Source organism: Hibiscus syriacus, unplaced genomic scaffold (genome assembly GCF_006381635.1).
Source record: "Hibiscus syriacus cultivar Baekdansim isolate YM2019G1 unplaced genomic scaffold, ASM638163v2 tig00111278_pilon, whole genome shotgun sequence".
Classification (NCBI taxonomy): domain Eukaryota; kingdom Viridiplantae; phylum Streptophyta; class Magnoliopsida; order Malvales; family Malvaceae; genus Hibiscus; species Hibiscus syriacus.
In genome coordinates this window covers 81,854-142,801 of record NW_024063045.1, presented here as the reverse complement: position 1 = coordinate 142,801, position 60,948 = coordinate 81,854, and the positions used below count along the sequence as shown (strand labels likewise).

The window sequence follows — 60,948 nt, the reverse complement described above, 5'->3', positions numbered from 1 at the left end:
CTACCAAGAATGACGCCAAGATAAATGAACACAATGATCATTTGGCCAAGACATCTCCTTTCACCAATGGCCGAACCATCACCTCTCTTTATCTTTAATGTATCTTAATTAATTATGTATTTTTTTTAAAGGGATTCAAAGTGGTCGAATACATATGTATCTCTTGGCCCAAGTTTCCCTTCATCAATTATAAATAGGTTGGCCTATTTCACTTGTAAAACAACTCTTGTTCATGAAATATATCAAAGTGTGATTTATTCTCTTTTCCTTAGTCTTAAAGACTTTATCAACTTATCAAGTGGTGACAACACTTATGGCGTTAAACCCCTCTATTTTCCATTGATACTTGAGGTTCCTATCTCTCTATAGATAGTGGGTCCAAGTCCTTATTTACCATCACTTAAATAGATTTATAAGGCCATGTCTTTGCTCTCTATAGCACTGCTTCTTCCTTAATCTATTTAAGATACTATCAAACACCATCACCATCTTTCTTTCATAGCCATCACCATAGAGGTGCACAAAAAATTCGAATATTCGATTTTGCGCAAAAAATATCTGAAACCGGATTTGGGAAAAACCGATTTTTTTTAAAACCGGATCAGATATTTTAAAACTGGATAATATAACCGGTTTGGGAAAAAATTGGACGACCGGATTTTTTACCGGATTAAAAACCGGTTTGAAAAAAACTGATTTTTATCCGGAAAAAACTGGTTTTTATCCAAAAAAAAACTGGTTTTTTATCCGGGAAAAAATCTGGTCTGGGGTTTAAAAAATTAGATGACCGGATTTTTTACCGGATTAAAAACCAGTTTTTTCAAACCGAAACCGGTTACATCATCCGACCCTCCAAACCGATTTTTTTATAAACCGATTTTTTGACTTGGTGAAAAAACCGGATCGATTTTTATCCGATCCAGATCGAATTTAAATCCGACTATGTGCATCTCTACATCACCATACAAAATAACTTAACCATTATTCCGCTTACTCTTTATCATTCTAGCCCACCCATTTCACCTTACATATACTTACCTTTAGCCTTTCTTTTTGTAGCTTTCACTTGCTACATGTGCTTACTTCCTTCCTAGATCCTACAATCAAGTTATCACTGTTCTTAGAGTTCATTGAGGTGTGCCCCAACCTATATTGATTAGTTATTTTGTTTTTATTTTTTTAGTATTTTAGTCTTTAATGTTATAATTTTTGGTTAAATAATCTCTACTGGATGAAAATTGTTAGTTGACTAATGGTCAACATATATTGTTAACGTTGTATTTTTACATGTGTTTAATTGATGAGGTGACATGTGCAACATCATCACTTTAGGTGACATAATACTTGATATAACATCACTTTAAGTAACATGACACATGACATACCATCACATTAGTGACGTTACACATACATGTCATCAGTTGAACATATGAAATATCATATCAACAACATGTGTCGATAGTTAGTCAACTAATGATTTCTATTTATCATGGGCTATTTTAACCAAAACTTTAAAAATTAAGGGTTAAAATGTTGAAACAAGAACATGAGACAAAGTAATCATTTATACAAAATTTTATTGTTATGCCTAAAATATTTCACCCTTTTCATGTATAGTTTACAATATTATTATTATGACATAATAACATAAGACACCTCTAACATGTTATAAAATTGTCAATTTTATTTTATTTTTTAAAATATATTAATCTCCAATGCTTTGTTTTTTATCAAAAGAATTTTTCTGTAGATAAAAATTATTAATCAACTAATTATCAACGAAAGAAAATGATGGGACAAATTTATACAACATCACATGCTAACGTGAAATTACCATACATACAAAAAAAATACTGACGTGGTATGATTTTATCCACGTATGCACATGATACGACACTTTAGTCTCTCGAAAGTTGAAACCCTTAATTCCCCACATGTTTAACATTTTCTTGAGAGCTCTCAATTAGTTTACCGCAAACAGAGCAAGATTTTGTTCTCCTATTTAGACCAAACACGTCCTTTGTTGGATATATGAACTGCAAAACTACACTATTAGTATTGACTGAAAATATAAACAGTAATTAAAAGGAACATATTCGTATACCGTGTCGTGATATAACCACTGTCTTAGAAACGAATTCGCCCCGATGTGTGTAATCGCTGCAGTAGGCGGACCGTCCCCCGAGATTAACACGGTCTTTCTGAATTTCGTACACCCGAAATCAGAGTGGACTGCCGGTGGTATTGTTCTTCTTATCGGAAAGCACAAAAAGAATAATTGCAGAAAACACTTTGAGAATGAATTGTGAATGTTGAGAGTGAGTTGAGAAGCTGAATATAGCCCTCTATTTATAGGCTAGAAATAGGGTTAAAATCGTCCATAAAATTTCAGGACTAAATTTCTTCTTTTGTAACAGCTGAAACGTCTAGATGAACCTGACTAAAAAATAGTCCAGGTTCATTGCATCATTATTTAGCTGTTATAACTCCCGAAATTATATCATGTAACCCCTGGAATTAAATCAAATAACTCATGTAACTCCTGATATTAACAGCTTGTCCCCTCTGTACAAAGCTGGAAATCAGTCCAGATACATCTTAACGTTTTTGATTTAATTTAGGAAAAGCTGTTTAATTTCTGATAACTCTCATAAACCAGCTGTTATCATTTAAATTTAAACAGTCCTCAGCAGCCTATAAATATCAGTTGAAATCTTTCACATTTTTTCATTTGTTTCTTTCAAAGAGAAATTCCTCAAGAATTTTCTCTAAAAAGATAGTATTCGCACGGACGTGTCAAAGACACGTATTACCACGACACGACAAGAGACGGACGGCGGCGACGGTGCGCGAGAGTCCCCCTTGTTCTCTTTCACTCAACAAGGAAGTGGGAATTCCAAACCATAAATACTCATTCTCAATAGTGTTTCCAATACTATGTGAGATTGAGCATTACCAACATCCTTTCCTCATGATATTGCAACTTGGATATGCACCATCCAAGCTGACTTTAAAGCTCAAGTATAATATTGTCTTACCAACAAACAAATCTCCTCTTCGTAGTTGATGACAGACCTACATTCGTATGGAAGATTAAGTTGAAAATTATAAGTGGAGAAGTGATAAAGAAGGTGTTAGATGAAATGTGTGAGAGACGTAATATATATAATACTATTTTTTTGTTGGTATCTCGATTTTAAAGTTTTGCCTTGATTAATTCGAATTGATCAGCGTTGCACACATGATTTTGGTGGGTGAATCTCTCAGCAGAGAGTTTCTATGTACATAAAAACTCAAACTCAAGACTTTGATTAAACGTTATTAAGATGCTTACCATTTGAATCAACCACTGTTTGAGACCTGATTCGATGATAAGGTGTCATGGCTTTTCTCCTATGTAACATGGGTTCAATACTCAACAAGTGTAAACCGATAATTATTAAATAAAAAATATATAAAATTAATTTAAGAAAATAGATTTTAATTCTTTTTGTTGAGATAACATTTGCGTGTTATGAGCTTTGCATATGCAACATTATTACATCATCATATGATATCATATAAGTTTCTATATCATTATCATAGATTGATAGTTAGTTAATTAATTATTTTTATTTATGAAAGGGTTCATTTAACCAAAATAAAATGTTGGGAGTTAATGTACTAAAAAAATAGATAGGATCAAAAGTATGAGTGTTTTCTTTATCATTATGCCTATTATTCTTAGGGTAAACTACGTATATAGTCACCAAACTATTATTTTGATTCTGTTTTGATTATTTAACTAATTTTTAAAATCATATCTAACGTTACATCTTGATTTTGTTTTTGTCACTCGCGATTAAAAATAGGATAAAGTACACAAAAGGTCCCTTAATTATAGAGCATTATTTTATTGAGTTCTCTGACTATTAAAAGCTACAAGATTGTTCCTCGACTATAGGACACTTATTTGTTGAGTTCTCTTATTATTAAAAGTTACAAAATGGTCACTTAACTATTCATATGTTTCAAACTCATCATTTTCATTAAAAAATTTACATTCGTTTGAGATAAACGTTAACATGTTGATTGTGATAAGATAAAATCTGATCTCATCATCGTTTTAGTTGTATTTTTTGATCGAATCTTCGTTTACATTATGTCATCGAACTAATACTTGAAATATTATGCTGGCGAGCCAGTGCTTAAAAGTAACAATAATGTTAGTTGACATAATTAAAATATAATTTTATCATATCTCAGTAGCATATTAGCTTCCGACTTAGACGAGTGTTAAATTTTTAACAGAAAAATGACGATTTTGAAACATATGAGTAGTCAAGTGACTATTTTGTAACTTTTAATAATTGAAGGAATCAACAAAGTATTATCTCATAGTCCAAAGATCATTTTGTATTTTTTAATAGTAAGAGAACTTAACAAAGTAATATCTTATAATCAATGAATTTGTATATTTTACCTTAAAAGTAAATATAACTATTATCATAATAAATAACTTTTTAATTTTTTGGTTGTCCATTTGGATTCTAAGGTTTCGTTTTGATTTTTCCGAATCGACTCGGGTCGTACACCTAGTTGATTGTGATGAGTAAGTCTCTCAACAAAATTTTTTTTACATACATAAAAACTCAAACTCGAAATCTGCTAAATCTATCGTTAACTTTTAATTTTTTTAATAATAACGTAATATTGTGTTAGGATAACACGCAAGTCATCGTTTCGCTATACCAAAGGAAATCAAACTAAAGGGATCAAACCAAACGACAGCCATGGCGAGTGAACCAATTCCGTCCGCCACCGCCGCCGCAACTCCCCCCGAAAATGGACACTGTTCGATATTCGACCTCACTGTCAACTTCTTCGATTCGTGTCGTTTACTTTCTCCTTCTTTAACTTCACTCTTCCAGCCTCTCTCCATCTCTGAGAATTCTTCTTCAGAAAACCCTAATAATACCGAAGACATTGAAGAAAAGAGCACCAAACCCGGAGTCGCTTTGCCTAGATGGACTTGCAATACCTGCAAGGCTGAGTTTGACTCTCTCCAGGACCAGCGCTCCCACTTCAAATCCGACATTCATCGTTTAAATGTAAATTTTCTCATCTGTTTCTTTTCAATTTGCTTTATTTGAAGTTGATAAGGGAGCTTATCCTCGCAGTGATGCACATAAGGGATTGATTGAAAATATTAGGAAGAAGTTGTTAATTCTTCTTCAAACCGGAGAGAGAGTTTCAGTTTGGAAATCTTTAATTTTGAACGAGTCTGAAAGTGTTCTATATGAGAATGATAAAGAAGTGTGGAGCCATAATCCTGGGTGCTTGAGAGAAAATGAGGTGATTGAGAGATTGAGAACTTTGATTCAAGAGCCTAAGGATAATGCAATTTTCAGGATTGTGTTGCTTTCGAGTGGTGGACACTTTGCTGGTTGTGTGTTTCATGGCAACACAGTGGTGGCTCACAAAACATTCCACAGGTCTGCTATATATATATATAGTTAATGTTAGAAATTTAGAATGATAGTCGTAATGAGGGATAGGCATAATCTCATTTGATGTTTTGTAGATATGTTGTGAGGGCCAAGGCTGGTAAGAAACAGTCATCAAAAGATGCAACCGGGAAGGCTGCGCATTCTGCTGGAGCTGCACTCCGGCGGCATAATGAACTTGCATTGAAGAAGGTATTGACTTATTCTTTTCTTTATTAGGTCCGTGATGTTCTGCTACCATCTTGATCTGCAGTCAAACCATGCAAATGATCACCTAGCGGTGTTCTAGTGATGCTTTAAACTCCGCCATGGTTTCAATTCAGTAACATTGTTTTATTTATGTTACTCTTATGTTTTTTGTTTGTGCTCCATATGTTGACTGATTCGCGTGTTATTATAAATCTTTAGGAAATTCAAGAGTTGCTTGCTTCTTGGAAGTCTTATTTCGAAGCTTCATCATGTGTTTTTATTCATGCTCCTTCAAGCAATCGTAATGTGTTCTTCAATGGGGATAAACCTTGTTTTAGTCATCATTTCTGTGCTGTCCGGAACGTTCCATTAACTATTCGTAGGCCCACCTTAAAGGAGGCTAAGCGTATATACAGCCAACTTACACAAGTTTCGTATGAAGTGAAGAAGGAAATTCCACCAGGCATCAAAGAAGATATGTTAAGTAGTAGCACCAATAATAATGGCAACCTAGACTCCTGCAAAGAGGGAATTAGAGGACAACTTGAGTGGTAACGATGCTTCCAAAATTCCTTCAAACAATGTAAAAGCTGATACTATATCAAGCGAGAGTGATAGCGAAGTTGTTTGTACCTCAACACCTTTGCATGAAGCTGCACAATCTGGAGATGCTCAAAAGGTTCTGGAACTCCTGGAGCAGGGTTTAGATCCCTGTATTAAAGACCAAAGAGGACGAACCCCATATATTCTAGCCAGTGAGAAGGAAGTTAGGAATATGTTTAGACGGTTCATGGCAGCAAACCTTGAGAAGTGGGATTGGAATTCTGCTAAAGTACCTAGTGCCTTAACTAAAGAAATGGAGGAATCTCAAGCAGCCAAGCAGGTAATTTTATTTTTCCTCCTTGGTTGTGTATCAGACTGTTCACCAAGAATCTTATCGACAGCTGATTTGCTTAAACCTTTGTTTTATAAAGCTAATTTTTGTTTTATAAAGCAAGATAGATAATAGTTCAGATTATATAAGTAGTTATTGATTAAGCAGGCTGAGTATGTTCAATATTTCTTTCTTCCTATAAAGGTAAAAGTTTTTGCATAACTATCAATCATGAGATATTCTATCTCCCTATAAAAAAATATACACATCTTCGAGATAACTATATTTCTTATGAAGCTTTTGCATAGTTGTCAATCATGAAATTTTCAAAGTTAATAGAAGCACATATTCTGATTCAAATGTTTAATGGCTGCCATATCTTGCTTGGTATTATCAAGGCATGCCACTCTTTTATCCTGTTCACCCACGCACATGAACTTCATCAAAAGAAAGATTTTTTGGGAATTATTTTATCCAATTTTCTTAGAATTTATTCTTTCAAAATTATTTTTCTTCACTTTTGTGGGACATCCTATCATTTGATTATCTTTGTCTGTTGCTGTCCTTTGGTAACTTAGGTCCTTAATGTGTGAACATTTTTATGTTCCATGTTGAGTCGAGTCTGATGACTTTATATATTGTTGCTCAGGCAGAGAAAGATTCCAAGAGAAAAGCCAGAGCAAAGGAACTAAAGAAATTGCGTAGAGCCAGGGAAAAGAAAGCACAGGTAAATATTTCCTATTAACCACTTCCGAAATCGAAGAAAATATGTATCAACATGCGGCCCTGAAATTTCACCTTCCACATCCCCCTTCCAAAAAGTGTAAAGAATATACGATTGAACAACACGTATCCACCATGGTAAAACTAAAATAAAACATGGGTTCATCAGAAATGCCGATTTAGTTTATTGGAGAAGATTTTGAATTTGCTCTGTGTCCAAATGAAGGTGCATTCTTCATGCCATCTTGGGGAATGGGATTTGGTATTTTCGTGAAACTTTGTTGTAAGGCTCTAGTGAATTGAATTTCTTGATGTTATTAGGAAGATATGCAATGCTATACAGGAATAAAGAAGTATGTTTTTTTATCGCATTTAATGAGACTTTTTTTTTCTCATGTCAATGTTCAGGCTGAGGCTGCTTCCCAGAATACCGTAGCCGTTTCACAAAACCAGGCTGCTGTAGCTTCAGTTTCGAAGGGACGGCAAGCCCAACCAGTTGGTGCACAGCGAATCTCTAAGGAGGTAAATATTTCCTTGCAATAAAATTATTGCCACAGTTCTAGTTAGGGATGACAATGGGTCGGGTAGATGTTTGGCCGACCCAACATGATCCGAATAAAACCTGACCGTGATCCCTTCCCCGAGTTTTAATTTAATGTCATAATTCTAAATACCTTATATGATGGTTTTTAATATATATTTTTGTCAAAATCTAACTAACAATACATAAAAAGTGTATTCTCGTAATTGTTTCGGGTTGGGGTGGGACAGGTTCTCCCTAAATCCGAACTTGGCAATTTTAAGGAAAAAAACCCTGGCCCAAAACCCGAATTTCATAGAAAAAATCTACCATATCGGATCAGAACCCGTCGTATACATGTGTTTTTTGCCATTCCTAGTTCTGGTAGGATATGTTTCTCATTCTTCCATTAGTTTTCTCTATAAATCACCTCAAATCAAGCATCGTTTCGACTATTCATCCTTTTTCTCCGTTCTACACAACAGGAAGAATTAAAGAGAGCACAGGCCATTGAGAGGGAAAAGAGAGCTGCCGCTGCTGAGAAGAGGATTGCCGAAGCAGCAGCTGCGGCCACCCCCACCCACGATGCTCAAGGAAGTAGCTCAACTGTAGGATCGACATCTAGTATACAACCGAAAGGTGGAGGATCGGGTCCAGGCGATTTTAACTGCTCCTGTTGTAATATATCATTGGCTGGAAAAGTTCCTTTTCACAGGTATAATTACAAGTATTGCAGCACCTCTTGCATGCATGTCCACAGAGAGATTCTTGAAGAGACATAACTTTTTTTTTTCAAGTGGTTACGAGGCGTAGTTGAATTTCTCTTACATTTTTTGCTTATATATTGTCTCATGTTTTCCATATTTATTCACAATTAATAAATATATTGCATTGCTGATAAATCATCTTCCTTCCCTCTCCCATTTGCTGAATCAAAAACTATATAAAAAAACCAAAAGATGTATTAAAACTTATAAACAAATAAATTGGTCCTTAAACTTCTGAATATTCTAATTTCATCCTCAAATTCATCTAAATATGTAATTAGTTTAAATCATAGTTTAATTTAATTTTTTTCACAAGTACAATAATAAAATTTGACCTAACGGTTTTATTAAAAATGAATGTGATTAGTATATACATATAGTTTAGGATGAAATCGGAATGTTCAAAAAGTTTGAGGATTAATTTAGAACGAATGTTGTAGTTTGGGGGTGGAATTGAAATGTTCAAAAGTTTGAAGAATAATTTAGAACGATAGTTGTAGTTTAAGGATCATTTAAAAACTTAACTACAATGATAAATAAATCGTAAAAAGAGATCAAACTATATAAAGATCACTGACAATCAATAAATTAGAGTCGAGCAACGTGAGAAAATTATTCACAAGCATAAATGACGTATACAAATTGAATCTGAGGGTCTAAAGTAAAGATCAACATGATAATAAATAAGTGTCATCTCAACTAAGCATACGATATCAAATACAACCTTAATTAAAAGATAAACGAAAATAATAGTAAAATGACTGAAAACATATCAAAAGACAGATGAAAACATACCATAAAGATATATTTATTAAAAACTAAAAAAATAAAGATTAAATATAAGAAATTAATTAAAAAATAAGAAATATCGATAGCAATAACCAACACCAAGACTATGTTGTTGTCTATCAATAAAAAATGAAGAAAAAGATAAATCAACATTTAAGTTTTTTTAACCTTATGAAGTTTTTTTACAATATTTTATATTAAATTTAAATTAATATTAATATAATTTTTTAGTTAATGTTAATATATTCTTAAATTTAAGAATAAGTTAAGTTTATAGATAATATTATTGATTCTAAACTTCATCCGATTCGATTTACTAATAAAATAACAAGCCGAATTCATGGATATACAACATGCAGAGTTTCCTTTCAGAAAATGTAAATTTTATATGATTAGTTTATTTAATAAATATAAAATTTAAAGTAAAATATAGACTTCAAATAAATAAATGTTTTAAATTTATTCTATATTAAATGATGCACATGCCGTTATTTATTTATTTATTTATTATTTATATAAAAATTACGGATTAAGCGATATTCATGGTTAAGAAATTTGTTATTATCTCTCGAGGTCTCGGGTTCGAGCACTGTATATGTAAGAGTACGAGTCTTTATTGTCAAATGATTGAGAATTTTTGAACGTATATTATCTTGTATTCAACCTAGATTTATCAAAAGAAAATATTATTCATATTAGAATTTTATAAAACATTTGTCCCTTTAAATTATTTAATCTTGATTATACCTAAAGCAGAGGAAAGGGGAATTTTCGATGAAGAAACTAGTGTGTTTTTAGTAAGTTTAAAGTCATAATATAAGGAAATATAAAAAAAATAAAGATGAATAATTAAACCAATAAATAAAATATGATGGTTTAATTTTTTTAACAATATTGAAATCTTCTTGAAAAACTAAACTTTGGTCCCATCTTGAAATAAAATCCTCAGGCTGTCGTCACTCACAAAGAAATCCTCTTGAAACACTAAACTTTCATCCCATCTTAAGATATACATTATTTAATTATTTTATAGCTAATAACTCGAATCAATAATGACCCAATATAAAATAATGCATGATTAATAAATCTTATTTTAAATTATACTTTAATATGAATATTATCAAAAACTTAAAATGACGAGATGATAAATTATGTTACACGAGTAGGGTAATTTAATGTTGTTTTAAGTACTTAATGTCTTTAAGATGAGTACTAGACCGTATGATAAATCTTATTTTAATGTCTTGTTTTAATAGTTGAGAGACTCACTAAAATAATATCTTATAGTCGAAAAATTATTTTATAATTTTTAATAATTTAGAGATTTAATAAAAATAATGTCCTATAGTTAGAGGGATCGTTTGTATACTTTACCTTATAAATCAAATTGTAAAATATTGAGTGATTCTTTACTATTTATGTGTATAAATATAGAGCATATGATGATTGTTGTAATCATTGAGAAAGATGGAGAGTGGAGAAGCAAAGAGAGCAGCGCTTATTCAAGCCATTGGCACTGCAAATCCACCCAACTGTTACCCTCAAGATGATTATCCAGACCTCTATTTTCACCTCACTAAAAGCCAGCACTCGACTCACTTGAAAGACAAGTTCAAACGCATTTGTAAGTGTAAAACTTCTTTTTTGAGTATATGATAATCTCATCTTCATCAACAACTTTATGTATGATTTCGAAATTACAGGTGGAAAAACAAGAATAAAGAAACGTTACATGCACCTCACAGAGGACATCATTGAAAGAAACCCCAACATAGGTATTTGGCATGAAATGAGGAAGTCATCCCTCGAATATATGGTGTTACTTTGTTGAGTCTTTTGACTATTAAAAATTACATAATGGTCACCTATTTATTCAAATGTTCCAAACTCATTCTTTCTCGTTAAAAAAATTAACGGTTGTCTGAGCTAGATGTTAATCTACTGAAAAAGTTAGAAAACCATTACTAGCACATGGTTGTGAAATGAAGCTGAAAAATATGCTCTCCAAGTTTCTTGTGGGATCTTCTATATCAGATTTCTGGAGGTGTTTCAAAACAACTACTTTCGAACATGAGTTCAAGCAGTTGACCAATATGTTAACGTCCAACTTAGTCGGGTGTAATTTTTTTTAACGGAAAAAGGATAAATTTGGAACATATGAATAATTGAGTGATTATTTTATAATTTTTAATAGTCGGGGACTTAACAAAGTAACTCCTATAGTCGGAGGACCATTTGTGTACTTTACCCAGAATTTTATAAGTTTGATCTTTTCTATAGTTTTACAAAGTCGTCCCTCTAACCTAAAATCCATGTCCGTCCATGTAGGCATCTACGGAGCTCCATCCTTCGACGCACGTCAAGATATTCTTGTAAGAGAAATACCAAAGCTTGGTATGGAAGCTGCATTAAAGGCCATCCAAGAATGGGGACAGCCAATATCAAACATCACACACCTTATATTTTGTACATCATCGGAGATAGGCTTGCCTAGTGCCGACCATCGCCTTGCTAAGCTCATAAAACTCAAACCTTCGGTTCAGAAATTCATGATTTTCAATCAAGGTTGCTTTGCTGCTGGTACTGCCCTTCGTCATGCCAAGGATTTAGCCGAAAACAATGCCGATGCCCGTGTTCTTATTGTTTTCTGTGAGATCCATAGTCTTGTGTGTTTTCATGCACCCTCCGAGACTCACATTGACATACTCGTCGGATCAACTATATTTTCAGATGGGGCAGCGGCTGTTATTGTTACCGGTGGTGGTGGTAAGTCAGATATTGTTAGTTGATATGAAATCAAAATCTAAGACCCGTCTTGTTAAAGCATCAAGAATAAAATACTAGAAGTGAAAGCCTTACTTAAAGGTGACAATTTTATCCAAAACCCAATAAATTTTGACCTGATCAACTTGATATGATCGAGTATTTTTATAAAAAGAATCAGGTTTGGATTGAATTTTATATACGATTAGGTTCAGTCGGTAGAGGGTGAAAAGCCTCCGACCCGACCCTATCTCAAGTAATAGAGTAATTTTTCATATAAATTTATGAATAATTACTATAATACATCCTCTCTATAGTTTTTTTTAATTATGTCCTTAATCTATGTCAAGTTGGGTCAGACCGAACCATGTTTATTCTCCAAAAAATTGGGTTGGGTTAGGTTTGAGTGGAAGATATATATTTTTCAAATCAGATCGTAGGTGTGGAGGAAGACATATATTTTTCGGGATGGACTGAGTTTAGATTGACCAAAAACTTGACCCAACCCGTCCCGTTGTTATCTATAGCCTTATTGAATTAATTGATAGAATGAAATCTTTGAAACTTTATTTGGTTCTAATATTCGAAGAAGATAGATTTTCTTTTGCGGTAAAAGCTCTCTCTGATAATATAAGTGTAATACAATTTAATTTATTTATTTGGGACACTACCTCTTCATATAAACTAAATATTATGTTAGTCTTTTAAGTATTCATAATTATGTTCATCGTCATATTATAAATACAATTTATGATATCTATGATACATGTAACTTAATTGATCACTTAATTTTGTACTACATTTTATAAGAATATTGTACATTATATATATGTGCTCACAATGATAAATTTTAATCGAACAGATACGACCATCAACCGGCGACCTTTGTTTCAAATCATATCAGCAACAAAAACAGAGATCCCGGACTCCGATGAGATCATTGTAGCAAAAGTACGTGAAATGGGGATGGAGTACTATTTGTCTAGAGATTTGCCCAAGGTCGTCACCAACAACATCGAGCAATGCTTACACGAAATGTTCGCACCATTTGGTGTTGATGATTGGAACAAATTGTTCTACACGGTCCACACCGGTGGTCCGGCCATTCTCAGAGGAATGGAAGAGAAACTTGGGTTGGCAAGTGAGAAGCTTGGAGCAAGCTGGGATGTGCTAAGTGAATATGGAAACATGGGTCTGAAAGTTCGCTGTTTGCTCTCGATGCGTTGAGGAGGAAGTCGGTGGTTGAAGGCAAATCCACCACCGGTGAAGGGCTGGAGTTGGGTGTGCTTTTAGGGTTTGGGCCGGGGCTCACGGTGGGGACTGTGGGGTTTCGTAGCTTTGCTTTGGAATCAACTGATTGAAAGAACTTTATGTCTTGCTCGTTTAGCTCAGTTGGTAGAGCACAAAGTTCTTAATCTCGTGGTCGTGGGATCGAGTCCTACTGAGGGTAATTCATAACGGAAGTCTTCCACGAAAACTGTTCTCAACCTGGCGTTGGGGGCAGCCTATTACCCTACCTCCCCTTACCTTATTACATATGGAAATAGGGTCGGTTAATTTTTTTTGATTGAAAGAACTTCCCATTGCTTTGGATCAAAATATTTGCTGGTTTGAATAAATGTAGTATGGTAAGTTTGGTGACAAGCAAGAGTTTTGGGGTATTGCATTTATATTTCCGAACGCTCTGAGATTCAGAATTTATTGCGAGTCATTGTTGTTTATGTATCAAATTCGGGTTCGAATTATAAATTATTTTATATGAACAATAGCATTGTTGAGGGATCTTTCGATGGAAGTCAACGAAGTATCATATGTTTAGTAGTCGGTCGAACTCACAGACACCTCCGCAACCAGCATCCTCCATAGAACCTGCCCCAACCTCGATAGCCTTTACTTGACCAGCGTTTGGAACAGCTCACTCTGAAACTGATCTATCTAAATCAAACGTTACAAACGTAGACCAAAGACTCCATTTAGCAACGACTACAAAATCAAACCTACTAGAACAAATTTCACCCCTCCAAAACGCTTGAAAACATAACCCACAAGCTCGACGACGATACGAGAGATCAACAATACAAAACCCACAGTACCTAACCAAAACAACACTCATGGGAAACTTCAACAAACCATTCTGAAAGCTTTTTCCCATATCAAAACCATCACTCACGAAGAACCAAATAAACGAAACAAGTATTTCCCGATTAACCCATGAAGCTAGCACCCTCTTCAAGAGTATATGAGATAAACTCTCGGGTAAAAATCGAGGACGAATACATTGGGAAGTGAGAATACAACATCAATTATTGGGGTTTGATCGATTGTTCGATAAATAATATTTCGTAGACCCCTTTCATCGAATGAAAAGATCCACCGGCAAGTTTTGTATTACTAGATATGTAATACTTCGAAGTTTTTGTATTCTAATTCGTTCGATCAAACTATTCGAATTTGATTTTTTATCCGAATAACTCTATATTTATTTTTGATAATTGAAATTATGCGAATGAAATTTGATTTTCGACATGATATAGATAAATTATGAATTATTTTATAACAAGTGAACATCTCATATTTGTTTCGAGTATAGAATTAAAAGAATAAGAATATTTTTATAATATATAATTGATTATTTTATATTTTACGTGTTGTACTTTTTTTACAAGTAAAAGTAACTAATTTTTTTAAGAAATAAAAAAATATCTAAAATTATAATGAGGGTTTACAACTAGATTCGTAAATTAAACACATAATTAGGTTATTCTCCTATAACCATAAACACAAAAAATTAGTCACTTGAGTTCATATAAGGATCATATAATGAAAAGGTGAAAAACTCATCCAAAAAACTCAAACAATAGTTAGATACAAACATATATGACTCCTATGGTAAACAATCTGCAATAGGGGATTTAACTATACCACCGGTAACACAAATTAGAGCCAAACACTGTGAGAAAAGTATCTACGTACGTATGTAGCGTATCCAAATCCAATTCGATGATCTAAAATAAAGAAAATCAACATGATAACAAAGTCAAGTCCAGCCCTGAGAAAATTAAATGACACGAATGGCGAAACGACCAAAGAAAACAAAAAAAATGTGTTAAAAGGCAGGGAAATCGTGCTATAAAAATAGAGTTATTAGAAACAAAAAGTAAATAAACGAGAAAAGAAAATAAAGAAAAAAAATAAAGAAATACTAACAACAACAATCAACATTACGACTGATGTCGTCGCCTAGCGATCAAAGGTGAGAAATAAAGAAACAATAAATGGTTTAGAGAAAAGAAACACTACTAGAAAAAACCCCTTTAATGACGCGCATTACGCGTCATCTATGGGTGCGGATGACACACAAATGCCTGTCTTTGAAGCCACCGACATGAATTTTTTATGACACGCAATTGTGTGTCATAAATCTATGACGCGCATTTATGACGTGCATTTATGACGTTCATTGAGCGTCATTGAAGCCCCCGTCATAAATAAAGATGACACACATTTATGTGTCATAAATTTATAACTCGCATGTATGACTTACATTGAACGTCATTGAAGCCCCCGTCATAAATCTACTTGACATACATTTGCGTGTCATAAATTTATGACACGCATGTATGACTTACATTGCGTGTCATTGAAGCACACGCCATTAAAAAAGACAACACACATTCGTGTGTCATGATTGTATTTCGTAAATTATATATACATACATATATATATATATATTGTAGATTGACAAATAATCAAACTAAATCACATTTAATGCCTCATAATACTAAATATATGTATCATATTATATATAAGCATTCCATTTGCATACAATATATTCACATTAAGTTATAAAAAATATTGTATTAATCATATGTCGATACAAAATATCACAACATAATAAAGTTTGCCACATAAGATACAAATTCTTTGCGAATATCATTAATGTCATCATCCGTGTATTCTTCATTCCCATCGCCAACCTAAGTAAAAAAGATGAAATAAGTATATAATTTATACTTATTTAAAGTGAAGTATATAATTAACTATTAAAGGGTACTAAAATGACCAATTTTACATCTGCATTATTTGAAGCATAATAACATTATGCAAAGTCATCAAATCAATAGCACTATAAAAAGTACCAACTTTGTTCACAACAATATCACCACGAATAATAACATTATGCACTATATGATGCGAAAATCAACGATGTCTATGCTTTCAATAAAAAATTATATGGCATGAACAACTGAATCAACCTTATGTTCTTCCCCAATAGAGCTCTAATTTTTTAACCTTTAGCACCATGAATCCTCGTGCCAAAATGAATTCTCTTTTGCTTCCTAAATTCATCAGATTCACAATGCTTCAATATGTCTTATTCATAATAAAATCCCATTTTTCTCCATTTCGCATTCAAAAAGAAAGTGAAAGTAACAATTGCATCAACTAGAACTTGCTACGATAACAATTGCATAAAATCCCAAGGGTTCAAGGCGATTGTCTAGTGCTCAAACGATAACCTCCATACAGAAACATGAATCATCAAAATAAAAGAACATTCAAACCAGAAGGTGATAACTAGAAGTCTAGAATAACATCCAACTATGAGTTTTTTAGCAGAAATAAAAAGAGCATGACGATTCTTATTAATATGAATAGACAAGATGTTATCATAGATGAATTTCCAATAATAGCATCCTACATTCATCCTTGGGAGCAGGAACTCGCTCTCTGTAAAGACGATATTCAGGCAAATTGAAATATGACACATGAACTAGACAGACTAAGTTTGGGGGAGAAATTATGGAACTAACATGATTCCTAAAATTTTATGAAGCATGCCTAGGCAAAGAAGAATGATGTCTTAGAAGTAGAGTACTTCTTTCACCTTTACCATAATGCTTCTCCAAATATGAAAATTATGGCAAAGAAGCATGAACTCAAGGAATATATGCCTACAAAAGACGTCTAATATTCATTAAAGCTTTCAGATAATAAAAATTTACTTGGTTGGTTGAGGCTGTGAGTATTGGACAAATAATTCTACCAGCATTGTGGCAAATTTCATACCACAGTTTTCAGGATCTAATGCGCAAGCATAGAATATAACAAACTGCAAATATTAGGGTAAAGAAAAAGCTGAATTACTTGCAAGTCATGCAAATCTTGTTGCTTGTATTAAGAAAATTAAAAAAAAAACAAATAGTACTCAGATGTTCACCAAGAATTAGGAACAAGAATCTCAAGAAACTAAGTATTACCTAAGAAAATTTGGACTTGTAGGCACTTAGAACTGTTATCTGAAATGACTGGAGAAGTGTTTCAAATACCTATACAACAATTAAACAAACTTAAGGATAGATCAAGTAGAATAATACATCATGAAGAGGAGATGGAAAGATTAACTTCACAAAATACCTTAGCTAAGAGGCCTTCCCTTTCACAAGATTCAAGATGTTCAAAAGTTAAAACCAGTAGGTTATCTAGCAGTTCAGCAATGCTGTTTCCAGCCAGACTCTTACGGCTTAACCGAAACTGCAAAATGAGCTCCATCATTTTTACATCATAAACTGGTTACTAGAGTTTTAGAACAATATTAAGGTGCAAAGGTACAAATTAAAAACCAGAAACATGTTGACTATACCTCTCCAACCTCAGGCTCATCATTTTCCTCAATGTCATCCACATCTTCAAGCTCCATCTCAAATATGCATTTCCTGAAATCATCTTGCAAAATGGCATCCCATCTGATCTCCCCCTATATGAAACTCCAATAAACTCACCACCACATAAAGCCAACAATTTTTTATTCCAAGGAAAATTCAATTCACTTACATCTAGTTCTATCAGTCGGTCCACCACAGCCATAAGCATTGTGCTTCTAACGAGTTCTCCAATTTCACCTCTCTCTAATTTTAATATGTTCTCCACATATATCACAACCGCCTACAGAAAAAGTGGATAAGCTTCAGATTCAATTTAACAAGTTTCAATAATAAAAATAGGCAGTTGCAGGCACAAAAGCAACAGAAGCATGATATAATTATTCAGGAAATTGCATTGAAGAACTTCACTAAAACTAAATCGAACAATGTCTTATATTGTCATCCATTTAGGACTAGAATCGAATAAATACGCACAAAGCATAACAACATTGACTTTTAAATACTATATATACTCCAACCAGAACAGAAAAATACATAAAAATTTGATGTAAAAGGACATCTAAATTCCCTACTGAGAAAATTCAACTTACTCGGTCCTTGTGATAAATTGTTGCCATTCCTTGCAGAACTACAGTCAATAATCTCAAGGGAGTAAGAGGGACATAATCAACTATCTTTTTGAAAGCCAAGTGTACTCGAGAAAGAGCTTGGCCCTTCCTCTCAAGACCGTGTGACAGTTTTAGTTTATCCAAGAAATAAGGCGGAGGGGTGAAATTGCTGACAAGAATGCTAAGACATAAATCAAGATACTTCCCATTCGAAATGACCTGCCATAAATGGAAAATACTTTATAAGAAAAGGTAAAGACATGAACTTAGAATCTCTCAATTAGAATCTCAGTAACAAAGCTTGAAATCAGCGTCAGGTTGAAGTGAAAATAAATCAAGTGAAATATAAGAAACAAGATAACTAACCCTTTATATAGATTCAGGAGGGGGAATGCCAAGCATATAAGTCATGAGATCCAATTGGTTCACCACATTTTCCCAGGAAAAAAAGTGGTTTTCCTGTAAGTATCTCAACAAATACGCATCCTATACTCCACATATCAATTGCAGGAGTGTACTACAAAAGGATTAAAGACTCAAAAATTGCAATTATAGTATAATAAAACATACTTAATATAATTATTATACATCAAAACACAAATGAAAGTTCAGATGCTGCACTTCTCATGTTCAAAAGATATATAAAAATAAGTGATTAACAATAAGGCACATGGAAATAATGATAGGTGAACCAATAACATTAAAAGTGGCTAAATATTCATTATAACAAAGCATTATATAAAACCATATCTGAATACAGATGGAACTAATGAAAAATGCATAATATTTTTCTTTAGCACCTAAACTTTGCTAATACGATCAATTCCATGAGCTTAATTAGAAGAGATTTGATTTGAGCACACAAAGAATAAACCTATTGATCAAAATGATTAATGACCTTTAACAATTTCCAGGTATTAACTTCCTTATTCCAAATTGCAGTAACAACAATACACATTCTTAAAACTGCAAGATAAGCTTCAATAATTTCCTCTAGAAAATGAAGTAGAAAAGAAATATTATATGGTAATTGCAGAAATGGCCGACAACCAAGTTACATAATACAACAAACTTAAATTCTACATAAGGAAAACTTTTAACTGACAGGTGCAAAGCAATCCAGTATGGACTACTTCAAAGATGAAAAGTTCATTTTAAACTATTAACTAAAATCATGCTCAAACATTAAATTATATGGTCACTATATGCGCTACAACCAAATACCACACCAACCATGTTCATACATTTCTATCCATTTAAAGTCATTGGATTTTGTGCAAGCTGAAGATCCCTGTGCCGAACAAATGAGACCAATTAAAAGGTCACCTTAATAAAGGAAACAAATGAATGATAAATTGAAGATATCAAATGATATCAAGGAAGGGGGTAATGAATAATGGGCAATAACACTTCCAGTTGTAAAAGCTTTAAAAAAATAGACCATTCTAGTGGGAGAAACAATCTTCCAAAATGTTTAGATCATGCATAATATAAACCCAAAGGATTCAAATTGCAAACTAATCATTTATCACTGGAAAAAATAGAGAGTTGCATTGCTTAGTTTATGATTAAGCTTTTAGAAGCTGATCTTTACTTGCTTTGAACCGTCATCTTTAACTATATTTATTATTGTCTTCAACAAGTTTCCAGAACCCATTGCTGATGGTAAGTATCAAAACCCAGCTTAGCATCAACCTGACAGTATTTTCCAGTGCAAATATAATCAGAAACACCAGTAGGAATACTTTGGAGCACAAAAAAATTAGTTTCATAAAATAACACGACAGAAAAGTTTCAAAAAATAAGAAGAAGAAGAATTTCATGCTATGAACCTGATTTTATTTGAAAGTGGGGTCATTTTTTCATGGAAAACAACTAGTAGTTACTGAACAGAAAGGTTTCCACAAATGAACAACCAGGCAACTATCTAAGTCAACCCACCTATCCTCTAGCAAAAAGAAGCTGAAAATTACAGCATTTACATAAACCTCATAATATCATAAACTAAAGATTTGATATTCAGTCCATAAATTAGTTTGTAAATTTTGACTCATCCAAGATTCCTCCCAATCACTGGGCATCCCTAAATAACCTTTTTCCCTTTATTATAAAGTAAAGCAAACAAAATAAGAAGCACTAAGAAACCGAACCAAAAATATGAGTTAGCTAGGACATACCAAACAAAACTGGGGAAAACGATGCCCGAAAAGTGCGTTTGGCGTTTGGGATGAAGCGGTAGCCGAAAACGGTGCCAAAGGGAAGGAAATGGAGGTCGGTGTTGCTCAAGAAAAGGAAAACGATTTTAGGGGAGGAGAGGTGAGACGAGACGGAGGGAGAGACGGTGGCGCGGTGGAAGAGACGGAGATCGTCGAGTTCATCGGAGGCGGAAATGGGCGGCAGAGGCTGGGATTCAATCTCGAGCCTAACAAGAAGAAGAGAATCGGGATGAAAAGCAGGAGAGAAAAGGAGAAAATGAAAGGAGTGGAAAACATTAGGCGGGGAAGAAGCGGGAAAGGATGAAAGTAATGGGGGAAATTAGAATACGACTCCTAAAGATGACACACAATTAAAAAGTGTACTCCGTGTTTTTGCAAATTTTTTGGATTATGACTATTAAATATGACACACATTATTGTAAGTCATAAATCATTTAGATTTTAAAAACATGACATTTTTTTACGACACACATGTTTTGCAAGTCATAAATTAGCGTGTGTCATCGTTCGTGTGTCATTAAAGGTATATTTTCTTGTAGTGAAAAGAAGTGATAAAGTTGCATGAACTAACTTACTTTAGTGGTTAAGGGAATCATTGTTGTTTTTAGAGGTCATGGGTTCGAGCACCAGCAATTGCAATGGTGATTGAACATTCACTGTCAAATGGTTGAGAGAATTTAAAACAGATACTACGTTATAATCACCCTTAATCAAAAAGAGAAAAGAAGTGACTAAGTTTGTGATACTATAATTTACATACCATCAAACCTAGATGTTTACGTGTTGTATTTTTTTATTGGAATAATTTCTACCTAAAAGAAGAGAAGAAGAATTTTACTCTTAATAAGTATTGAACCCACAATTTAGGGGAGAAGAGAGGTATCAATTGAGAGCTTTTAATCAACTATAAGTCTTGTATTTAAAAAAGTTTAAATGAATTATCATTTTGGAAAGGAAAGGATTGATTGATTAATATAATACATATAACGAATATAATCGACGGGATTCTAATTAAGAAGATTATAATTTTTTATGTTTCGACAATGCATTATAGTCTGCCTTTTTCTAAGTGTAAAGGACCCAAAGCAGACAATATATCGAACTCCTCGTGCATCTTTCTTCTTACATGCAAAAAGCAAATGTGGAGGCCTGGAGGGCATAAGCAGCCTTGATGGTCATCGTACCCCTCCTGGAAGCTATTACCACAAAACTTGTTGAAAGACATTAACAGCACATCCACATACAAAGCCTACAGACACCCGACATGTAAGGCCTTCAATGTCATCAGTTTGATTCACTGATTTATCAGAGCTTCACGACATGAGGTGTTTTGAGTAGAGTGATACAGTAAATTCGAGTTAAATCATCAAATGAAAATCCCTTGAGAGAGCATTTACTGGAACATGACAACGGAAGATTTGATAATAGATATTTTCCTTTGCAATGCATGGTTTCAACTGGATTGAGCTACCACCTTGGCCTTGCTCCATCAACAGTCAAAACTGCCTAGCAAAAATTGTAACGGAAAAAGCAAAACACAGCTACCTACCTTCAAAAAAGCAGGAGGAGATAGATGGAACAAAGATTCAGCTCAAATACAACCCTAGAATCGAAAACATAAAATCCCAAATAGACAAGACAAGTTAACTGGTGAAGTCGAGTGAAATGAAAACAAAAAAAAATATTAAACAAAATTATCAGAGCCAGGTTTCGATCCTGGGACCTGTGGGTTATGGGCCCACCACGCTTCCGCTGCGCCACTCTGATTAGTTGATAAATTATACAAATTTGTTTTAATTGATTGTTCTCAGTAATGAAGTCGAGAAGTTGATTCCCTACTTTAATTTGCAATAATTCATTGTACGTTATAAAAATTAGAGTTTAATGAAATTACTCGCAAATATATCGACTTGAATTGTTGGTTTTTGTTAACATTTTATATATTAATTGATGAATTATTAGATTATATTAATTTCTTGTATATATTTTGTTGAGTCATTATTTTTTATGTCAACATTTTAACCTTTAGGTTTAGTAATATAATTCAATTAGATTGATTTTCACAAAAGTCGATATTTGCATAAAAGAAAAAATCAACACTATTAAAAATTTAAAAATATGTATCGCTTAATTTATTACAATAAAAAATATTAGATAAAAATTATGTTTTTTAAGATTTTATTCATACACCAACTCGATATTTCATACTCATTTAACATTATATTATCAATTAATTGCATAACAATCTATCAACTCGAATAATACTTGAGTCAATTTTAAAATTACAATATTATTCTAAGAACTTTATTATATAACACATTATTAACACATAAAAAATTGAATATAGAATAAGAATATAACATTTATTAATAAAATATTATAAATTATATTTATTATAATTATATCATAATTAATCTTTGTATATATATTCCGATAGTTTAGACATGATTAGACTCAAATCAAAATCACATTAACATTAGAGAAAATAACCCCAGTGACCAAAAATGCCTTATAATATACGAATTTAACTAACTTTTTTTGGATTTGCCAAAATGACCAACAAATTCGCAACACGAATTCAAATTCGCAACGCGAATATGTAAATCGCATTGCGATTTTCCAAATTCGCAACGCGATAGTCAAATTCACAACTGAATTTCAAATTCGCAACGCGAATTTAATTTCGCAACAGGTTTTAGTTTCGCAACACAAATGTTTTGGGTATATAACAACGCAGCAGAGCAACTCATAACCTAAATCCCTAAATCGCAACTCATTCCATCTCCATCTATCACTCTCTCCAGCGACATCCGTTCCTATATCCAACGACCTCCTTCCCCATCTCTATTTTTTTTTTACATAATTTTATTTATATATAATTTTTTAATGATTTCTCTCCCAAATTATCAACTATCAACTTAATAAAGGTATGTTTTTCTCTAAGTTAGTGATGATATCTAGTTCATAGCTCGTTTGTTTAGTAAATTAATTTACAATTTTTAGAATGAAATCATCTAATGTTGATCATGTTTGGATAGATTTGTGTTTTGGAGGGTCATGGGAGAATGTTCATGGTGTTTTACAATATGTGCCTTTACCCATGAATCTTCAACTAAAATTGTCATTAAAAAAGTTAACTTATGAAACTCTAATGTTACGTGTTGCAAAGAAATTGAATTTAGAGCCTCTAAGTGGATTTAGGCTATCTTATATGAGAAAAGGTAAAGTTTATTTGTTAACCGACAATGAAGATGTTAAACGATTCAATGCTTACATTAGTGTTTCGCAAAAAGATAATGTTACATTATATTTTGTTGAACCTAGAAGTAGTGAAGTTGGGTCAGTAGCGGGTAGTAATCAACTAAGTTCTTCAACCCAAAATTTAATGGTTCCACTACAATTTCATCACCAAGCAAATTTTGTTTCACCACATTTCCAATACCAAACACAATATCAAACACAATCTCAAAACCCACAACCTTTTCCAAATCCAAATCCCAATCAACTTTCAGCACCAAATTCCGGTTTTCGTATTAACCAGTTAGACGATTATGAGCCAACAGAAAAAATTGTGAGTACTAGTCAGTATTCGAAATTTGATCTTGGTCAATACCCGGACTTTGATCTTGATCAATACTCAAATTTTGATGATGTGATGGAAGAAGAAACAGACCCTGCATGTAATGATTTTGATATTGATCAAAATCCGAATTTTGATGATGAAACAGCCGCTGCCGAGGAAGATGTTGTTGATGATAATGAGGAGGAAGTTACGACTGTGAATGAACATGTTGAACATCCATTCTGTAATTCATATAACCCTGAAGAAGAAAAAGAAGAAGAAGAAGTCCCCGATGAAAGGAAAAAGAAGAAAATGACACGGCAATATAACTGGAATATACCAGAATTACTTCAGATACCGGAAGAAGAGTTGGTAAAGATATCAGTTGATTGTTACATAAAAGTTATTCGTATCAAGAAAGATGATTGTTTTGATACAAATGAAGACTTGAAGATAGCTTTGTATACGAAATGTGTGGAAGATGGCTATCAACTAAGAGTTAACAAATCAAGAAAAGATCGTTTCGAAACAAGGTGTATGATTGAAAAAAACTGTATGTGGCGTATGATTGCTAAGAGGATAAAAGATTGCGAAATGTTTCAAGCTAGGACTTTTATTGATAAACATACATGTTCAAGAACCCAAGTTTTTCCTCACCATAGACAGGCAAACAAAAAGGTGTTGGGTGGTTTTCTGGCTGAGTTAATGTTTTTGAATGGAAGAGTATATCGGGGACATGAAATTATGACTGACATGAATGCTCGGTTCAAGATTAGTATCTCATATTCTCAAGCTTGGAGAGCCAAATGTTATGCCTTGGAATTTTTGAGGGGGTCGCCAGAAGCATCGTTTGCCCAACTGGCGGCTTATTGTCACAATTTAAAGCTGAAAAATCCTGGGTCGATAACTCATATCAAAACAGATAGAGATGGACGCTTTGAGTTATTGTTTATCGCCATTGGTGCTGCGGTTAGTAAATAATTATAATTTTGTTGACTCCTTTTTTTTAGTTGCATGCATTTCACATTTAAATGATTATATTTCTTGTGTATATGATTTAGTAGATTCGTTCCTTTATTACTTGCATGCGCCCAATTATTATAGTTGATGGAGCACATTTGAAAGGTCGATACCTTGGAGTAAACTTATTAGCAGTAGCCATGGATGCTAACAATGGGATACTGCCAATAGCTTACGGGGTTGGCAAATCTGAAACATCTAATTCATGGACATGGTTTATGAGGCATCTTAGGGATTGCATAGGTCCTATTAACAATCTGACAATCATATCCGATAGGGCAAATTCAATTGACAACACTGTTAGAAGGTGTTTCCCAGATGTTTTTCATGGACTTTGTGGTGTTCATTTGTACAAAAATCTAAAATCAAGGTCTACTGGTATAAAAAATCACAAATGAACATACTGGAAGGCTGTAAAAGCTTATCAGGAAGTGGATTTTAATAAGCATATAAATTGTTTAAGACGTGTTTTGCCTCAATGTGCTCAAACACTAGAAGATGTCGGGTTTGAAAGATGGTCAAGAGTACATTAACTTGAAGCAAGATATGGTTTCATGAAGTCTAATTGTGCAGAATCAATCAACGCTCTAAGTTGTCATTCCCGGAAATTACCCATTACTATGTTAATGGAGTTTTTTCGAGCCTCTATTCAATAGTGGTACTACAAGAAAAGAAACCATGCAGGTATTATTTCTTTAAATTCTTAACTTATCATATATTTTACTAAGTATTATTTATTTAAATTTACAGGAACATTGGAACGTCGTGTTACACCATGGACTGAAAAAAAGATAACGAAACGTGTTGTGAAGTCAACGTCCTGGAGAGTTGAACCATGTTCAAACACTTTGTTTGAAGTATTGGATAATAATTTAAATGGGCTTGTCGATCTAAATGCAAAGACGTGTAGTTGTAAGAAATGACAAACATCTAGTTATCCGTGTGACCATGTTATAAAAGTTGCTCTTCATCTAAACCAAGATGATTCAAGCGTATACGCTATGGATTGCTACACTACAGAAGTATATCGACAGACTTATGTCGAGATTGTCTACCCATATCCACATCCTTCTGAGTGGGACATACCAGATGACTTACAAATAGTTTTCCCACCAGTCATGGACAACAGGCTACCTAGCCGACCAAAAAATCACGATCGTATACCGTCTAATGGTGAAGAGAAGAGGATATCGACATGTAGTCGGTGCAAGGAGAGTGGTCATACAAGGTTGACCTGTGGATCACCAGTGCCATCACAATCATCTTTTCCTCTACCAAAAAATGGACCCTCATCAAAATCCAAAGCTCATATGGTGTCAAGCAAAAGGAAATCAAAATCACAATCAAAATCAAAATCTCAATCACAACCGGCTTCACCTTTTGGGACTAATTAACTTAGGTGATTTTAAAATGCAAACGTTGTATTATGTGTATTTTATGTGTGAATGCATACATTTTCAGTTAGACATTCATTAGTAACTTGAGTTTGAATATTGATATGATCTGTTCAGTTGTTATCATGTTGGAATTTTCTCGTATTTGATTGCTTGGATAGTTGTTCTCTTTCTTCTTCAAGTGTCATTAGTTTGTATTTATAGCTTCGAATGTGTTTGATGTTGTATATACCTTGATGTTGTATGTTTCAATCAACGCGAAAGTCAAATTCGCAACGCGAAATAAGCGTTGCGAATTTGACTATCGTGTAGTGAATTTGACTTTCGCGTTGCAAATTTGACTATCACAACGCTTATTTCGCGTTGCGAATTTACCTTCAACAAGTTTTTTTTACCTTCAACATAATTCAGATTGAAAAATAAACAACAAATCAATTAAACATTATTGTGGGTACATTATTTGAACATTGTTGTGGGTACATTATTTGGAAAAATAATATTCCGGACTTCGTTAGAAATAACCCTTTTTCATCGGATTAATTTTGTTTTTGTGGGTACATTATTTGAGCATTGTTATGAATAAATTTATTGTGTATGTATGGTTTGGTTTGATTATATTGTATGTATATTTTCATTCAGATGAGATGGGCTGTGTATAACAAAACAATCTATCTCTTCCATGTGAGTACTTTATTCTAACCATGTGACAAGTGTGACAACCCCATCAAATCACAACTCAGCTTTGAACTCAATCAATATTGTCTTTTAGCTTGATGGTTCATAAAGCATGTTACTTGAACAGTATGAATCAATTATGCAATTTCCATGTTCAATTTAATACTGCATTTCAAATTCATTTCATATGTAATTGGAGTTTGAATTTAAATTTCAATTTTGATTTTGAATTTCAATATAAATTTCGGCTCCACTATAAATATTAGCCCAAGCCAATATGCATGTTATCATTGATTATTCCTAATTTCCATTGTTTTTTTTCAACTTTAAACGCGAGGGAAATCCCAACCATCATATTTTTGGTCAACTTTAAAGCGTCAGAAACGTTTCGGGCGTATGATCTGGGTGGTATACGAGAAATGCAACAAATGGCAACTAAAATCATAAGTCCGAAATGCTTCTGAGTACCACCCAAATCATAAGTCTGAAATGCTTCCGATGCTCATCAAAATCCAAAGCTCATATGCTGCCAAGCAAAAGGAAATCAAAATCCAAATCTCATATGGTGCCAAGCAAAAGGAAATCAAAATCTACAACTTGAGTTTGAACATTGATATGATCTGTTCAGTTGTTATCATGTTGGGATTTTCTCGTTTTTGATTGCTTGGATAGTTGTTCTCTTGCTTCTTCAAGTGTCCTTAGCTTGTAATTTATAGCTTGGAATGTGTTTGATTTTGTATATACCTTGATGTTGTATGTTGCGATCAATGCGAAAGTCAAATTCGCAACGCGAAATAAGCGTTGCGATAGTCAAATTCGCAACGCGAAAGTCAAATTCGCAAACCGATAATCGCGTTGCGAATTTTACTTTCGCGTTGCGAATTTGTACCTTCAACATGTTTTTTTTTGCCTTCAAACATAATGCAGATTGAATTTTTTAGAAACAACAAATCAACTTTTACAAATCAATTAAACAAGCAAAAAAATAATTCTTATTTACAAATCAAATTAAACAAATCAACTTTTACAAATCAATTAATCAAAAAATAAATCTTATTTCCTCATCAATTGTAACAAATCAACTTTCAATGTAAAATTCAATTAAACAAATAAAAAAAAGTGTACCCCAGATTTTTGTTTATGCACAAATACATTTCACGCAGCTCACTTCAGGATTAACCTGCAGAAACTAAACATTTGCTCAAACAACACTTTCTACACATATAAAACCAACAAACAACAAATTACTGAATTCTAGGTACTTAACCAAGTATTTACAAACCAATTAAAGAGTATATATGTTAACAACACTTGCTCAAATTTACCAATTGTTTATGTACAACTTTAAGCACGCGGATGCAGGTAGGCAGCGTCTCGAATATATCGATCTGGCCATATAATGGTGAAACCACAAGCCTACTGCAGCTATATTTCTATATGTGGGAGGTAGATATTGTATACTTCCTATCGTCAAACGTTCCAAGCACAAGCATACGAGAGGACCACAATCCTCTCTGGCTCCCTGCGTTTGTTGTGGCGCAGTCTCGTCTCTGATCATTGTAATTTTGAACTTTTTTGGCTTCTTGTTTCCAGATTTTTTCCAATAATCAATCGCATTCAAGAATTTAGCCAAATGATTGCTCCATCTCTTTGTAATAATATCTATCAAATCAGACAATGGTATGTAATTCAACATGCTGTCATATACCATTGTCTTCAGGGATGGGAGCTGAAGCTCGACGAGAAGCCAATGACGCTTTTCCAAAACAGGGATAAACACCTGCAATCATAAATAATTGCGTACATCAAATAAAATTTATGAAAACCTTTAAAATATTCAAAAAATAAATACTAACCTTATCAACCTCTCACCACGCAGGATAAAGTTTAACTTTTCCATTAGCCAACTTATATGAAGCATCTCTGTGATCCTTCAAGTGAGCTGCGTGAAAAGACGTCGGCATAATAGTCTATCGAATACCTATTTTCTTCAATTTCCTTATTATTAGAAGACGTGACACCCATGTATCAATATGTTGTTTTATAAAAAAATAAATATATTAGTGAATTTATTAATAATTTAAAAAATTAATCAAAATGCAATATAAGAAGAATATAATACTTACCCCCTTCGAGGTAGCCATTATCTTCAACCCCTAATAAAATACCACACCAAAACCGATCAAGAAACAAATGAATAGCATCGTCGATTTGGCATAGGTCAGAATAACACCCCTTGCTCCGCTTATGTAGATAAAAATCAACTGCGGTCATAGCCCAAAGGATATTATCCGTAATTGTGTCCGGTAGTGTTTCCATCTCCTGCTGAGAAATGGTACTGGCCGGTAACTCATACAAAAGCCAACACGCATCCATCATATCGAGCACGGGAGGTGGTTTATCAATATGTCGATATATGACGCCAAATGAATCGGGCTCTTGAACGGCGGGCAGGACCACTTAAACGATGACAGTGGCCTCTTGAACGGTGGGAGGGGCTTCTTCGATGATGATAGGGGCCTCTTGAACGATAGGAGGCACCTCTTGAATAATGATAGGTGCATCGGGCTTATTTTTATGGACTCTTGGCTCTAGTGGGGTGAACAGAGACGTAATGGCACGTGCACGACGTCTGATGCGTGAACCCCATCGTGCAAGAAAAACCCGACGTAAAGCATCTACCTTAACGGGCCGCTGAAAATAAATTAATATATAAATAAGTAAATAAATAAATAAATAATGCCAAAAAAAGTTATTTGCATATTTAGTATATTATTAAACAAATTTACCTCATTGTGTAGAGTATTAACCTCATTATGTAGAGTATTAACCTCATTATGCAACAATAAAACAATATCGCGTAGAGCGGCAACCTCATCACGTAAGGTAGATACCTCACCGCGTAGCGCACCATTGTCATCACGTAAAAAATCCACCTCACCACGTAAAGATCGAACCTCATCACGCCATGTACCATTATCTTCACGTAAAGTACCGACCTCATGACGCAAAGCACCGACCTCATTACGTAATTCCCTTAACTCATCCCGTGGAGGTGGAGAACAGGGAGATGGAGATATACGGAGCCTATTTGCCGGTCGCCTATCATGAGGTGATGATGGAGAAGAGGCTTGATGATGTGATGGAATAGGTGATGGTGGAGGTGGAGAAGAGGCTCGACTAGGTGATGGCTCCAGGTTTCGAGCTATAGAATCGGCCCGATGGGGTGATGGCTCTCGAAGTGGGGGGTGCTCATCATCCGTCCCATCAAAAAACTGCTTACTAGCTTGCCACCAATCAGTGGCAAGCTCAGCATCTGAGGGTGTCAGCCTCTGTAATGGGTAGTTGGCCTCCTAACAATATAAAAGCTCAAACAAAGTTAAACGTGTACTAGTAATAACTTGTTTATATATGATAGTATTTGTGTGTTAACTTACATCATTAATCGTCATATATGGGAGTAAGTCTTCCCAATCAACATGTGTTTCCTCTTCCAGGTAATAGCCCTAGGAATATCATTTGATCTTTTTATCGCATATGTCCGCATGCTGGGGAAAGCCTCAAATATCCAAATCTACAAACAATATAATACACAAACATTAGTAATTGTTAAATAATTAATTATAATTTTGGAAACATTATATAGAAATTCTTACCTTAAAGGCTCAAGTAAAGCCTGTCAAAGTGTATTTAGAACCATCGCCCCGCAAACTTTTTCGGTTCTCGAAGGCAGACGACAATTTCTTCCAGGTAGCTTTCCATATATATGAACCCCACGGAAACAGGTTTCATGCATTTAGGTCCTCTACCAATAATATTAGGTCCTCGGAGATTGGTTGTCTGCCCTCTTTGCCTAAAAAACTGGCATACAAAAGTAGTAAATGGCATACTCGGACAACATCAAGGTCATCCATCCGAGTAAAACCATATTTATCAAATAATCTCTTCAAGTCGTCGACATGTATACTCGGCTTCGACTTTGCCAGCTCAGGAAAAACCCGATATAACCATGATGGGCGGGCGATATGACTAGTGTACCGACCTACATCATCGTGTCCGAAGCGTAGACCGGTGATTAAGCAAAACTCCTCCTGCCCAAAACAAGTATACGCCAGTGCCGGAGGAAAATGAAACCATATCTCTTCATCACCACATTGTACCCCCTCAGGTAGATCGTTAGTCATGGTCTGAAGAAACAAATGTGTCAACATAGCATCTCCATCCGGATGTTGTACTTTCAGCCATGGCCCGAAGCAAGTATCCTCAAACAATTTTCTTTGTAGAGGTGTAAGCGTCAATGCAATTTTAGTGGCTATGCTTAATTTATTCCTTAAGGTCAATTGAGCCGAAAAATATTTCTACAAAAACAATAAACATACCAAGTTATATATACCAAAAACTACAAATTATACACTATAAACAGACATGATATTAAACAGTGAAAACAAAGCCAAAAATGTTTCAAACTAGCACGGTATTCACCCAAGTCATTATTCCATCATAGTTCACAAAATGCATCAGATAACATTCCAGAAGTAAGCACTTATATAAACATTTAAAAAGACAACATATAGGTTTAGTGCAGGTTCAAGGACAACATAAAGAGTAGTAGTTTATTCTTCAAACTTAAATTAGCAACACTGTGAAGTTAGTATTTGTCTTTGTTTTTTGGTTGAAGTAATACAATTCATTCAAGTTTCAATTTGGTGAATAAAAGAAGTTTCTGAAACTTAAATTCGCAACGCGAAAATAAAATTCGCAACGCGGTTTTAGTTTCGCGTTGCGATTTTCATTTTCGTGTTGCGATTTTCATTTTCGCGTTGCGAATTTGGTGTTGCGATTTAGGGTTTATTCAACAAAAAGACAAAACAAAGACAAATACTAACTTCACAGGGTTAAAGACTAAATAGTTTAGCAGGATTGGCAGCAACCGAATGAATTTAGCAATCTCAGTGGAATGGTTAATCTAATAATAATACAAAAATTTCAAAATAAAAATAAGAGATTAAAAAAACTAACCCTCGGTGGTTGATTTTCCATTTCTGACCGTGAATGGTTGTGAGGGTTGATCTGAGAGATGGAGATAGACGGATTTCGTCGGACATGGGGACGGATTTTGTCGGAGATGGGGACGGATGCTGCCGTAGAGAGTGATAGATGGAGAAGGGACTGAGTTGTGCTTTAGGGTTTTAGGTTAGAGATGATTTGCGATAATACTGTTTACATTTGTGTTGCGAAATTAATATTGTGTTTCGCGTAAAAACATTTGACTTTCGCGTTGCGAATTTGACTATCGCATTGCGAATTTGGAATATCGCAACGCGAATTTGGAAAATCGCAATGCGATTTACATATTCGCGTTGCGAAATTGGAAACTGGGTTGCGAAATTGGAATTCGCGTTGCGAATTTGTTGGTCATTTTGGCAAATCCAAAAAAAAGTTGGTTAAATTCGTATATTATAAGGCATTTTTTTGTCACTGAGGTTATTTTCTCTTAACATTTTTCTAAATACGTTAATAAATATATTTGTATTACCTCTAAATTATTATTTAAAATGTTACTTTGGTAACTATATCTGATTTACATGTGCTTTTAGCCTATTTCCATATGTGGTATTTAAATAAAATTACAAAATCTATTGTTTTCTTCTTTTTTGCTCTTTTGCTACACAATTGGCAAGTATATCTCTACCTACTAAGTGCATAATCTTAATGCATAGTTTAAGATGGCCTATAAATTCACCTATACAAAGCTGAATTCACACTTTGTATATCATCAACTCATCATCTTCTTAAAACCAACTATTACTTTCATCTCTCCACAACTATAAAATGGCTTTTTATGGCATTGCTTCCTTTCTTGTCGTTCTACTCGTAGCTTCTTGTAAGTATTTACGATATATCTCTATTTTATAAGGTAGTATCTGTTCATAATTTTTCTTAGTCTATTGACAACACACGTTCTACAGTTACAGTTGCTCAAACCTATGTCTTCTAGGGAAATCAACGTCTATTTTTACCACTGAGACATCTTAATAAATTATTTAACGTTTAAATGATGGAAAATCGTTGTTTAATTTGCAGGTGTATCGAACACGAAAGCATGCCATAGTGACATGGAGTGTCAATTCACGTGTAAACATAGCGGCTTTTGTAACATGGTAACCCACAAATGTGCATGCAATCCGGTGCCAGAGCGGCTATCGTCTAACTTCGTACCGATGATAGGTGCTAAATGCAGCGATGATGCACATTGTGCCATGGCTTGTCCATCGGGTTGTGGAGCTTATAATTGTCGCTGTGGCGTTTGTATTTGTCATTGTGGTGTCTGAAAAAAAAACTCATTATTTTCCATTGAAGGAATCCAAATTTAGGACTTTCAATAATGCCTTTGATTATGGGATACAATTTGTACCCAAAAATTTGGTTAATAAATGAGCGAATAATAATGGTGTCAAGGCAATTGATTTGCCCTTTGTTATACTTCGTTCTAGCAACTTCCAAACATTATTAGGATGGAACGAAGAGGCTTTTAGCGTGTTCATATTGTTATAATGATTTTGAGGTCGTAAGACAAAATAAAATATAAATTAAAAATGATAGTTTTCATCAATATTTTTCTACTTAGATGTGATTGGATCACTTAGAAATAGGGACCGAGTTATGATCAAATATTGAGAGAGACAAAGTACTTAAGTTCAAAATAATAAAGATTTATTATGTATTTAATTAAAAAATTGGAGGGGAAAGAAATCTAATTTTATTGAAATTTAAATTAATAAGGACCTAAAATGTTATTAAACCAAACATTTCTTGCCCCTCCCACTCTCTATAGAGACCGGTCCTTGCTTAGAAATATAATATTTTAATAAAATATTTAAAATTTTTAATAAAATAATAAATTTGATTTGTGAAATCAAAAAAATAAATTCAAAAGTACAATTACGTGAAGAAGGGCTAACACTCTAACGACGTTTGTTAGTAAAAATAATATCATTTAATCACGTATTATCTTTGGTTTGATTTAATGAATTTCACTTTGATATTTAAATTTAATTCTCTAAAGAATTATTTATTTATGGAAATGAATTGTATATCTCTTAAAGACTAAGAATCACGATGAAAATATGACAATAATTCTTATATAGATTCCCAATAATCTCAAGGTCAATAGGTTGTGCAGTGAACTGGATTGAGCAACCAGTCCTGGCTCCTCCATTTTGGGTAGAGTTGGTGCAGAAATGTAGAGGCTATGTCAGCAAGTATACACGGTGGTTTGTGTTTGCTAAGCAGGGTATGAACAGGGACTTAGGTCTCTTGTGGGTAGATGCATGAGAAATGTGGACTGTTTCACCTTATGTAGTTTTCGAGTTTATGTCTAAATTTTAGAGGTTGTAATTTAGATGTTTTTTTTTTCTTTTTGAAAATTAAAAGGCTTCATTAAAAACCCTTCTAACCAACATCAATATGTTAGGCCTACAAAGGAAAAAGAGTACCCATCTAAGATTAATTAAATAAACTCTACATTGTTCGAAATCTCAGAAGAGATAACCTTGGGACAAGCTGAATTAAAAAACAAATCACTTGAAGAGCTCAACGCCCATTTTACCAGGCAATCGACCCCATGATTACAAGATCTTCAAACTAAAGAAATATGAAAGCCTGGGAAAGCTTTAAACTGCTCCTTAGTTTGTTGAAGATTAACGCTGGAGTAGATATGTCATCATCAGGCTTGTTAACCAAAACAGCACAATCAGACTCGAAATGAATATTCTGTCAACCCTTGCCAATAACTAAGCGCAACGCAGCAAAAAAAAAAAAAAGCATGAATCTCGACCAATAAAGGATCAAACACTCCTATTGAAGCATGCACTAAACCTCCCTGGACATTACCCTTAAAGTCACGAGTAATAACTCCCGCAGCTGCCAAACCACGCGCAGCATCAAAAGAGCCATCTAGATTGACTTTAAAAATGCCATTCAGAGGAGGTTGCCATCGAGAGGCAGAAGCAGCAGGAACCAAACATCTAGAGCAACGACCCCAGAAGGTCTAGAAATTGTGCCCTTACACTTGACAACGTCAAAAATATCACGATGGAGAATCTGAACATTGGTTATAAGACTTATAAGAACCCAAGGAGGCTACAACCTGCAATCATGCATGAAAGAGTTACGTCCATTCCAAATATTCCAAAGCAATGTAATTAAACCTGCAAACTGTGCAATGCCAAGCACGAGCAAGCACCGCTCCAACCGGGCAAGAGGGGTAACATAGCTACTGAGATAAACTAAAGCAGTAAACCCCGCACCACGTATAACTTCCTGCGATCTAGGGCATGTACTCAGTGCATGGATCACCGTCTCCTCATCCACCATGCACATGGGATAGATCCTATCCGAAAGTCCTGTTGCTTTTAGTTTATTACGAACAGGGAGCGCTTCACGAGCCATACGCCAAGCAAAGATCCTCACCTTCTGAAGTACCTACAATTTAGAAATGATTTTCCATGCTTTAGACGGGGTACCCTGCATATGAGACAAACGATTCCCCCAAACGATTAGGTCTCCATTACATGGAGCAATGACAATCGTAAGGATACTAGCAGTATAATCCGGAGTAAAAACTTGTCTGACCAAATCTTAATTCCATCGAGTCACACCATGGATCATAAACTCATGGCATCTGAAAGGATTTACCGCATTGTCCACATACGCTCCTGCAAAAGAAATCTTAGAAGAATCACTCAAGTTGTCGCAATGAATGCGAGTGTGGCTTTGTATACCCACATGCCAAAAAAGACATTTATTCATGGCTAGCAACGTGTAGTGAATTCCTTTCCATGCAAAGGAGCTCTTGTCGCCTAACTTGGCATGCAAGATGTCCCCATCAGGAAAATATTTGGCACGTAGAACCTTTGCGAATAGGCTATCAGGTTCCCTGATAAGTCTCCAGACTTGCTTCCCCAACAACGCCAGATTAAAGTTGCGCATGTTGCGAAAACCCATACCCCTAGCATTCTTCAACATACACATTGTCTTCCATGTCACAAGAGACCAACCACGTTAAGAAATACGGCCTGACCACCAATACCTGCGCATTGTACCAACCATTTTTGAATCAAACCATCCTGTAACAGATAACATGACATTAAATATTGGGGAAGAGCTTGTGCCACAGCTTTAATAAAGATTTTACGCCTCCCAAACGAAAGCAGGTTTTTCATCCAACCCATAACTTGCTAAGTAACCTTGTCACGAAGGAAACCAAATGCGTTTTAGTTGAATAAAATAGGGTACTCTTTTCCCCATTTTAACATTAGTATCTTCGAACCATTGTTATTTGGAGTTTTTAACGAGGCCCCTCTCTTTTCAACAAAAGATATTTGCATAAAAGGAAAAATCAACACTATTAAAATTAAAAAAAGATATTTGCATAAAAGGAAAAATCAACCATATATCAACACTATTAAAAATTAAAAAAATATGTATCGCTTAATGTATTACAATAAAAAATATTAGATAAATATTATGTTTTTTAAGATTTAATTCATACATCAACTCAGTATTTCATACTCATTTGACATTATATTATCAATTAATCGCATAACAATCTATCAATTCGAATAATACTTGAGTCAATTTGAAAACTACAATATCATTCTAAGAACTTTATTACATAACAAATTATTTAACACATAAAAAATTGAATATAAATTAAGAATATAATATGTATCAATACAATATTAATTGAATATGGACAAACCAAGCGACTTCAGTGGTAAAAGATTTATTGTTATTTATTGAGGTCCCAAGTTCGAGCATTATGAATGTTAGAGGTTTGAGCGTTCAATGCCAAATGATTGAGAGTTATCTTTGAACATATACTACCCTGTATTTACCTCATATGAATAAAAAATTATTAATACAATATTCTAATACTTTAATAAATATATTTTTGTTACCTCTAAATTATTATTTAAAATATTACTTTGGTAACTATATCTGATTTACATGTGCTTTTAGCCTATTGCCATATGTGGTGTTTAAAAATACAAAATCTATTATTTTCTTCTTTTTTCCTCTTTCGCTACACAATTGGTAAGTATATCTCTGTTTTGGAATATGGTTGTTTGATAGAGTAAAATCGCAACTGATTATTTGAGAAAATAACAATGAAAATAAATGAGACACAAATTTTATTTGGAAAACCTCTAAATAACATAGGGTAAAAACCATGGGCTAGGGTAGAAGAATTTCACTATAAGAAAATAGGAATTACAACTTCTCTCAATCTAACAAGGAGAAAACGATGACAATTCTCTCTTGATAAAAAGGAGAAAACACCTGTATAAGAAAACTCTCTAATTTTTCTAGTATTGAGAGAATGTTGAAATGATTTTTGGATATCTAAAAATGGTAAATGACTAAGCTATTATAGTTGAGATTTAAAGACCTAATTTGTAAATAGTCTAAAGTTTAGGGACTAAATGAATGATTTTCCCTTTCCAATAAAATTGATTCCATTACCGCATCCATTTGAAAACCTTCATTTACACCAAATGATGCATTAAAGCACTTAAAATGCTTTTAAGTCTCAACAATCTCCCACTTGAATATATGATTGGAACAATCATATCTTCACACCATCCTTTCTACCTTGTACCATTCATGTTGCTTACGTTTCTAACAACAAGGGGATAGACACCTAACAAACTTATCAGTGTTGATTATATTTGTCATAAAATTTGCTATGTTGTCATTGATATTAATTTTCTACATTTCTTTCATCCCTTCTTCCATTTTTTCACGAATAAAGTGGTATTGGACCCAAATGTATTTTTTTCTTGAGTGAAAAGCAAGATTTCTTACAAGATGCAAGATGCTTTGATTGTCACAAAACAAAGAGAAGTACTCTTGTTTTTGCTTGAGCTCCTCCAATAGCATTTTCAACAAAATTGTTTTTTTACTGCCTTGTATAGCTACTACATATTATGCCTCTGTTATTGACATAACCACAACTGATTGTAGTTTTGACACCCAACTTACAGCTCCACCAACAACTTTGAACACATATCCTGTAGTAGATTTATTTTTATCTAAATCCCCTGCATAGTCAAAATCGACATAACCATTGATAAAGAAGTTTGATCCTCTGTAATATAATGCAACATTTGAGGTCCCTTTGATGTATCTTAGGATCCTTTTCACTATATTTCAATGCTCTTTGCCTGGATTCACCATGTATCAACTAACAACTCCCACTACTTGTGCAATGTCTAGTCTTGTGCATATCATAGCGAACATTAAACTTGCTACTGCTGATGTTGAGACATCTCCATCCTCTCTTCTTTACTACTAGGTCTCATATTGGAGGATAATTTGAAGTTAATAGAAAGAGGGGTAGAAATTGGTTTATAATCTTGTATGTTGAATCGTGACAAGATCTTTTTCAAGTAATTCGTTTGTGAAAGTCAAATCTTTCTATTACTTCTATTTGGTGAATTTGCATTCTCAAAATCTTGTTTGCTGATCCCCTAACCAATTGTGCCTTTAATTATTCAATATGATCTTTGTTTGGACCTATAACTAACAAGTCATCTACATACAACAATAATATAACAAATCTTTATCACCAAACCTCTTGAAATAAGTACAAGGGTATACATTAAGTCTGTTGTATCTAAGACACATAATCAAAGAATCAAATCTCTTATACCAACACTTTGGTGCATACTTTAGACTGTACAAATATTTGTTCAACATGCAAACCAAGTTGTTTTTTTTTCCTTGTTTTTATTCAAAACCTTTAGGTTAGAGCATATAAATTTCTTCTTTAAGATCTCTATGAAGAAAAATTATTCTAACATCTAACTGCTCTAGATGCAAGTTCAATGTAGCACACATTTCCAAGACTATCTGAATTGATATTAGTCAAACCATAGGAGAAAAGATTTCATAGAAATCAATACATTCTTTTTAGCATATCATTTGATCACTAGTCTTGCATGATACTTCTCCACTTGTCGTCACTATTTTTCACCTGGGTGGGAAAAAACTAGTACGACTTAGGGGTTTTTCTTAGAAAAGATTTTGAAATGTGAGGAGTCGCCACCAACCGTTTAAGGTGCAGTCTTGAAAAGGATGTCGACCTACTTCAGGAATCACTAGTAGTCACCCCCTGAGCATGTGTGCGGGAGATATACTATTAACTCCCTAATAAGTGAACATTGCCTTAAGTTTTAAAAAACTTGTGCAATCAACCAATTTATTATAACCTAATTTTACTAGGTGAGTGATAACTCCTTAAAAGATAGCGTTCTGCGTCTTTTTACTTAGGTTATTATTTTTCTAAAATTCATTTTTCATAGTATTTTAGTTGCATATAGTTGTATTTAGGACATCTTTTCATGTGGCGGATAAGTTTTGTCGATGCAAACTTTATTTGGTTTAACTGATGCTGCTGAGGAGGAAGGTTGTTTGCTGGTTGTGTTGATGCAAGAAATGATGAAGAAATAATTCATTTCCTGAGACAAATCAATTTGATACGGCCAGTGGAGCATAAGAAGACGACAATGAGGAAGATATTTTCTTGCCTAGGCGAGAGATATCTTGGAAGTCTGACGCAACTCAACGACACTGTTGATGTCACTTGCCCAACTTCAACCTCACATACAACCATGCCCTTATTAAGTTAATTGAGACCACTATCAACTCTATATCATTCATAAAATGGGTATGCCATTAAGGGTATTTAGGAAATTTCTAAGGGAACTAAATCCTAGAAATTTCCACTATAAATACCCCATTATAACTCTTCATAAGGGGGATAAAAATTGAGTAGAATAGAGAAGAATATACCCGAGGCTTGGAGTAGGTGGTTGCAACACTCACTTTCACACCGTCCCCCACTCGAACGTCATTGGTGCCCTCTATAGTCGGATTTCATTAGAGCGGCAACCAGACCTCGAGATAGGTTGGTTGCTGGAGCAGGCGTGGTGGCAGTCAGAATGTCACGACAGAGCTATGATTTTGGGAGTTTTTCTTCATTTGTTTTATATTTCCATATCGTTTAAAGGGTTGTAAATAAATAATGATTTTTGGATGATATTTTTCATACCATAATTGTTTTATTTGGTGTTGGATGACACTTGAATGATATTTTGTTCAATTGTTAAAGAATAATGCGATTTTTGTTTATGCTAAGTGTTGTTTTGTTCATTGTTTCAATATTTTTCCTTGATGCTGTAAGAGCCTTCGAGAGATTGCCATTTTTCTAGGAGTAATTGCCTAATATCAAAGAGAGTTAAGGTATATCTACGTGAATAAGGGAACTAATTAGGGATGGTGAGGTTCTAATCCGCCTTAGAGATAAGGGGAGGATTTCATTCGACTAAAAAGGGTAAATACTTGAGTAAAATGGGCCAAAGGCTATAGTTTACGCTGAGGAGTATTGTCGTAACAAAAGTTTGACAAACCAAGGGTTGTAGTTCACGCTGAGTAGTATTGTCGTAGGAAAAGACCTAAACCAATCTAGTAAATCCTCTCGGGTAGCACAAGCATAACATTTTGACTCATTATAAACGTAGAATAATTTGTCACCGTAGTAAGTCCAACCCAAATGCTCTGTTAGAAGTCTGATTGTGTGAGGTTTTTTGAATATTTGACATTCGAACATTTTTATTGCCTTGACAACTTTTATTTGTTTACCTTTGCATATTTTTATTGCCTCGACCAAACTTTTCTGATCACTGCACTTTACAATTTTTCTTGCATCGACAATACTTTTCCATATGTTCATACACCTTGTTATTGTTTTCTTTTTAGACAAGAATCATAGAACTAGTTACTGACACCTAGTTCTAGCTGTTGTAAATATAAAAAATTCCCATCAATCCATGTGGAGATGCTAACTTACTTGCTACTATATTACTTGCATCGATTGTGTATACTTGCACAGATTTACATGCCATAATACACACATTTACACGCGATCAGTGAGTTTATTAAAGGCTTACCTAACTTAAAGTGTCAAGTTATAAAATTAAAGAACCTAATGGATTAATCCTAAATTGAGGTATCTAATATTAATCATATCACTTTTATTATCCAATTATAAAATCAAATAATTGATTTGAGCAATCGAATATTTTCATGCGAAAGCCCAAATTTAATCATCCACTAATTAAGAGACTAAAATGAAATTAAACCTAAGGTGTAGGCTCTAATTGTTAACATAATCAATTATGTCAAAAGGATAATCTAATTAAAGTTCAAGGGCTAAAATGTGAAAATCTAAAGTCTAGGGAAAAAAGCGTAACTAAGGCTATAATTATTAATCGAATTAATTATTTTAATCGGAAAGTCAATTTAAACCATTGAGCACGAAAACAAGGGCCATATTAGAATTCCATATTTTAAATGACCAAAATGTAAAGAATCTAAACCTAAAGGATTAAATTTGAAATATAATTATTAACAAGCTAGATAAAAAATTTAAATTAACAAGAAAATACCTTAATGAACATACCTGAAAAAGAAATAAAAAATGGAAATTAGAATGTTTATTAAAACGATTAAAATAAATAATTTAAAAAAAGAATAAATAAAATAAAATAAACAAGGCTAGAGAATTAACTAAATAAAGCGAATAAAAGTAAATAAATAACATCGAAAGTTTGATTCGAATGACATGAAAAGAAAGAAAATTGAGAAATTAGTAAAATAATATAACATAAAGATTAAATTGAAACAAAATAAAATTAAGTGTGAATTTGAACAATTAATATAGTGACCAAAATGCAAAAACACGCGTAAAGTAGAGGGACATGAAAGAAAATAAACCAATAAGTTAGTATTAAAACATTAAAAATGGTAAATATCATAATAAAGACAAAATATTTAAAAATAAGTGAAATAAGCTGAAATTGGTACCAAAATAAACATATGAGAAAACAATGATGGTTGTATGTGTGATTAGACCACATAGACCAAAACGCATGGGATTAGGGCAAAATGGCATCGTTTTATTTTGGGTATAAATACTCTTTTATCATTTTTTACATTTTATGCATATTCTCTCTCTCCCTTCTCTCTAAGCCTCTCTAAAATCCGACAAGAGCCCAGCAGCCGGCAGACACGCTGGACACCATCGGCCACCATCTCCGGTGGTCGTTGGGTGCTAAAAAAATGGGGAGGTTCACTTTGAAACCAGGAGTGTGGATCTGGACTCGATTTCGCGATAATCGACGCCCAACTCCACAAAAACGATCGAGAATGCTTCGGCTTCCAAAGCTCTGATCTCCTCCGTCCACCGTCGGATCGAGCTTCTTTTTGCATATGTCGTTCTTGGAGATTCATCGCACCTTCTCACTATTCGGATTGGCAAGTGAAAACCTTGGTCGCCAGTGAATCTCTGGTCAAAAGGTAAGGTCTCTAATTTTTTTCTCTTTTTTGCTTTATTTCAAATAGCCTCTGATTTTCTCTTTACTTGTGTAGTGTTATGATCCACAACGACGAATGAAGAGGTCTTGATAACCAGTGGCTGACGATTCAGGTGAACGACCTAACCCTTGTTTCAGTCGATTTCGAAAGAGGAAATAAGAAAATGGTTGCTTTTTTTGTTGATTTTTTTCTTGCTTGGTTTCACTCGAAACACTCACAAATTTTTTTTGCATTCCATTGCTAAAAAATATGAGAGCTCTAATTACAATAATTTACTTAAAAAACGGAGCCCCCATTACATTGTTTGCTTTGGGTTTTATAACAACTCGATTACAACAATAAAAAATAAAAATTACATATATGATTTGGGCACTGTTGGGATAGTTTACAGGGAATGGAGATTGCAAACAATTGGTGATGGTAGCAATAGTAACCGGGGTATTGAATATCCCAGAGATTCAGGGATTATTTTTCCTTTTTTCTTTTTTATGATGTTTAGTAATAATAATAAAAATAATATAATAATAAATATTTTTAGGGATAAAAATGGTGATTACAACTGCCCTTCTTTGCTCATTGTTGTGGAACAGGAATGAACCAAAGATAATAAGAACCATTTTTATTTGGCCTAAAATGTTGAAATTCTTGAGCTACAAGTTCTTCTTATTATGAATTCTTCACTCTCATGGGATGAACTCTTATTTGGGAACTATGATCCATCTCCTTCTATGATGGAATTGAGCAAATGTGATATTGATCCAACTTCTTATGTGATGGATGGGTCAAGGTTTGAACAAGTTCTTCAAGTTCTTCTCATTATGAACTTCTTCTTCCTCATCGGATGAGTTCTTCTCAATCTGAACTCTCCAATAAAAATGTTGATTTGCCTTCTTCTATGATGGAATCGAACTAAAGTTGAACATGTTCATCTTATAATGAACTTCTTCTCTCTTGCTGGATGAGTTCTTCTCATTACGAACCCTTCATTGGATGAATTTTTCTCATTATGAAATCTTTATTTATCTGCCTCATTGTGCGATGGATGATTCTAGGTTGAACAAGTTCTTCTCATTATGAACTTCTTATCTCTTGTTGGATGAGTTCATCTTATTATGAACTCTTCCACTTGGAAATGTTGATTCACCTCCTTGATTGATGGATGTGTCGAGATCTGAACAAGTTCTTCTCATTATGAACTTCTTCTTCCTTCATTGGATAGACACCAAATGATGCCATTAAATTTTAAGTATGGCTACAACAAAGAAAAATTAAAGGAAAGATTAGAAATTGAAATGATATAAACTTAAGTAAAATGAAATAAAAATAAAATAATGAAAGAGTTGGTAGCAAAAGATATATGATGACGATTGTGGCCTTCAATGGTGTTGATGAAGATGGTTGATGTAGTGATAAAGATGGACTGCTATGGTGATGGAAGTATCTCAAACTTGCTGAAGAAGAAACAATGCTAAGAAGCAAAGCCCCGTTCTTTATAAACTTGCTTGAGGGATGGTAGAAATGTCTTAAACCCACTAGATATTTAATCTAAGAATTATAATAATCAAAGTGAATAGAATGACGCCACAAGTATAGAAATATACTTGCTTAATCGATACAGTTCTTAAAGAACTTGAAAGAGATATTTAACTCACAAGAGATTTGATTAGAAAATGAGATATGTTTTGCAAATTAAATGCCTTCCTATTTATAGGAAAGAAAAGCCTTGGCCGAATAGGCATGTAATGTTTCAGCCAATGAATGTGTTTAAATGAATGTACGCAATGCTTTAAATGAATGAATAAGTCCTTTGGCATAGAGATGGTTCGAATAACTCTTCAAAATGAGGCATGATGATTCGACTAAGAGTGGTTACATCTTGTTTGGTTGAATAGACTTGTGTTCTTTCATTTTGGTTCCAACTTCCCCCTTGTGCAATACGTGTGTGACTTGGCCAAATAGGCACCTTGGGTTCCTCATGTCTATTTGTATTTTAAGCATCTTTTGACCGAATTGACTTCACCAATGCACACCTCTCTTCAATGGAATCCTTCTATGGCAATACCTTTATGAATGGTCATGACGTGTGGATGAAACCTCTTTATGAATAGATAGGTTGCAAGGTGAGTGAGCTGATGAGGAGCTGACCATTGATGTTCCTTAATGTGTTAGTTCATTTGGCAGCTCCTCATGAAAAGGTATGTCTTGAAAAGGCATCTCTTCGTGAAAAGGTACGATTTAAGAAAAAGTAAATTTTCATAAATATGATGTCTTTTGGTCATAGATGATGTTGGTTTAGCTCCCTAGCTGAATTGAAGTCTTCTTCTAGCTCAAATCTTTAGCTCAATCCAGCTATGAGCTCACTTGTCATTGGACAACTTTTCACCGTTTGATCCTTATGCTCTCCTAAGTGCTCCTATGTAAGTTTCCTTGCCTTAGACTTCATCCTTTAACTCAATTCAGCTCATATAGTATAGTCATACTTACCTTCATTAAAAGACATAAAATTTGAGTTAAGTATATGAACTAATTAATATAATAGTAATGTATATAATGTAAAGATGTGGACTATAAGTTTTAATAATAATTTATGCATCATATGATAATGAATTGACATTATTATTATAATTATAAATCTATCATATATAAATAAATTTATCCATGTCATAACAAACGAAATATGAATCATATATTATGAATATATTCATCATAAATATAATGTAGGAAAAATATGTTAGAGAAAATCCCTTTTTCATCTTGTGAAAGGTTGGAGATGCAGTGATGAATATGATGTTGAATCGGTTCACATTAAGTTCTTCTCATTAGAAACTTCTTCATTGGAAATGTTGATCCACCTCCTTCTGTGATGGATGAACAAAGTGATGATGATGGTCCAACTTTTTATGCGATGGATGAGCCAAGGTCGGTGTTGTTCCAACTCCTTATGTAATTGAATCGAGCAAATATTGAACAAGTTCTTCTCATTATGAATATCTTCTCCCTCATTGGATTAGTTCTTCTTATTAAGGACCCTTCCATTGGATGTGTTGATCCATCTCCTTGTGTGATAGAATCGAGTGAAATGTTGAATAAGTTCTTCTCATTAAGAACTTCTTCATTGGAAATGTTGATCCACCTCCTTTTGTGATGGATGAACAAAGTGATGATGTTGATCCAACCCCTTATATGATGGATGAGCCAAGGTCGATGCTATTTCAACTCGTTATTTGATGGAATCGAGCTAAGGCTGAACAAGTTCTTCTCGTTATAAATTTCTTCTCCCTCATCGGATGAGTTCTTCTCATTATGGACCTTTCCATTAGATGTTTTGATCCACATCATTCTGTGATGGAATCGAACGAAATGTTGAACAAGTTCTTCTCATTAGGAACTTCTTCATTGAAAATATTGATCCACCTTTTTCTGTGATAGATTCAAACAAAGTGATGATGATGATCCAACTATTTATGTGATAGATGAGCTAAGGTTAGGGTTGTTCCAACTCTTTATACGATGGAATCAAGAAAATGTTGAGTAAGTTCTCCTCATATTTTTACAAGAAATCCTGAAATAAAACTTTTGTTGACTCTTTGAGTTCTTGTCAGATATTCAAAACTTGATGAAAAATTAATGTGTATGCTTATATTTTGCAAATGCCTAAATATGCATGCATAATGTCATTTTAGTGTTACAAATTCTATTGTATAGTGAATATTTTCTCCTTTATCTTCGCTGATTTTTTATCTTTATTGGGTCAATCTTGGAAACGACACTATTAACTCGTATTGAAATAATCTGGCCACTTCCTGGTAAATGGTTGACTTCTCTATACAAAAAAAAAAGTCAAGTTGAAGAAAGATATCACTAAAAAGGTTTCTAGGGAGACAATCCTAAGAAGGACTCAAACAACATTTTAGACAAACAATACTAAGAATAACTCAAATGAATTTATAAAGAAACGATCCTAAGAAGGAAAAATAGTTTCTCAAAATAGATTTTACAGGTATCCTTATGAGAGGTAAATCAAAATTTAGCATGTTTATAAAATGATGAAATGTATGATGCAAAGATGCAAATTCATGTAATATGTATGAATGCATGCTTTCTTGATCTGTTGGGAATGGTTGCAAGAGCAGTCTTCATTGCAAGAGTAGTCCTCATTCTCTTTCTAGTTCAACTGTCTTTATTCTCTGTCACACCTGAGTGCATTCTTGTGAATCTTAACTTGTGAACGGGCACATCTTGCTCCAATAAATTATCGCCCTTGATAAATTTGGATTCTTTTGCCTTAACTTATGTAGAAATCTAATAAAGATTTCATCATTGTCAAAAGGTTTTGAAAAGAGAATCCATCATTTCAAGCTTTGGATACCGTGTACTCTCTGCTACGTTTTGAAAAAAAAATCAATAGTCACTATCTAGAACTAACCATCATAGAAACTGACAGAACATTTGTGTTCCCTGACAAGTCATACGATACATCTATGCCAATAATGGTAGTTGAAACCTTAGAAACAACTAGAATTGAAGGTGTTTGCTCAAATTGCTAACGTCAAATTCAGCCCTCCAAGCTTTGCATTGATGATTGTTTTTTAAAGTTTTTATCGCTCATTTAGCGAAAATAGAACTTCCTCGTTATCTACTTTTAACCTTGGCATAGACAAAACACAACCTTCAAATTGGGTGAAATTAGAATTTATAGAAACCGCTTATGAACACCACATTGGCTCAACATCATAACTAATGGTACGGGAAACATTCATCATTTTTTGTGGCTTCGACATTTATACACAACAAATCACCAAAATAACACAACTATATGTTACGAAGCTCGAATGACTTATCATTGAGAAACTTTTGAAAATCAAACCTGTCTTCTTAAAAAAAATCATTTACAATTATCATCAAGAAACTCATGAAAATCAGGCTTAGCTTCTTTAAAAATCCATTTACAGTTATCATCAAGAAACCCCTAAAAATTAGGCTTGGCTTCTTTTCAAATCCATTTGTAAACATGAAGAAACCCCTAAAAACGGGCTTAGCTCCTTTAAAAAAAATCATTTGAAAACATCAATAAACCCCTAAAAATCATGCTTAGATTCTTTAAACATTCATTTAAAGACATCAAGAAACCCCTAAAAATTAGGCTTAGCTTCTTTCAAAATTTATTTGAAAACATCAAGAAACTCCTAAAAGTTAGGCTTAGCTTCTTTCAAAATTCATTTGAAAACATAAAAAAACCCCTAAAAATTAGGCTTAGCTCCTTTAAAAATTCATTTGAAAATATCAAGAAACCCCTAAAAATTAGGCTTAGCTTCTTTCAAAATTCATTTGAAAACATCATATTGTTTAGGTAACGTTCCCCTACATCAAAGTAATGATTATTCTTGATTGGGATCCTCAATCCTTGAGGCTTAGCCACTTTGAACAAAATCCCTTCCATTTGAGGATTGAATTATGCTATTTCTTCGCTCTCTTCTTTTCTTTGAACAATTTGTAAAAATATGCCTTGATGCATGAAATGTGAATACAATGGATATGTATCTAAATGTAATGCATGAGGTTCATGTATACATAAATGTTGATCATCAATTCTTCTTCTGAATTTAAAGTGGAGAACTCAGTCTTCCTTCACTTGATCATTCTTGAATGAATCTTGTCTCAAAGGCAACTTGTTAGCTTAAGCTTGTATCTTTTAAGCGGTAATCAGATTATCTTGTGCAATCATGTATTTTCTGACTTTTATCTTTGGTTTCTTTATTACATTCTTTATAAGAAATGATCCCTTATAATTATTCCTGCAGTCAGATGTATGGTCTTGATGCCTCTCTCTAGCTCTAATTCAATAGTTCTATCAGAGAAAATTTCAAGGTAAACTCTTTTTGTCCTCATATTTTGTATTTGGCACTCCAAACGGTGAGGCTCATTAACCATGTCTTCTTGATTTAAATCTTGTGATCTCAGCTAGATCTGGTTTTGATAATGCCCCAATACGGGCATTTATGACTCTCTTCGTGCCAAAATATCTTAATCTCGAATGATCTCACTCTTGTGTCACTAAATATCACTGTTATCGATAGTTTGAGGGCTTCTCTTCATGATACCATAATCAGATGAACACTTAAGAAGTGATCAATTCTTCTAACAGAAATGTCTTAAATTTTTTCTATAAGATGAGATATGGCCCTTTTCGACTAAGCCGATCATCTGCTTCTTGAAAGATTATCGACAAAGTCACAAGGAAGTGTTAGAAGTTCTATCCTCTAGTCATTCTGATTCTCAGACTATTTTGCTTTCAAGATTGTGAAATGTCTTTATTACTCTAACATCGTTTGTTATTTTTCTCCGATCGTGGCAGAATAATCCTCACCAGCTTCAAGGACCTTTTTCACTTGAGATTGTCCTACTTGAAAATATTTTCTTCCTCTTTCAATTTTTGAAATGTGAAAAAAAGTTTGATGAATAATTTTTAAAATGTTGCCATTTTCTTCAAGCTATAATCAAAACAAATTGTAAAACAAGAGTTCATTGAATATCAAATAAGTCAACTTCTCTTTTAATCCATCAAAAATTATATATACTTGACAAGTGTAAAGATTAATGTTAATATAAAGCTTAGGTTAACTTGGGGAGGTAGTGTTTCAGGTTAATTTGGGGAGATAATATGTTTCAGGTTTTCTTCGTTGGTTGAAATTTTACATCCTTGATGATGAAAAGTAATCGTTATGCTCATCTTCTGGAAATATTTATCGGTTCCCGGCCCTCATGAGCACCTTTGGGTTGTGCAGTGCTTTATCAATAGATGTATAAGATCGTCTTCTATGCAGTATTTGACAATCTTTGTATTCAAGCAGCCTTTTCAGGTTTTCAACTTGAATTCTCCTTTGGTTTTAAGATGTCATCTAAAATTTTACGTCTTGAACCCTCATTTTGTTATTTTTCCCTATCATGTATTAAAGATTTTAGAAAACTTTTTTCTGTAAATAAAATTAACCCTGAGGGGCGGGATGAAATCTAAAGATAATATCTCCACTTAGAAATCCATGATTGATTAGAAGTGACTTTTCGGGGACGTAATGTAGGTTAGGGCTCATGGTTATGAAAAAATTGATAAATAGGCCCAAACAAGTGTTTAAGGGTGACCAAACCAAGGATCAACTTGGGCTAACATCTTTAATCTTACTTTGTCACATTTGAAGATGTCATCTAAAATTTTACGTCTTGAACCCTCATTTTGTTATTTTTCCCTATCATGTATTAAAGATTTTAGAAAACTTTTTTCTGTAAATAAAATTAACCCTGAGGGGCGGGATGAAATCTAAAGATAATATCTCCACTTAGAAATCCATGATTGATTAGAGTGACTTTTCGGGGACGTAATGTAGGTTAGGGCTCATGGTTATGAAAAAATTGATAAATAGGCCCAAACAAGTGTTTAAGGGTGACCAAACCAAGGATCAACTTGGGCTAACATCTTTAATCTTACTTTGTCACATTTGAATCTTCTTACAACCGTTTCATTTTCTTCATTTTCCTGGATCCCTTTAGACTACCCATTTTTGGGTTTTCACCCTAGGGTTCATCTCCATCTCATTATGCCATTACATTCTTGATCTTCTTATTGAATCTGGATCATTGAACTAGTCACACTTGATCAACCTTTTGGTTTGAGGATTATTAAGTCACTCGTCATGAAGTATATGATATGTTTTCTTTCTTCATTTTTTTCTTTTTCACTTTCTTTTCTCTTTTTTTGCTTTCTTTCATCTCTTCTTTCTTTTTTCTCTCTTTTTTACATTTTTTCTTTTTGCTATATCTTATCTTTTTTTTCTCTCCGTGTTGTCAACTTGATTTGATATTAGAGCGCTTTTTATTTGGTTCACCTTGCGGTATCTTGTTATTTCTCACTTTATTTCACCGTGACTTGCCTTTGTAATAAAATCTGGATTGATGGCTTTCATTCTTGCAAGCAGATTTCCTTCACCTAGCCCCCGGTGTGGAGGGTAATACTTGGTTAGGGTTGAATAAGAAGAAAAATACTATAGGCTCAAGTGGGGAAAACAAGGGATGCATATATATATAGGGATAAATGAAAAAAATCCGTTCATCATTTCACACACGGAAGTCCTTGTGAAAGAGGTATCCTCAAGAGGATGAGTATTCAGGATTAACTTTATTCACATGAAAATAATGTCATTAATGAATGATATAACTATTTTCTACTTCTTATTCTTGCTACAAGTATTCCCCAATGATCCGACATTTTTTTCTTTCAAAAACTTGATCATAAATGCCCTATCTCATTCTCTTGTAGGAATAGTTCTAGTTCACACGGGCATCTTGTACTTTATGCCTCTTGGTCCTATCGTGGTTGGAGATAAATGTTGATTTTGTGTCTATGAAGGGAAATGAGTGAATCTGAAGCCATCTATCTTGTAAAAGGTAGTGTTAAGGAAAGATCAACTCTGTCTGGGAAGGTCAAAGTACAGGTTTGGTAGCCCGGGGAGTATAAGGGTATGACTTCAGAACTTCAAAAGGATGTGATGTCGAGGTTCAATTTTTTTGGTAACAAGAACATACCATGCAAGGAAACGAGTAAGGACGTTCGACTTTGAAGGGAACACGAAATGTCTAATCTTGTCACTTATCAAAGATATATAATTAATGAAGTAGTAAAAAAAAGTAGTAAAAGAACCCTTAATTCATTTGATATTCAAAGATTTACAAGATTAAAACTTGATTTATTGTTCATAACCTTAGAAAATGACATAAGTTCAATCATCAATTTAAGAAAATAAAGAAATAATAAAAACACGTTCAAACGAGACAATGTAAGTGCAATAAGGCTTCATGGTGGATGTAAGAACTCTTTCCTGATTGGCACCTGAATGTCTCATTACAAGTTAAATGTCAATGCCTCTGGGTCAAAAAAATTTTGGACCTTGCTCTTCGATGCCCCACAGATCTCAATGATGTGCCTTGAACTTCATACGGTGCTAATAACACGTCCATAGCTCTTAATCCTTTTCTAGGTACGAATAGGGTGAACTCCCAGGATCCTTGATTAATGTATGTTGAGATGTAATGTATATTATGAAATGTATAATGTATAGATGTGAATGAAAAGATGCAAATATGCACATACGAATAAAAAAATATAGAAATAGGAATGCAAAATGTAAGATGCAAATGCAACAAAGGAATTGCTCCCAAAAGTAATTGTTCCTTAAACAATTCTTGAGAAACCGACAATGTTTCGGTACACTGGGGAAGTGAAAATCTGCTCCATATTCAAGTTGTCCAGCTCCTGTGAGCGTCTGGATATTGCATCATCTTTCATCATATTTAGGCATATTGAAAACCTTTAAAGTTTCTACTTCATCTCCTATTTTCATAAATTTACTGAGCTGATTCATGATCTTCAACTATTGGCTTCAGCGTCAAATATTCTTGAGTCCAACTTGTTACCTCAATAGGTAGATGTTCGGCTTGTCTCCTTAGTAGATAAACTATCTCTTGACGTTACTCGATCTACGTATAGAATCTTTGAAATTCTATCTAACCCAATGAAAGGCATTGTTGTGGGCATTGTTTTTCAAGAACTTTCTAAAAGATCAGTTATTCCAGGGATTAATACCTTTGAAGGATATGTCATGTTCATGCAAAAATAAACCAAAGCACAAGACAAGACAAAAGGAAATCAAGTTAGTAGAAACAAGACAAAAAGAATCAAGTTAGTTAAAATGATTATTCAAACAAATGTAAGCTTAGCAAAAATAATTAAATACGACTTAAAGCTGAGACTGAAAAAATAAAGCATACAAAGGCAATTAAGAGTTCTAACTGCATGTGTTCTAGTTCTCCTATGTTATCCACATGGCTCTAGTGGGGTAAGCTTACTAAATTCTCTACATGAAGTCTCGTTCTAGCAAAGGGTTCCCAAGTTGTCCTTACAACCTGCTAAGGTTAACAAGGACTCCGATTCTATGAGGAAACCCAATGTTCCCCATGAGGTGTGACGTTTCCCACTACTTAGGTAAATCGAGATTGAGCTCAGGTTTAGAGCTATGATATGCAACAATCCTAAATATTCATAGAAGTGTAAGCATTAACCGGAGAGAAAATCTTTTTCCTTTTTCTTTTTAAATAACATAATGAACTGTAAATTAAATAAATTCAAACTTAAATTTTCTAAATTTCAAATATAGGGTAATCAACTTGTTTCTTGACTCTTAATTTGTTTTAGAAAACAAAATATCCCCAACGGAGTAGCTAAGATGTTGTCACCGTTTTTTCGCCCGGGTGGGAAAAATTAGTACGACTTAGGGGTTTTTCTTTGAAAAGATTTTGAAATATGAGGAGTCGCCACCAACCATTTAAGGTGTAATTGGAACGCCATAAAAATAGGGTGATTTTAATAAAATATTTTATTTTACAAAAATATCGAGTTTTAGGGTATGCAAAAATCCAAAAATCAGGATCGGGAGACGGTTACGCGTGGGGAAGGGTTAGCACCCCTACAGCGCCCAAAAATTGGTTCCTAGTTGATTACCCTATTTTGACATTTGGAAATTTTGAGTTCGAACTTTGTTTAATAAAAAAATCACTATGGATGCACAGTTGAAAATGATGTTCGTTTATTTAAGCCAATAGTGTTCGCCCTAATATGAATACGAGAGATTAACTATTATGTCCAATAATTGGATATTGCCTTGATTTTAAGAAATCATGATGCGGTCTTGAAAAGGATGATGACGTACTTCGGGAATCACTAGTAGTCACCCCCTGAGCATACTTACTGGAGATATACTATTAACTCCCTAATAAGTGAACATTGCCTTAAGTTTTAAAAAACTTGTGCAATCAATCAATCTATTATAACCTAATTTTACTAGGTGAGGTGAGTTTATTAAAGGGTTACCTAACTTAAAGGGCCAAGTTATAAAATTAAAGAATCTAACGGATTAATCCTAAAGTGAGGTCTCTAACACTAATCTTACCAATTTTATTATCCAATTATGAAATTGAATAATTAATTTGAGCAATCGAGCATTTTCATGTGAAAGCCCAAATTGAATTATCCCCTAACTAAAATGAAATTAAACCTAAGGTGTAGGCTCTAATTGTTAACATAATCAATTATGTCAAAAGGATAATCTAATAAAAGTTCAAGGGCTAAAATGTGAAAATCTAAAGTCTAGGGACAAAAGCGTAACTAAGGCTCTAATTATTAATCAGATTAATTATTTTAATTAGCAAGTCAATTTGAACCATTGAGCACGAAAGCAATGACCAAATTAGAATTCCCCTATTTAAAGGACCAAAATGTGAATAATCTAAAACTAAATGATTAAACTTGAAATATAATTATTAACAAGCTAGATAAAATAAATTAAATTAAATTTAAATTAACAAGAAAATACCTTAATGAACATACATGAAAAATAAATAAAAAAATGGAAATTAGAATGTTTATTAAAACGATTAAAATAAATAATTTAATGGAAAAGAATAAATAAAATAAAATAAACAAGATTAGAGAAATAAATAAATAAAGCGAATAAAACTGAATAAATAACATCAAAAGTTTGATTCGAATGACCTGAAAAGAAAGCAAAATTGAGAAATTAGTAAAATAAACAAACTGATTATTGAATTGTTGGAGCTTCAGAATTCTTTGGTTTTGGTTCCTCGTGTTTTGGTTATGCTTCAAAAGAATCTCTTTGTTCAAACTCATTTTCAACTTGTATCTATGTAGTCGTTGACTTTTATGTTCAATGCTATCATGATATTTTCTTCGTATTTTATCTTCTACAAAGATAACATCTCTGTTGATAATCACTTTGCAGGCAGTGGGATCCAACAAGCAATACCCCTTTACTCTATCAGCATACCCCAATAATTTATATTTTCTAAATTTTGGATCTAACTTTGAATTTTTTTTTTTGGAATTGTACATCACGTACACAATACTTCCAAATACATGAAGGTTTGAATAATCAATTGGTTTACCAGTCCACAATTCCATCGGTGTCTTTAACTCAATTGCAGCTGATGGAGCTCGATTCACCAAATAACTAGTGGTATTGACTGCTTCAGCCTAGAAAGCTTTCTCTAGGCCCGTAACTCTCAACATTGCTCTTGTTCTTTCCAACAAAGTTTTGTTCATCCTATATGCCACTCCATTTTGTTGAAGAGTGTATACCATTGTAAACTGTCTTTTGATGCCTTCTTTTATGTAAAGGTCATCAAGTTCATCACTTATATATTCACCGTCATTATCTGATCTGAAACACTTTATCTTATTTTCATAATCAAGTTTTCACCCTTCCTTTGAAGCTTTAAAAGTTGAAAACACATCTGACTTCTTCTTGATAGGATACACCTAACATCTCCTAGAGTAGTCATCAATAAATGAGACAAAATACTTTCCTCCATCTAGGGATGTAATCGGTACTTGTCATAAATCACTTGTCATAAATCAAAAGAATTAATTCTAGAATTTGATGTGTTGAATTTTAATCAATATTGATTACTTGTAATACAATGGTCACACAAAGGAAGTAAAGAATAATAAAAAATATCAAGAGAAAATTGTAATGTAATGTTCACAGTAACATATAATATACTGAGAGTTGAACCAATATATAGAAGCATCATAAGGCCACGACCCTCGCTTAATAAAAATTTACAATATTTTATATATTCGGTTTCCAACTGAGGACCATACGATACAAAGAAAACAAATTGAAAAGAAAATTAGTGATTGGAGAGAACTGAACTTGGATCTCATGATATGTTTGGATGAGTTCTTATCAATGGACTAGCAATTAATTTCAACTCATGTCTTACAACATGTTATATTTACCTTGTATTATAACGAAAACAACAAAATGAATCAAACCTTAATTTTTTTTGGAGAATATCTATGAAGCAAACACAAATAGTGACATTTGTCTGCTAAACAACTTACAAGTTTTGAGCTTTGTGGAAGCACATGGCAACTTCATCAAACACCTCAGCTAGATGACAACTAAAAAGGCTTAAAGTCGGCAATGTTAAGAAAGCTGATGAGAAAAAAATTGTGCTTGACTGTTGCAAAAATGAGACACCTTCAATCGGCTTCCCTTTCCTTGAGAAACATGAATTAGCTGGGGAATTAGAGAATATACCGCACTGGTTTAGCCAAGCATCAGTTCCATCAACGAAAAATGGTGCTGACATAAGGGTGAGGGGTGGGGGTTATAATTTGGGGTTTAAGGTTTGGGTATATGATTTTAGGGTTTGATTTTGAGTTTAGGGAAATGTTTTTGGAAAATTGGGTTTAGGGAATTAGTCTAGGGATTAAGGGATGATTTAGAGTTTCAATTTTATTTTTTTATTATAATCTTATGTGACAAAAGATAATAATATAGTGTCATGTCATAGGAAAAATAATAAAATAAATTAAAGTGATTAAAATAGGAGTAATTCAAAAGTTGAGTGATTAAATTAAAAAAAAATTAAATTTTAGTGACCAAAATAGGAGTAAAAGATTGTTGAGTGATGAATGGTGTAATTTATCCTATATAAAATGAAAATTTACTCAAAAATTAGTGACCATTTATGTAATTTATCCTTATATATTCACCGCCACTTCATAAATCCTTAATTGTCTAACGATAGTTAACTCTAACTAACCACATATTAATTAAATAAAAACGAAAGTGATCAAATATTAAATTTTTTGAAATTAATCAACAAAAGTGGACAAAACATTAACGAAAGTAATCAACTGTGTAATTAACCCTTTTATATTATAGGTGTAAACTTAGAAAGTTGTATTAAAAGTTTAAGAAGTTTGGAATTATAAAATTCACACAAAATTAAATCATCAATAAAAAAATACAAATAAAAAATATCTAAATTATATAAGAATCTAAAATCTCTAACAGTACGATCACAACCCAACAACCATTCAATTCATCTCTAAATGTATATATGTATGTATGTTAAGGTGGTCGACCCCAATGTATATTTTTTTAAGAAAGTAAATGATTCATTCAAATGCAAATGAAATGAAGGATTATAAATTGTTTGATACATTCGATTCATCCGAATAAAATAAAAAAAGAATTGGTTCTTGACAAAGTCCAATTAGCTAGTGCATGGACAGTACGGTTTACCTCACGGTTAACATATTTCACCTTGATAGACGTTGAACTGTTAAGAGCCTCCCAAACTTCGTTGAGCAACAATTCAAAGACCGAAATGTCATTGATCGGGTTTGCTAATTGATTGAAAATGGAGATTACGTCGCCTTCAATGTCAACTTGTTCCCACCCACTTTTGGTAGCAAAATTCATCCCTTCAGTGAATGCAACAACTTCAGCCGATTCCGTTGAGTGAGCACTGAAGATACTAATTTTTTATCCATATTATTATTATTATTATTATTATTATTATCATTATTATTTATTATTAAATATATATTAAATATATATAATAAATTAAGGCCAATTACAAATAGACCGGCCCAGTTACAAACAAACCAGAACCGGTCCAGAACAAACCAGAAACCCTAAACATTTGGGGGTTTTAGTTAGGGTTTCCTAACCCTAATCTAGACGACCGCCTCATCACAGCCGTTGGATCTGAGAGATCCAACGGTCCTCAGATATGCCAGAAGAAACCCTAGGATATCATTACCCTAGGGCCACGCGGCGCCGCCCCAGTTTCCAATCACCGCTGCCGACACTCTTTCGCCGCCTCCGCCGCTGCCACGTCTCAAATGAAGACTCCAAGACCAGATGCCCTCCACACGCCATGGCTACGGGGGAGTCACCACTGGTAGTCCGGTGACTCACCGAGACCCATCTTCGGACCGGTCCGATGGCCACACCGGTGGTGGCTATAAAAGCCACCACCCCAACCTGAAAAAAAAAAAAAAGACACAGAGACAGAGAAAAAAGAGAGAGACAGAACCGAGAAAAAAAAATAGAGAAAAAAAAAAAAAAAAAACTACTAACCAACGATCTCAGTCAAACATCCCACAACCAGAAACAAAAAAAGAAGGAAAAAGAAAGAAGAGAAACTTACCGAGGAAGCCCCGACCACCGGATCTCACCGGAACCTTCGAAACACCGAAGGTACTTTTGTAGATTCGCTCCGATTGGGAGCTTTTTAGGAGAAAATACCACCGGAACCGTCCTTAGGACGGTCCGATCTATCTATTAGTGTAAAAATAAATTTTTCCGGCCACCGGATGCGGTGGCCGGCGGTGACAGTCACGGCGGCAGACGGTTGCCGTCCGGTGACCGGCTTCCCTCCGATGAGGGAAGCTAGAGAGGCAGAGAACAAATTTGTTCTCTCTGTTAGAGAGAGAACAGGGAAAATGAAATGAGAAGCTGGCCCTACGGGCCAGCCGGTTTGGGTTATAAATACCCTCTCCCAAACGACGTCGTTTCGGGGAGGGTATTTTGTAATTTCACAAAGGGTAAATCCCATCCGAAGCCATTCCAATTTGTAACTTTTACATTCTAGTCACTAAATCGATTTATAATACTTTTAATTTGATCTCGAAATTTTAATTTTATTTATTTTAGTCATTCATATTAAAATAATATATTTAGGATAAAACAGATTTAATCCCTTAATTTTGATAAATAATTTTAATCCCTAGTTTATATTTTAATTTATTTTATTATAATATCCGAATTTTAGATAATTTTATTTTAGTCACTAAATTATGAAATAAGAAAATAGCTTGATTAATCCCTGTAATTTTGATTAATTATGAATTAGGTTTGTCAATTTTAATTTCACTATATTAGTCATTTATTTTAAGTATTTTTTATTGCTTTTAAATATATATTAGAATTGTCTTTTACTAGTTTATATTTAAATGTTGTTATAAGTATATATAAATAAATATTTATTTTAAATAAATATTTTAATATTTAGTTTTCAATATCAAAGAATAGGACAGTCTTAAAACAACTGGATGTCCTATTCAGATATTTTAAAATTAAACAATATTATTTAAATTAATATCAAAGAAAAGAGCTGTCTTAAGGCACCTAGAAGTTCTTTTCTGATATTTTTAAATAAATAAATATTTATATAATTTTGAAATAATATGATTATAAATTAAATATTTTTGAATTTTAATAATAGAGACAATTTATAATTAAAAGTACCAATTTTTGGGCGTTGTAGGGGTGCTAATCCTTCCCTAAACGTAACCGACCACGAATCCCTTTTATTAAAAAAAAAGAACGAATTTTTGGTTATAAAACGCAGATCAGTTCATTTTTTTTAAAATGGATGTTTTTTTTAAAACTCTTTTTAAAAAAAATAATAATAATTTTTAGGTATTCGACCTACCTGATCCAAAAGGCCGATGGCGACTCACAAATTATTTTCAAAATTATTTATTCACATCAATTTCCCCGTCAAATAAATATTTCGTGCCCGGACGAAAACCGGTTACGACAGCTTGGCGACTCCGCTGGGGACCCTGGTCAAACTTTTAAAAATCAATTATAAATTGTCTCTATTAATTAAAAATTAAAATTTATATATTTAATTTTTAATTATTTCTTTTCAAATTTTTTATTATTTATTTTTATAATATTTATATGTTTTATTTTTTGCAAGTTTTATTTCATTATTTATTTTTCTGTCAAAGGTTTAAACATTTCTCCACACACAAACTTGCATTGCATAACATAAAGCTCTATAATTGAGTTGTCCCTGTTAAGTGGGAGTGAAAGCGACGTCTTCGTGAGAATTTATTCTCCGTGTCAGACCTAGCAAGTAACTTCCGGGGTTCATATGCTCTCTGTCTTCGTGAGAATTTATTCTCCGTGTCAGGCATAGAGAAATGTATCCCCTCGAATTGAACTCGATCCACTTTAGTCTGTGATGGACTAGGATTGAGGGTTAGCAACCCAAGGGGGCACTAACAAGGACAATTCGGGTACCTTGATTTCTAGATCTGAAACCCTGCATATAAAGAACCTTAGAAACTCTTCCGATCAGAAGTCATGCCGAAATTTTGTCTAAAATAGGTGTACACACAGGAGAAATGAATTCTGACTTTCTTGTTAATTTATTTATTAATTAAATTACATTTATTTAAATTATTTAAATTTAGAAAAACATGTTTAAATAAAGAATATTTATGTAAATGTTATTATTAAATTTCTTTATTATGTAAACTAATTTATTTTCTTTTTTGCGTGTTCTTTATTTTTCTGTTTGCATTGCATCATACAGGATAAAAGACATTGATCCTTGTGTTAATTGTCTCATTGGAAAGCCTTCATCTATGGATAAAAAGTGTTCAAATCAAGTAATTCTAAACTCAGAAGTAAGACAGTGGGCTGAGGACTTACAAAGACGAGAAGGAGACAGCCTGCAGGATGATTATGTATCTAACTTGGCCAGTTATGCTCCAGTTTCACTAAAAAGAAATGATATGCAAGATTTGCGAAGCATTTGGGAAAGTTGGGATTCAAACAAAAAATTGCAGTTTTATCAGACTTACGGAGACATCCCATATTTGCTCTATGTAGAAGTTGATGATGAATTACTCAGAGCCCTAATTCAATTCTGGAATCCAGGGTACAATTGCTTCACTCTCAATAAAGGATTGGTCCCTACTATTGAAGAATACACAACTTTGCTACATATAGATGGGGCTTTGGAGAATCGAATCTATTCAAAGTCAATTAAAACTCAACCCTTTCGAGTTAAATTAGCAAAGATTGCTGGGGTACGAGAAGAATGGGTGGCATCCCGTACAAAACAAAAAGGCGAAAGCGAAGGCATTGCTTGGACCAACATTAGAGAACTCATTCAAAGCCATCCATATATTAAAGTACGATTCGATTTATTTGCTCTGGGTATATATGGTATGGTCATTTTCTCAAAAGTATTGGGATATGTTGAAGCTGCAGTGGTAGATTTGTTTGAACAGCTACCGAAAAAGATTAATCCTGCTTCTGCAATCCTAGCAGAGACCTTCAGATCGTTAAATGCTTGTAGAAAGTTAGGAGGTGGACGATTCTCAGGGTGTACCTAGTTGTTATATGTTTGGATCCGTAGTCATTTCTGGAAGACAGAAAAGGTTTCATACCGACGCTTTAATACGGATTACTCATCATTAAAAGAATTTCTAGAGCAGGAATGGCCGAAAGAAATTAAGAAAGATATGTGGATTAATGCCTTTCGAAATCTGCAAAGCAATGACATTGTTTGGCGAGCCCCGTGGCA

At 33.6% G+C, this 60,948-nt stretch overlaps 2 protein-coding genes, 1 non-coding gene and 1 pseudogene across 3 annotated transcripts; 2 read left to right on the top strand and 2 right to left on the bottom strand.

Annotated features, from left to right (window-relative positions):
• Positions 1 to 4,717: 4,717 nt before the first annotated feature.
• Positions 4,718 to 8,715, top strand: LOC120157898 (ankyrin repeat and zinc finger domain-containing protein 1-like). The gene is given in 8 exon segments (XM_039168881.1): positions 4,718 to 5,102; positions 5,104 to 5,474; positions 5,564 to 5,678; positions 5,895 to 6,203; positions 6,205 to 6,558; positions 7,199 to 7,276; positions 7,681 to 7,794; positions 8,278 to 8,715. Coding segments are annotated over 8 exon segments (1,968 nt in total). The 5' UTR covers positions 4,718 to 4,772; the 3' UTR covers positions 8,575 to 8,715.
• A 2,100-nt stretch (positions 8,716 to 10,815) lies between these two features.
• On the top strand, positions 10,816 to 13,472 carry LOC120157910 (annotated as a pseudogene).
• Positions 13,473 to 17,372: 3,900 nt separating this feature from the next.
• Positions 17,373 to 20,042, bottom strand: LOC120157909 (RNA polymerase I-specific transcription initiation factor RRN3-like). Its single transcript, XM_039168887.1, has 6 exons — positions 19,980 to 20,042; positions 18,368 to 18,604; positions 17,947 to 18,057; positions 17,756 to 17,869; positions 17,530 to 17,646; positions 17,373 to 17,441 (listed from the first exon to the last, which is right to left on the bottom strand). Exons 1-6 carry the CDS (start codon positions 20,040 to 20,042, stop codon positions 17,373 to 17,375), a joined length of 711 nt encoding a protein of 236 aa, XP_039024818.1.
• A 2,254-nt stretch (positions 20,043 to 22,296) lies between these two features.
• TRNAM-CAU lies at positions 22,297 to 22,368 on the bottom strand. Its single transcript has one exon. It is a non-coding gene; the product is annotated as a tRNA-Met (tRNA).
• Between the last annotated feature and the right edge of the window lie 38,580 nt (positions 22,369 to 60,948).

Bases quoted from the DNA above. Each gene is read 5' to 3' on its own strand.
- LOC120157909 (XM_039168887.1), bottom strand. From the start codon at position 20,042: ATGGGTTCTGGAAACTTGTTGAAGACAATAATAAATATAGTTAAAGAT. The intron at 18,605-19,979 runs GTAAAGATCAGC...CATTTATGGCAG, and splicing joins AAGATGACGGTTCAAAGCAA to GTCATTTCGAATGGGAAGTA. The intron at 17,870-17,946 runs GTAAGTGAATTG...AGTTTCATATAG, and splicing joins ACCGACTGATAGAACTAGAT to GGGGAGATCAGATGGGATGC.